Source organism: Trachypithecus francoisi, unplaced genomic scaffold, assembly GCF_009764315.1.
Source record: "Trachypithecus francoisi isolate TF-2019V2 unplaced genomic scaffold, Tfra_2.0 Lachesis_group8, whole genome shotgun sequence".
NCBI classification, from domain to species: domain Eukaryota; kingdom Metazoa; phylum Chordata; class Mammalia; order Primates; family Cercopithecidae; genus Trachypithecus; species Trachypithecus francoisi.
In genome coordinates, this window is record NW_022681473.1 from 100,605,717 (window position 1) to 100,666,664 (window position 60,948).

Here is a 60,948-nt window from a genome sequence, read left to right on the forward strand (position 1 = left end):
TTTTCCTCTGCTCCATTTGTCTATGTCATCTTATATATATAAAATCAGATTCACTGAGCTAGACAGGCATGAATGACTACTTTTCCTTATCCTCCTCATACATGAAAATTATGTACTTCTCAAAATCCCACCTTTTCCCCTTTAAATTTGGAACCTTCAAAATCATCTTCAGGAAAGGCATAGAACTGTCTCCTGGGCGTGCGTCCTTAACTTTGGCAAATCAATCTCCTAAAATGATTGAGAATTGTCTCATAATTTTTCTTGATTGACACCTTTATAAAAGGACTAGAGGAAATCAGGCATGTTTGCCCTTCCTTCTTGCATCATGTGAGGACACCATCACATCAGGACAACAGGACAGGATCTTGGAACAGGACACCATCTTGGAAGCAGAGACTGGGCCTCTCCATCAGATATTAAACCAGCTGGCACCTGAGCGACCCGGTCTCCAGAACCGTGAGAAAATAAATTTCTGTTCTTTACACATTACCCAGTCTGTGTGGTATTTTGTTATAGCATCATAAACAGATTAAGACAAAAGTCTTCAAACAATGAATGGATTTCGAAAGGAGTAAAAGATGGGCTGGGCATGGTGGCTCACGCCTGTAGTCCTGGCACTTTGGAAGGCTGAGGTGGGCAGACTGCTTGAGCTCAGGAGTTCCAGACCAGCCTGGGCAACATGGCAAAACCCAATCTCTAAGGACAAAAAGAAAAGAAATGAAAGAAAAAAAAAAAAAGGGAATGGAGGGGTGGGAGTTTTCTAGACAAGAAAACAATAAGCAAACAGATAAGCAAAAGCATGTCCTCAGTAATTCCATGTTGCTTTATCTGTATTCATGACCATGTGTACAAATCTCTTCTGGAATTCTGCTGACTACTGGTATTTGCAACTTTTGGCATTACCCCTCACCCACCTCTGAAAACCTGGAGAACATTTTCTCTATCTTTAATCTTCATATACAGGCTTAATGAATTCCGATGATTATTAATGGAAATTACATAACATTAATTTATTCACCAATATTTATTGGACCCTTGATATATTCAAGACCCTGTAGCTGGTGCTGTCGGAGTTACTAAGATGAACTATATATGCAACTACTCTATGTATACAAATAACTACTCTACAAAGCAGAAAACTGTCAAGTGCCTTAAAGGAGTTGAAACTGTATTTGCTACAGGAGGGCTGAGAGAAGAGAGAACATCTACAATTTTTTTTTCTCTCCAATTCTCTTCCTACAAATAATTCATCCGACCTTGGAGGTTTGATCTTATTTTAAAAAAAAGTTAACTGCTCTTTTACAACCTCCTCTTCAAGATTACTTGTCAGGGTTTGCTGTGCCCTTCGCAGACTTTTTCTTCACCCAAAGATTTGAGGCAATTAGAAGCCATTGCCTTCTCTCTGCCATTGGGTTCGAGAAAGCACCATACATTGTACGCAGAGACTTTACTTAGGTTTACACTTTCTTGTTTTGAATCTTCAAAAATTAGTGGGGCATGGTGGCACATGCCTGTAGTCCTAGGTACTCGGGAGGCTGAAGTAGGAGAATCACTTTAACCTGGAAGGCGGAGGTTGCAATGAGCCGAGATCGCACCACTGCACTCCAGCCTGGGCAAAAGAGACTCCATATCAAGAAAAAAAAAAAAAAAGTATCTGATTGTGTTTAGCATATCTGCAATATCCCCTCGACTTTGGCCTTTAACCTCATTATGAGTACCCTGATGGAGGAAGGCCCAGGAAGTGGTAGCCTTCCTGGTTTGTGACGCACTATATGTTTTGCGTATTTGTTTAACATCGGAATGGCCCTGAAGGCTGGAACATCTTATCTGTGTTTGAGAGTTATGGAAACTCTGATCCTCTAGGAGAATAATTTTTCCAAGGTCTCAGATCTCTAAAGTAGTAGACCTTGGATCTGAGCATTGCTATTTCTGACCTTAAAGCCCATGCATTTCCCACAACACATTAACCATGATAAAGTGTATTTTAAAGTTCATCTTTTCTGGTTTTTGTGAAAGTCTTTTAGAAATCTCAGCTCATCCTGAGACCCGGCCACTGCACTCCAGCCCGGGCCACAGAGCGAGACTCCGTCTCAAAAAAAAAAAAAAAGAAAGAAATCTCAGCTCATCACAAAGTTTCCTGTTCAGTCTCGTGGGTTTCATGTACTCAGCCAGCATTTATTTGCCAGTCAAGGTCTAGGATGGCTGCCTGTCCTCTGCAGCAGCCCCAAGCCTATTCATTATTGTCATTTACAATTTTACAGTCATAATTATTTCTTTGCATAATAGCATTCTGAGATTTTCCAAAATTTCCCAGTCCTTGTTTTACAGTGCGCAGAACTCACTTTTGCTCTAACTTGACTCCAAGATGACACAATTTCCCAGTTTTTTCTTTTTTTAACGGTTGGGGGATGGGGGGACACGGAACAGAACACAGTGGTCTAGCTAACCGGTTTCCACTAGACGTCCAGCTATCTTTTAAAATACTTTGTTTCCGCACGGCAACTCCAGGCGCTAAAAAACCACTCAGCCTACGAGGGAACCTAGAGTATAGGTAAAGGCCCCCTGCGCTGGCCCCGCCCCGTGGGACTGGGCGGCGTGGGCGGGAGACGCGGGGCGGGGCCGCACTCTGCGCTCGCCAGTGTCTTTATAGATCACCCGGAAGGCACGCGGGGCCGCGGCGCGCTGCTCCCAGTGGGGCCTCTCAGCCACTCCAGCCCCGCGCTCTTCGCCACGGCCCTCGGGCGTCTGCGCCGCAGCTGCGGCCCCCACCTCTTTGGAGTCTCTCGCGGCCGCAGCCCGCGGCCTGCGTCGCTTCCGGCAGATCCGGACCGCGGGCGATGGCTGCCGCTGGGGGCGCCCGGCTGCTGCGCGCCGCTTCTGCGGTACTCGGCGGCCCAGCCGGCCGGTGGCTGCACCACTCTGGGTCCCGCGCTGGAGTCAGCGGCCTGCTGAGGAGCCGGGGCCCGGGCAGGAGCGCCGGGGCTAGCCGACCGCTGAGCGTGTCGGCGCGGGCGCGGAGCAGGTAGGGCGCCGTGTGGACGCGGGCCGGGGTCCCCGGTGGGTGGCGCCTGGCTGGTTCGGCCGAGTGTGGTTCCGCCGCCTTCTACGCGTCGGGCCCACACCCCGGAGGCCTGCCTCTCGCCTCGCTCTTCTGGGGTGCCCTCGCGGCTCCGTCTCGCTGCTCGGTGGCGTCACTGCCTCGTCGCACTGCAAAGTTCCTTTCCGTGTTACCCAATCCCGGCGGGAATCGGGGACTCCGGATGCACGGCTACCTTTCCCAGCGCCTCCCGTGCCCACAGGAAAGCCGGGACTTTGCTGCTGCTTGTGCTCCGTGTGATTTGTCTGGGATCTGACCTTTGCTCTGCCCGAAACTGGCAGTGACCTTCGCTACAGGCTCCCCTGCTGCTGTCCTGGCCTGACACTCCTGCCAGCCGTTTCTTTCCTGGCCTTGCCCTGCTTTGGGAGGACACCTAGGTCCCAGGTCTTTGTCAGGGGGTGTCCAGGTAGAATACACCAAGCCCATAACCTCTGCTGCTCTGTAGGCCCTTTGCTAGTTGCTCAAGTGTTGAAAGCCCCTGCGTTGAAGTAATCCGCCAGGACTTGAAACTTCGCTGTGGCACGGATTGTCTGACGTGCCTAACTTCGTCAGTCCTTAGGAACCCAGTTTCCCCATTTGCAAGTTGAAGATGATAACAGTTTAGACCTCCTACGGTTAATTGAAGAATAAATGAGTTAATACAGCGATACGGGTCGTCTTGTGCCTGGCACATAGTGCGGGCTCAGTAAATCCCACTTGGTGGTAGCAGCAGCAGCTGCCGCAGCAGCAACCTCCTAGGCTCACAATGTTGAGAGGGTTTTGTTTTAAATATTTTAAGAGATGTGAACAATTTCCCCCAAATGTGTTGAAGTTTTAGGTTCTTGGGCGTATTTGTTTTTCAAAGACACTCCCTAGATATACTAGAGATAAAATTTACACATGATTTCTAGCAGCAAGGAGGCTAGCAACATGGTGGCGATTTATATAAAGCAGATCTCTCAACAGCCCTTTGACCCCATGATGTAGGGTAGCAGGAATAGAGAACTAGAGGGAGAGTATGTTGGATTTATATGCTGCTTTTTCTAGTTTCTTCTTGAGAAGGTCTCTCTGAGAGCAGGGTGTAAGACTTTCAGTCATCTTTTCCCCACTAATCCCGTTATCTAGTGGGTGCTCTATACATTTTTGTTGTGTGAACTTTGGGGGAAATGAGGAAGAAGGCAAGCCAGATTTATTTGTTCCTGTTTCCTCTGAACTTCCCTGCCTTTGATCTGTGTGGATGCCTTGCTTTCTGTTATAAAATGGATGAGTTTTAGACAATTGTATAAATTGGGACAGATACTGAACATACTTGTGTAACTGGTACAAGGGAATATGAATGTTTTTGTAATAATTGGGAGTTATCTTTCTCAGGTTTGTTTTTTTGGATTTGGATATGTCAGGTTGTCTTAAAGGGGAGCACATCTGTTTCCTCATAATCCTGCTGCCCTCTTTATTGGCACAATTTCTTTTTTTTTTCTTTTTCTTTTTTTTTGAGACGGAGTCTCGCTCTGTTGCCCAGCCTAGATTGCAGTGGCGCAATCTCGGCTCACTGCAAGCTTCGCCTCCCGGGTTCACGCCATTCTCCTGCCTCAGCCTCCTGAGTAGCTGGGACTACAGGAGCCCGCCACCACGCCCGGCTAATTTTTTGTATTTTTAATAGAGACGGGGTTTCACCGTGTTTGCCAGGATGGTCTCGATCTCCTGACCTCGTGATCCACCCTCCTCGGCCTTCCAAAGTGCTGGGATTACAGGCGTGAGCCACCGCGCCCGGCCTGGCACAATTTCTATTCGTGGTCTTATCATTTCTGTTACAGACCTTGGAGCTACAACTGGATTTTCCAGTTCTTACTGTGTTAATGAAACTTGTGCTGTCCAATACAGTAGCTACTAATCACATATGGCTATTGAAGTTTAAGATACTTAAAAGTAAATAAAATTAAAGATTCAATCTCCCAGTTACACTAGCCACATTTCAGGTACTCAGTAGCCACATGTGGCTAGTGGCTACTGTACTGGACATTGCAGGTATGTGTAGAACATCTTTGTTATGGCACAAAGTTCTTAGGGCCAGGCAGAGCAGTTCTAGAAACTGTAGTTCTGTCTTTGAAGTTTAACAACTCGATAAGCTATCAGTAATTGAGAGTCAGAAAAACTCCTTTTACTCTAAAATACCGTGACACAATACTTTACATTTTGCAGTGATTTAGGTAGCAAAGAGCTTTCACATGTATTATTTCATGTGACTCTGAAGACAATTCTATGAGGTAGGGAGGGTAGGTAAATGGGAATAAAAATTTCATATTAAGTAGCTGGCAAAACTAGGACTAGAACTCAAGAAGATTTTGTGAATTAAAAAAAAATTTTAATTTCTATTTATTTTTAAAATTGCAATCGTTTTTGGGGCTCAGGTGATGTTTGGTTAATGGGTACGTTCTTTAGTGGTGATTTTGGTGTACTCTTCACCTGAGTGCAGTGGTGCCATCATGGCTCACTGCAACCTCTGCCTCCCAGATTCAAGTGATTCTCGTGCCTCAGCCACCCGAATAGCTGGGATTACAGGCACGTGCCACCACACTTGGCTAAGTTTTGTAGTTTTAGTAGAGATGAGGTTTCACCATGTTAGCCAGCCTGGTCTCGAACCCCTAGCCTCAAGTAATCTGCCTGCCTCAGCCTCCCAAAGTATTGAGATTATAGGTATAAGTGACCACTCCCGGCATAGCGTCTACATCTTCTGACTCTTAGGTTCCATACTCTTTCAACTGAAGAATTACTTTTTTCTTTCGTTTCCACTTCCTCTCCTATTCTTTGGTAAACCTGTTAATACTCTTACTTGGCAGTTTTTTGTAGGGCTGTTCACTGTTAATACAGACCAACAGGTTGGACTTCTTAGCAAAAGGGCTTGGTCTTTAAATAAAAGTTATTAATCAGTGTTTGTTGAATTCTACTATGTGTTACATATTTTGCATACATTGTCAGAACTATAGGATTAATGTTGTCCTGATTTTATAGAAGAGGAGGCTGATGTAAAAGAGATTTTGAATTCCTTTGCTGTAAGCTTAATTCTAGAATGCTTCAGAAGAACAACAACGCTAAAACCTCTGGCTTTCAGTGTGTATAAATGATAGAATTCTTTCTAATGTACTTCCTGTAGCTTTAGCTACCAGGCATTCGTTGATGTCAAATCTCTAGACTTCTCTGCTGGGCTCAGACCCATACCCTTATTTCCATCTGGCTTTTGGACATTCTTACCCGGCTTTTTCATTATTAAATTCAGCAGCTCTAATCTTCAACTTATTTCCGTCTTCCCCAAAGCGCCTTTGCTTCCTGTCTTAAATCTAGGTTAAATGGTACCACCTAATTGCATGAGCCGGAAATCCCAGTGTTTTTCTTCCCCACTTTTCAATTTAGCTTAAGTAGATGGTCACTAAAACCTTTCGGTCTACCTCCTGGATGTCTGTTAAGTCACTGTGTTCTCCGTCCTTGATTAGTTTGTACTGTTTTGATAACCTCCAAAGTCGTCTCTCTGCCTCTGGGGTATTTTCATTCTCAGTCATTCTACTTTGAAAAAAATGGCAGTTATTCATATTGAAAATCATGAATAATATGTGGGAATACTAGTTTTAAAGCATTTTTGGCTGTGAAAAGAAGTTGGAGAGCGCAGGCCCTTTTGAGGAACATTCCTGAATTTTGAGGAACATTCCTGAACAAACACACCCTTTTAATGAGTTTTAATGAATAGAATCCTGGTTTTTTTCCAGTGTTATAATATTAGGGAGGGCATTATCCAGTGGGGCTTCAGTTGCCTCATTTGTGAAATGGGATCATTGGACTTGATAACTTTCGAGATAGTGATGGCTCTGAAATTATTTAATTCTGAGTTTTACTTATATTAAAGATTTGTTTGATGGGCTATTGCCATCTATTGGTAGTAGTAAGAATAACAACTCATTATTTTAAGTTGAAGAGAATCTTTTCAAGTGTGAGGAAAAATTAAAATGACCAATGGTGGAGGAATAAGGATCTAGTTGCTAGTATAATGTCTTCTCAAGTTTTGGAGGGATGTTTGTGAGAAGTGAAGGAAATTTAAGTCAGCTAGCTGATAGCTAACATACTATCTTTTAAAACATGTAAGGAGGTATTTCTCTTACAGATTCAAACAAATAAAAAACTTTTTCTAGTCCCTTTGATTTGTAAGTATACAATGTGGACTGAAATGAGATGTCAAATACGCAGAAAACTATTAAACAATGTCAGCAATAGTAGTCTATGTAGCACTTGCACAGCGGTTGTTGTGTTGAGAGCAGAATGATTTCCTTTTTTTTTTTTTGGGAGACAGAGTTTCACTCCGCCACCCAGGCTGGAGCGCAGTGGTGTGGTCTCAGCTCACTGCAACCTCTGCCTTCCGGGTTCAAGTGATTCTCCTGCCTCAGCCTCCCAAGTAGCTGGGATTACAGGCATGTACCACCACGTCTGACTAATTTTTGTATTTTTAGTAGAGACGGGGTTTCACCATGTTTGCCAGGCTGGTCTTGAGCTTCTGACCTCAGGTGATCCGCCCGCCTTGGCCTCCCAAAGTGCTGGGATTACAGGCGTGAGTCACCATGCCCGGCCATGATTTGCTTTTTAAAAACTCACTACAACCCTGGTCTAGTCTTTTATGGACACATTCGTGTTTTTCAGAGAGTTATGTGACTATGTTTTTTCACGGTTTTTTTGAGACGGGCCCTTGAGTTGTTGGCCAGGTTAGAGTGCAATGGTGTAATCATAGCTCACTACAACCCTGAACTTCTGGGCTCAGATGATCCACCTCAGCCCCCTGAGTAGCTGGTACTACAGGTAAATACCACCATGCCCTTTATTTTTCACACACCTACAACCATCTCAGGTTTATTTTTATTTTTTGTAGCGATAGGGTCTCTCTATGTTGCTCAGGCCGGTCTCAAACTCCTGGGCTCAAGCAGTCCCCAGCCTCGGCCTCCCAAAGTGCTCCTGTACAGGTGTGAGCCACCACACTTGGCCTTTTCTTTTTAAATGACAGGGTCTTGCTGTGTTGCCCAGGCTGGAGTGTGGTGGTACAGTCATATCCCACTGCAGCCTCCTCCTCCTCCTGGGCTCAAGGGATCCTCCCATCTCAGCCTCCCAATTAGCTGGGACTACAGATCACATCACCACACCTGGCTAATTATTTTATTTTTTGTGAAGATGGGATCTTGCCATGTTGCCCAGGCTGGTCTCAAACTCCTGGCCTCAAACGATCTTCCCACTTCAGCTTCTCAAAGTACTGGGGTTACAGGTGTAAGCTATTGCACTGGCTTGTATGAGAGTAAAATAGAGTTCATGAGTGATAATAATTGCCAAATGTTTTATAACTGTGACTATTAGGGAGACATATACTGAGGCCATTTGACCAGGTAGTCATTGCTGTTTCCTATGAGGTAGTAGAGCTTATTACCTGGTAGCTGGGTAGATATATATGCCTTTGATTTGTGATGCCTTCTTCCCAAATAAGCTTTGGAAAGAAAAGAAAATACTTTCGGCTAGTCATGGTGGCTCAGGCTTGTCATCTCAGAGTTTTAGGAGGCCAGATTGAGAAGATTGCTTGAGGCCAGGAATTTGAGACCAGCTTGAGTAACATGGTCAGACCCTGTCACTACAAAAAATGAAAATAAATTAGCCAGGCATGGTGCTGGGCACCTGTATTCCCATCTACTCTAAGGCCTTATAGGCTTTTAAACCAATTATTTTGGATTATGTTTTGAAATTACTGAAAATACTAAAGGACTGCTTTCTTTTCCAGCTCAGAAGATAAAATAACAGTCCACTTTATAAACCGTGATGGTGAAACATTAACAACCAAAGGAAAAGTTGGTGATTCTCTGCTAGATGTTGTGGTTGAAAATAATCTAGATATTGATGGCTTTGGTGAGTATGAAACATTTCTTAAAATGCATAAGTGAAACTGTTAGGTTTCAAATTTTTGTTTTGTTTTGTTTTTTTAAGAAGTTTAACCTATAGCATGCTAGGTAAAATATTAACATTCGGGTTGTGTTAGTGTTGTATTCTTGTTTATAAATAATAATAGAGTGACACCGTTGTTCTGTTCTTTGTAGATTTAAATAACTCATGACCAGAAATCTGCTGTGGCCTCATTACCTTACTGTTTATGTGTGCGATGCAAAGCTGACGGTACGGAGTAGAGTTAAAAGATACCAGGTTAGAGAGAATAAATGTCATAGCACAGAGGGGTACTTAAATATCTTGAATGTCAGCTCGCCTTCCTAGGAAAGGTAACTTATCCTAGAAAGTGATTTATTTAGAAAGTTTTCATTTTTAGACTTCTGACCATATGCCTTAACTACACGTGCAGAGCCTGTGTTCCTGCAGCTGCCCTTTTATACTCCCTGAGGCATACCCTGTATATCACCTGTCAGTTTTGTTCAAGCACAGTGTGTCTAGATTAGCAGTTCTCAGAGGGTTTCCTTGACCATTAGCATGAGTGTCACCTGGGAAATAGAGATTCTCAGGCACTCCTCCACCACCCACCACCCCTGCCCCCGCCCCAGACTTACTGAGTCACAAAGTCTGGGATAGGTCCAGCATTGTGTGTTTTAACAGCTGTCTGTGTGATTTGGATGCATGTTTAAGTTTGAGAACCACTGGTCTGGAATAAGGTTCAAGGAGCGTATCTGACTCTGCTTCTTTCAAGGCACTGTTCACATTACCTTTAAAGAACCATTTCTAGATCAGAATTAATTTATCTTTCTTTGGTTTTCCCATGATTTATTAAATCTACCTCTCTTTGTTAATGCTTTTAACAGTTTTCCTTTTTAGAGAGAATGGCTATCTCTCTTATTAGATTATTAGTTTTTGAAAGACTACTCCATGAGGTTACTCAGGTACAGTAGACTTTGTCGAGAGTTGGCACTCAATAATATTTGCTGAATATCTTTAAAAAATTTTTTGAGACAGAATCTTGCTCTGTCACCCAGGCTGGAGTACAGTGGTGTAATCACAGTTCACTGCAGCCTCAACCTCCTGGACTCAAGTGATCCTCCTGACTCTGCCTCCTTAGTAGCTGGGACTACAGGTGTACCATCACCCCTGGCTGAATTTTGTATTTTTTGTAGAGACAGGGTTTTGCCACATTACCCAACCTGGTCCTGAACTCCTGGGCTCAAGAGATCTTCCTGCCTTGGCTTCCCAAAGTGCTGGCATTACAGGCAAGAGCCACCATGCCTGGCCTTAGATATGTAAATCTAATTTTTTTTTTTTTTTGCTAGTTTTAAAATAATTGTAACAACTAGAATTTGAGTGTATACTACATTCCAGCATATGTTAAATGAAGTAGACTTTTTTTTTAGCTCTCCATTTGATAGTTGAAGAAACTGAGTCTCATGGAAATTAAGTTGCCCTGGTTATACACACAGCAAGTGAGAGGGCTAAGACTCAAACCTGTCTTGAAGTCAAGATTGGTATATCTCATTGTGGTTTTGATTTCCATTTCTCTGGTGATTAGTGATGTTGAACATTTTTCCATATGTTTGTTGGCTGCTTTTGTGTCTGTGTCTTCTTTTGAGAGGTGTCTGTTCATGTCCTTTTTTTTTTTTTCCAACTTTTATTTAGATTCAGGGAGTATATGTGCAGGTTTGTTAAATGGATGTATCATGTGATGCTGAAGTCTGGGGTATGAATGATCCTGTCACCTAGGCAGTACGCTTAGTAACCAATAGGTAGTTTTCCTCCTTGCCCCTCTCCCTTCCCCCTCTGGTAGTGCCCAGTATCTACTGTTCCCAACTTTATGTCCATGGGACCCAGTATTTAGCTTGCACTTTTAAGTGAGAACACTTTGCTTTTCTGGTTCTCTATTAATTTACTCAGGACAATGGCCTTGAGCTGTATCCATGTTGCTGGAAAGGACGTAGTTTTGTTTTTTTTAATGGCTTTGTGTTCCGTGGTATATATGTACTACATTTTCTTTATCCAATCCACCATGACGGGCACCCAGATTGATTCCAGCTCTTTGCTGTTATGAATAGTGCTGAGGTAAACATACAAGCGCATGTGTCTTTTGGTAGAATAATTTGTTTTCTCCTGGGTATGTACCCAGTAGTGGGATTGTTTGGTTGAATGGTAGTTCCATTTTTAGTCCTTTGAGAAATCTCCAAGCTGCTTTCCGAGTGGCTTAACTAATTTACATTCCCACCAGCACTGGCTAAGTGTTTCCTTTTCTCCGTAGCCTTGCCAACATCTGTAATTTTTTGACTTTTTAATGATACTCTTGATGACTGGTGCAAGATGGTATCTCATTGTGGTTTTGGTTTGCAGAGTGGAGTATTTTTTCATGTGTCATGTTTGTTGGCCACTTGTTCGTCGACAGTGAGACCAGGCTGGAGTGCAGTGGCACAATCTCGGATCACTGCAACCTTCACCTCCCAAGTTCAAGCGATTCTCATGCCTCAGTCTCCCGAGTAGCTAGAATTATAAAGGTGTGCCACCATGCCCAGCTACTTTTTATATTTTTGGTAGAGACAGGGTTTTGCTGCGTTGGCCAGGCTGGTCTTGAACTCCTGACCTCAAGTGATCTGCCCTCCTTGATTTCCCAGAGTGCTGGATTGCAGATGTGAGCCACCATGCTTGACCTCTGCCCACTTTTTAATGAGGTTATTTGTTTTTTGCTTGTTGATATGTTTAAATTCCCTATAGATTCTGGATATTAGATCTTTGTCGGATGCACAGTTGGTGAATATTTTCTCTCATTCTGTAGGGTGTTTACTTTGCTTTTTTTAGTTTGTTTGTTTTTTGAGACGGAGTCTTGCTCTGTCGCCCAGGCTGGAGTGCAATGATGTCATCTTGGCTTACTGAAACCTCCACCTCCCGGGTTCAAGTGATTCTCCTGTCTCAGCCTCTTGAGTAGCTGGGATTACAGGTGCCCGCCACCATGCCCAGCTAATTTCTGTATTTTTAGTAGAGATAGGGTTTCATCATGTCGGCCAAGCTGGTCTGGAACTCCTGACCTCAAGTGATCTGTTCACTTTGGCCTCCCAAGTGCTGGGATTACAGGTGTGAGCCACCATGCCTGCTCTACCCACTTTTTTTTCCCACCCCCAAGACGGAGTCTTACTCTGTTGCCTAGGCTGGAGTGCAGTGGCATGACCTTGGTTCACTGCACCCTTCACCTCCCGGGTTAAAGCAATTCTCCTACCTCAGTTTCTCGAGTAGCTGGGTTTACAGGCACATGCCACCACGCCTGGCTAATTTTTTTGTATTTTTAGTAGAGATGGGGTTTCACCATGTTGGCCAGGCTGGTCTCGAATTCCTGACCTCATGATCTGCCCGCCTTGGCCTCCCAAAGTGCTGGGATTACAGGTGTGAGCCGCCATGCCCGGCCCTCTGCCCACTTTTTAATGAGGTTATTTGTTTTTTGCTTGTTGATCTGTTTAAGTTCCCTGTAGATTCTGGATATTAGACCTTTGTCTCATGCATAGTTTGTGAATATTTTCTCTCATTTTGTAGGGTGTTTACTTTGTTGACAGTTTCTTTAATGTGTCGAAGCTCTTTAATCAGGTCCCATTTGTCAATTTTTGTTTTTGTTGCAATTGCTTTTGAGGACTTAGTCATAAATTCTTTGCCAAGGCCAATTTCCAGGAGACCATTTCTGAGGTTTTCTTCTAGGACTTCTGTAGCTTTAGGTCTTACATTTAAGTCTTCAATCTGTTTTGAGTTAAATTTTTTTTTTTTGAGACGGAGTCTTGCTCTGTCGCCGGGGCTGGAGTGCAGTGGCCGGATCTCAGCTCACTGCAAGCTCCGCCTCCCGGGTTCACGCCATTCTCCTGCCTCAGCCTCCCGAGTAGCTGGGACTACAGACGCCCGCCACCTCGCCCGGCTAGTTTTTTTTGTTTTTTTTAGTAGAGACGGGGTTTCACAGTGTTTGCCAGGATGGTCTCAATCTCCTGACCTCGTGATCCGCCCGTCTCGGCCTCCCAAAGTGCTGGGATTACAGGCTTGAGCCACCGCGCCCGGCCGAGTTAAATTTTGTATATAGTGATGGGGTCTAGTTTCATTCCTCTGCATATAATAGCCAACTGTCCCAGCACCATTTATTGAATAGGGAGTTCTTTCTTCATTGCTTATTTTTGTTGACTTTGTCAAAGATCAGATTTTCTAGATGAATAGCTTTATTTCTCGGTTCTCTATTCTGTTCCTTTGGTCTGTGTCTGGGTTTTCTAGTTTATGTGCATAGGGGTGTTAATAATAGTCTCTAGGATCTTTGTATCTTTATGGGATTGGTTGCAATGCCGTCTTTGTCATTTCTGATTGAGCTTATTTGGATCATCTCTTTTTTCTTTGTTAATCTAGCTACTGCTCTATCTGTTTAGTTTATTCTTTCAGAAAACCAACCTTTGGTTTTCTTGATCCTTTTGGGTCTCAGTTTCATTCAGTTCTGCTTTGAGTTTAGTTATTTCTTTTCTTCTGCTAGCTTTGGGGTTTTTGTTTTTCAAGTTCTTCTAGGTTAATGTTAGATTGTTATTTGAGATCTTTCTAACTTCTCAATGTAGGCATTCAGTGCTCTGAACTTCATCTTAACACTGCTTTTGATGCATCCCAGAGATTTTGGTACTTGTGTCTCTGCTTTTATTTATTTCAAATAATTTTTTGATTTCTGCCCTATGGTGGAGCCACTTTAGCTGATAGATGTATTTCCTGATCTTTGACAGAAGTGGGTAAACCATGCTGTTGTTTGTGTGCATTGGAAGTTGTGGCTGTTATGCCATTGAAAAATTTAAATCTTAATATCTCATAACAGTGTTAACTAAACTTTCATTTAGTGATGGTGTGGTACTGAAATATATCCCAAATCAATAACATTGGAATGGATGCTAAACATGATCTTACACAGAAAAAGGCAAAACAATCAGCCTGACATTTGGTGCTGTTGATTTGGGAGTAGATACTGGATAGACAAAAGTGCTTAGAAAATAGGATTTTAAAAAGGCATTACAGTAGGAATATTTTTAAGCTCACAAAAAAATCACTTGGTGTAGGGTAATGGAAAACAATACTGGTGATATGTTCTGGCTGTGTCCACACCCAAATCTCATCTTGAATTCCCATGTGTTGTAGGAGGGACCCGGTGGGAGGTAATTGAATCCTGGGGGCAGGTCTTCCTTATGCTGTTCTTGTCATAGTGAATAAGTCTCCCAAGATCTGACAGTTTTATAGGAGGGAGTTTCCCTGCACAAGCTCTCTGCTTGCCTGCTGCCATCTGTGTAAGATATGACTTGCTTCTCCTCGCCTTTCACCAGTATTGTGAGGCTTCCTCAGCCATGTGGAAGTGAAAGTCCATTAAACACTTTTTCCTGTATAAATTACCCAGTTTCGGGTATGTCTTTGTCAGCAGTGTGAAAATGGACTAATTAAGCAAATTGGTACCAGGAGTAGGGTGCTGCTGAAAAGATACCCCAAATGTGGAAGCAACCTTGGAACTGGTTAACAGGCAGATGTTGGAACAGTTTGGAGGGCTCAGGAGAAGAGAGGAAAATATGGGAAAGTTTGGAAATCCCTAGAGACTTGTGGAATGGCTTTGGCCAAAATACTGATAATGATATGGACAATGAAATTCAGGCTGTGGTGGTCTCATGGAGATGAGGAACTTGTTGGTTTTTGGAGTAAAGGTGACTCTTGCTATGTTTTAGCAAAGAGACTAGTGGCATTTTGCCCCTGCCCTAGAGACTTGTACTTTGAACCTAAGAGATGACTTAGGGTATCTGGCAGAAGAAATTTCTAAGCAGCAAAACATTCAAGAGGTGACTTGGGTGCTGTTAAAGGCATTCAGTTTTAAAAGGAAACAGAGCATTAAAAAAGTTTGGAAAATTTGCAGCCTGACAATGCGATAAAGAAAACCCCATTTTCTGGGGAGAAAGTCAAGTCGGCTGCAGAAATTTTGATAAGGAATGAGGAGCTGAATGTTAATCCCTGAGATACTGGGGAAAATGTCTCCAGGGCATGTCAGAGATCTTCATGGCAGCCCCTCCCAGCACAGGCCCAGAAGCCTAGGAGGAAAAAGTAGTTTTGTGGGCTGGGCCCAGGGCCCCCTTGCTGTGTACAGCCTAGGGACTTGGTGCCCTGTGTCCCAGCTGTCCCAGCTGTGGCTGAAAGGGCCAACGTAGAGCTAGGGCTGTGGCTTCAGAGAGTGCAAACCTCAAGCCTTGGCAGCTTCCATGTGGTATTGAGCCTGCTAGTGTACAGAAGTCAAGAATTGGGGCTTGGGAACCTCTGCCTAGATTTCAGAAGTTGTATAGAAATGCCTAGATGTTCCAGGCAGTAGTTTTTTGCAGGGTCAGGGCTCTCACAGAGAACTTCTGCTAGGGCAGTGCAGAAGGGAAATGTGGGGTTGGAGCCCCCACACAGAATCCCTATTGGGGCATCGCCTAGTGGAGCTGTGAGAAGAGGGCCACTGCTCTCCAAACCTCAGAATGGTAGATCCACTGACAGCTTGTATGGTATGCCTGAAAAAGCCACACTCAATGCCAGCCCATGAAAGCAGCCGGGAGGGAGGCTGTATCCTGCAAAGCCACAGGGGTGGGGCTGCCCAAGAGTGTGGGAACCCACCTCTAGCATCAGTGTGACCTGGATGTGAGACATGGAGTCAAAGGAGGTCATTTTGGAGCTTTAGGATTTGACTGCCCCGCTTTATTTTGGACTTGCATGGGGTCTGTAGCTCCTTTGTTTTGGCCAATTTCTCACATTTGGAATGGCTGTGTTTACCCAATGCCTGTACCCCCATTGTAGCTAGGAAGTGACTAACTTGCTTTTGATTTTACAAGCTCATAGGCAGGAGGGACTTGCCTTGTCTTGGATGAGACTTTGGACTGTGGACTTTTGAATTAATGCTGAAATGAGTTAAGACTGTTGGGAAGGCATGATTGGTTTTGAAATGTGTGGACATGAGATTCGGGAGGGACCAGGGGCAGAATGATATGGTCTAGCTCTGTCCCCTCCTACACAAACCTCGTCTTGAATTCCCATGTGTTGTGGGAGGGACCCAGTGGGAGGTAATTGAATCTTGGGGGCAGGTCTTTCCCATGCTGTTCTATGATAAGACTCACAATATCTGACAGTTTTATAAGGGGTGGGGGGGTTCCCTGCGTAAGCTGTCTGTTTGCCTGCTGCCATCCATGTAAGATGTGACTTGCTCCTCCTTGCCTTCCGCCAGGATTGTGAGGCTTCCCCAGCCATTGTGGAACTAAGTTCAGTAAACCCTTTTTCCTGTATAAATTACCCAGTTTCAAGTGTATCTTTATCAGCAGCATGAAAATGGACTAATACAACTGGTTATATAGTTGAAGGCACAAAACTGTGGCAGTGTACCTCAGTCTGCAATGACTGATGTTTATGGGTGCTGAAAATTCATCTTTACCCCTGCCCTGCCCCTCTACCTTTTTTTTTTTTTTCTGTAGGAAAATTATCTCAACTGAAGTTTTAAATTATGTGAAGCTTTCAGCACTAGCATCTCTTGTATAAAAAAAGATGATTGGATTTAGATTATCTTCCCTCCCTGCCACATCATTTAACATGGCATCTGTTGTTTTTTGATTTTTTAATAATATCCTTTTGTTTGTTTGTTTGTTTTTGAGATGTAGTGTAGCTCTTGTTGCCCAGGCTGGAATGCAATGGCACGATCTCGGCTCATTGAAACCTCTGCCTCCTTAATTCAAGTGATTCTCCTGCCTCAGCCTCCTGAGTAGCTGGGATTACAGGTGTCTACCACCATGCCCACCTAATTTTTAAAATATTTTTAGCAGAGATGGGGTTTCACCATGTTGGCCAGGCTGATTTCGAACCCCTGACCTCAAGTGATCCGCCTGCCTTGGCCTCCCAAAGTGCTAGGATTACAGGTGTGAGCCACTATGCCCGGCCAACAGCTAATACCCTTTCTGACTGGTGTGAGATGATATCTCATTGTGGTTTTGATTTGCGTTTCTCTGATGATTAGTGATGTGGAGCAATTTTTTCATGTTTGTTGGCTGCTTGTATGGCTTTTTTTGAGAAGTATCTGTTCATGTCTTTTGCCTATTTTTTAATGAGGTTGTTTTTTGCTTGTTGATTTAAGTTCCCTATAGATTCTGGATATTAGACCTTTGTTAGATGCATAGTTGGTGAATATTTTCTTCCACTCTGTAGGTTGTCTGTTTATTTTGTTGATAGTTTCTTTTGCTGTCTGGAAGCTCTTTGTTTAATTAGGTCCCACTTACCAATTTTTGCTTTTGTTGGAATTGTTTTTGGGGACTTAGCCAAAAATCCTTTGCCAATCCAATGTCTACAAGAGTATTTCCTTGGTTGTCTTTTTTATAGTTGGAGGTCTTACATTTAAATCTTTGATCCATTTTGGGTTAATTTTTGTATATGGTGAAAGGTAGGGAGTTCAAGTTCAGACTTCTGCATATGTCTAACCAGACATCCCAGCACCATTATTGAATAGGGAGTCTCTTAAAAAGAGTAAGTGCTGGCCGGGTGTGGTGGCTCATGCCTGTAATCCTGGCACTTTGGGAGGCCAAGGCGGGCAGATCACTTAAGGTCAGGAGTTTGAGACTAGCCTGGCCAACATGGTGAAACCCCATCTCTACTAAAAATACAAAAATTAGCCAGGTGTGGTGGTACACACCTGTAGTCCCAGCTACCTGGGAGGCTGAGGCACAAGAATCAGTTGAATCTGGGAGGTGGAGGTTGCAGTGAGCTGAGATAGCGCCACTGTACTCCACCCTGGGTGACTGACCAAGATTGTCTCAAAATAAAAAAAAAAATAAAAAAAAAAATAAAAATATGTATGTGTATATATGTGTGTGTATATATGTATATATATGTATATATGTATGTGTGTATATATGTGTGTGTGTGTGTATATATATATATGTAACTGCAGAACAACCTGTGAGCTGCTACTTTGGGCACACTGCCTGTGGGGTAGCCCTGCTCTGCAAGGAGTCCTACCTCTGCTGCTGGTGTACGCTGCTGCTTCAATGAAAGTTGCTATTTAACACCACCAGCTTGCCCTGAATCCTTTCCTGGGCAAAGCCAAGAACCTTCCTGAGCTAAGCCCTAATTTTGGGGCTCATCTACCCTGCATTGATTCCATATGAATTTTGGAATAGTTTTTTTATAGTTCTGTGAAAAACGATGTTGGTAGTTTGATAGGAATAGTGTTGAATCTGTAAATTGCTTTGGGCAGTATTATTTGCCTATTTTTTTGATGAGGTATTGTTTATTTTTGTAGGTTAGCAAAAGCTCTTTAAATGTTCTATTTGATAAAAATTGTGAAGACAGATTTTTAACATTTATTTAAATGGCTTCCAACTGCTGTTTTACATGAAGCTACATATTCTCAAAATAGTGTAAAATGCTTTTTGCATAAATAATTTGTGTGGATTGCTTTATATTAATTTCTTTTAAATTAAAACACAAGTATTATGATCTTAATACTTGAAAGTATTCTTTTACGTTTTTAAAAGTATTTTTTTCTTCATCACTTGTGACTATGTATTACAGTCCATTTTTTTTTAAACTGCAGGTGGCAACTATTACAGGATCATGAAATCAATTTAGTCACTCCCAACTAGCATTTTAAAGAAATCAAAAAGAACAGAACATATAAAAACATACCATCTTTTGCAAGGGTATTATCTTATTAAATGTTTATTTAGCTATTTACAAGTATGTGTGTACTGGGTCATGATGTAAAATGAAATTCATACTCTGAATCACAGTTAAACAAAGTGTTTTCTGAAAGTCATTGGTTGGAATGGACGAATGTCCTGCCTGGGCTTCTTTCCCAGCTCTATCACTTTTTCAGCTTTGTGACATTGGGTTAGGTATCTAACCTACTCATACCTCATCTTTTCATCTGTAAAGCGGGGATAATATTAATATCTACCTCATAAAATTGCTGTAAAGATCAAATTAGTAAATCCAAGCAACTGCTAAATAAATATTAGCTAATATTGTTAACATAGGTATTAATACAGATTCATTGTTCATTATAGCAAATTTTGAAAATAGATTTAAAAAGAATTTAACACTTGATATCATCACACAGAGAGAAGCACTGAAATAATCTTTTTTCCCAATGCCCAAGAAATATAGAAAATTTAATGTAAATGTAATTAAAGAATTCTGCTGGTATCATAGAAATTCACATATTCAGACTCAGAAGAAAAGCTTTAAAGATCAGGTATCTTGACATGTCCACAAATCTTTGTATTTAAAGATAAGCTTGAGATAAGTAAGCTAAACTAGATTCACCAAAGATAGAGTTAAGCCTAAGCCTCTTTCTAGAGTAAAGCTGAAAGAAGTGAAATCAGGAAGGGTGCAGTGTTACCGTTATAAAGAAGAGCTTATTACCACAACATTATAGGGGCAGCTGCTTCATTAATTCCCGAGGCTGAATGCAGGAGCCCATCTGAATACCACACTTGTCATACGTCCTACTCACGGATGAACACCGTACCCCAAACGTGGCTGACCAAAGTACTCAGTTTCTTTACAGTTTCTCCCTGGGTGATCTCATCCGTTCTGTGACCTTAAATCCTTTCTAGATGTGGATAAACTCTTAAATTTACATCCTTAGCTCAGACCTCTCCTCTGAGCCCTGACTTACGGATCTAACTTCTTGCTTTACATCTCTTCTTGGAAATCTAACATATTCAAAACAGCTTTTGGCTTTTTTCCTCCTGACGTAACCTGTCCTTCCTCGAATCTTTCCTAGCTCAGTAATGAGCACCACCCGGCTGCTCGAACCTGAAACCGTACAGCACCATTCCTTCCCCTTTCTGCCCCACCTGACATCCAGTCCATCGGCACTTCCTGCCAGTTGTGCCCCCAAGATTCGTCTCTAGCACCTCCTGTTGGCTCCATCCCTACAGTCAGCACGTGGGGCTGGCCAGCCTTTGTGCGCCTGGACTGTGCTAACTTGCTTCTACTCTGGAGCTTAGCAGCCGGGTAATTTGTCCTAACAGAAATCAGACGTAACAGTCCCCTGATTAAAAACTATGAGTGGGCCTGGCACTCATGGGCTGATGCATGTAATCCCAGCACTTTGGGAGGCCTAGGCGGGCGGATCACAAGGTCACGAGTTTGAGACCAGCCTGGGCAACATGGTGAAAACCCGTCTCTACTAAAAATACAAAATTTAGCCAGGTGTGGTGGCACGCACCTATAATTTCAGCTACTTGGGAGACTGAGGCAGGAGAATTGCTTTAACCCAGGAGTCAGAGGTTTCAGTGAGCCGAGATTGCACCATTGCACTCCAGCCTGGGTTACAGAGTAAGACTCCATCTTGAAAAAAAAGAAAAAAACAAACCGAGACGGGTGGATCACGAGGTCAAGAGATCAAGACCATCCTGACCATCATAATGAAACCCTGTCTCTACTAAAAATACAAAAAAAAAAAAACCCCAAAAAACAAACAAGAAAACCAGCTGGGCGTGGTGGCGGGCGCCTGTAATCCCAGCTACTTGGGAGGCTGAGGCAGGAGAATTGCTTGAACCAGGGAGTCAGAGGTTGCAGTGAGCCGGGATCGCACCACTGCAGTCTAGTCTGGCAACAAAGTGAGACTCTCAAACAAAACAAAACCACGAGTGACTTTCTTTGCACATAGGATAAAATCTGTATTCCCAACCATAAAAGGTTCTGCATTATCTGGCCGTATCTGCCACTCTTCCTCTTTTTTTTTTTTTTTCTCATTGTCCTTTTTCTCACTTTGGTGATACTGGCCTTTTCTCAAGAGCTTGAGCTCACCCAAAATCCTACCTTTGAGACTTTGTAGATACTTCACCCTCTCCTCGAGATACATCCCTCTCTCTCCCATCCCCCAAATTTAGCTTTTCATCTCTCAAATCTCAATTTATATACTTCCTTAGCAAGGCTTTTCCCAGCCACCCAGTCCAAAGTAGTGGTTCTCTTGTTATCTTGAACCTATTATCCTCCTTCTCAGCATCTTGTTCATTTGTTTCATAGTATTTGTCACAGTTTAGTAATTATGTATTTCTTGTGTGTCTTTCCCAATAAACTTCGATGAGGGATAAAGTCATTCCTATTTTATTCTTCATTGTATATGAAATGAAGTAGTGAATGAACAAATGAATAAGAAGGGACAGTCATACATTTTGGAAAATGCAAACTTATAAACATTCTCATTGCCAACTTTTATATTAATATAGGTCTTTTGGATGATGCAGGTACCTGTTTTCAGAGTGTATCATAATATTCTGTCACTAGGGGGCAGTTACGCACCTGCAATTCAACTTACCTAGTTTACTCTCAAGACATTTTTTTCTTCAATATTACCTATTTTCTTCGTGTGTCTGTTTTGAGGGAAATTATACAAATTAGAAGATCCTGATTGTGTTTGTATAAGTTTATATTTTTTCCCTTCATACTTGAGTCCCTATTGATATAATGTATTTCTGACTATGCTAGATCAATCTTTACTCTAGAAAATTAGATTTTATGTTTACCCATAATTTCCATTTCTAATATATAATATTCCCATGCAGCCATCCTCTAGATTTTTGTTTGGGAAAGGGGTTGGGTGTCGGGGCGGGCAATCTGTATTGTCAGCATCGTAGTAGATAATACAAAATGATCTTAATATGAGATGCATACACACGAAATGTCTTTTCCCATTGGCAAACACTGAAGTTACATGAAAGGAAAGGAACAACAGTCTGCAGAGATCTGACTTTCTCTAGGAATTAATTTCGCAGCTAGAACTTCTGAGGATTTGCCCAAGTGCTTACTATCATTATTCCTGTTTAAAAAAAGCAAAACTTGGTTCATGAGTTCACCAACCTTGAAATTAGTAAGCATGCTTTACTATTCTTCATGTCATTTTATATGCATATTTGAAATTGTGCAGATTAACAGTATTGAGATTCTTCCTCTAGCAAAATCAGAAGTATTGTGAAAACCAAAACTTTTGTCAGGAATCCTATAATTTTAAGCTGGCAGGCTGTGTGAGTTGTAAATTTTATGTTTGTTACTGCAGCTAAAGATGTACCATTTTAGCTTATAAACCCCTGCCATCCTTTGTCAGCACCATGTGAACCACACTGTTTATAGACATTTGAATATCTGTATGATTTTCTTGACTATGGTGATGATATTTTAAACTGTGGTTATTAATTTAAAATCATTTTTAAAGCCTGTATCAGTTTCAGCCAAGCATTAAGTCCTAATACTGAAAAATGTATCTGAAAATGAGTTATTTTGGAACAGAGGTTAGATGTAACAAAATGCTAGGAAGAAAGCCAAAAACCTGTCATGATACCTATTACTGTTCGTTTAGGAGAAAGAACGCTGAATTGTTAGTCAAAATGTCAACAAAATCAAAGCAGTACTAAAATGTATATACTTTTAAGTTCATGAAAATTGTTGTATAACCAAGCCAGGATGGTGGGTAAAATGCTGGCCCCAGGGGCTAATATCAGTGTGGCTGTAACGTGTTTCTAAATCAGGTTATTTTCGGTGCTAAGGCATGAAATATGTTATTATTATTGATTTAAATTGACGATCATAATTGTATTTATAGGGTAGGTACAGTGTGATGTTTTGATACATATATACAATGTGCTTTGCCTCAGTTATTGTTTGTGATGAGACATCTGAAATTTACTGATAGTAACTTTTGAAATACACAATACATTATTATTAACTGCAGTCACCACGCTGTGCTATAGATTTTTAAAAATTCTTTTTAAATAATTTTTTGAGACAGAGTCTCACTCTGTCACCCAGGCTGGAGTGCAGTGGCATGATGTTGGCTCACTGCAGCCTCCATCTCCTGGGCTCAGGTGATTCTTGTGCCTCAGCCTCCCTAGTAGCTGGGATTATAGATGAGCACCATGACACCTGGCTAATTTTTGTATTTTTAGGAAAGATGGGGTTTCACCATGTTGGCCCGGCTGGTCTCGAACATCTGACCTCAAAAGTTTGCCTGCCTCAGCCTCCCAAAGTACTGGGATTACAGGCATGAGCCACCGTGCCCGGCCTGTGCTAGACATGTTAAACACAAATTCCTCCTAACTGAAACTTTGTACCCTTCGAACAGCACATGCTCGTTTCATTTCCTCACCCCCACTCCCATCTGCTGGTAACTACCATTCTATTTTCTAAGGCAGTGGCCCCCAACCTTTTTGGCACTAGGGACTGGTTTCGTGGAAGACAGATTTTCCTTGGACGAGGTTGGGGTGGGGATGGTTTTGGGATAATTCAAGTGCATTACATCTATTGTGCACTTTATTTCTATTATTATTACACTGTATCATATAATGAAATAATTATGCAACTCATCATAAGGTAGAATCAGTGGGAGCTCTGAGCTTCTTTTCCTGCAACTAGATGTAGGTCCCATCTGGAGGTGATGGGAGAGAGTAACAGATCATCAGGCATTAGATTCTCATAAGGAGGGTGCACCCTAGACCCCCCACATGCGCAGATCACAATAGGGTTCTCAATCCTGTGAGAATCTGATGCAGCTGCTGATCTGACAGAGGTGGAGCTCAGGCAGTAATGCGAGCAGTGGGGAGTGGTTGTAAATACAGATGAAGCTTCCCTCGCTCGCCCTCTGCTCACCTGCTTGTGTAGCCTGTGGCCCGGGCCTGCTGTAAGACATGATGTATTTTTGGTTATTTGAAAGGTGGGTATAGTAATGTAAAGAATTTGACTTCATACATTTAAAACAAAAATGTTTGAGGAGTTTAGATTTTTAAACTTTAGGAATCCACTTTCTAGTTTGTTTCATTGAGAAAATAATTCTTGAAATATGGGACTTGTACAATTCTCAAAATCTTTGAGAATGCATTTCTCATAAAACGTGATCACTTTGTGTTTACATATATGTGTATATCCATGGATATATACACATGCACATACATATATACATACATATACATACACATTTTCTCTATTCATTTATTTTTATATAGCCAACCACTTACAAAGACACTCAAAGCTGACAGCCACCAATATTACTCTGGGGCAGTGTATATAATAAGTTATATAAATTTTGCACCTTATTCTTTCATATACATCATGTATTAGTATGCCCATATTGTGATCAGCTGCAAGTTTTAGCCTTGTAGTTATTGTTTGTTATTTGTTATTTTATATCCTTTATTCTTTTATAGTTTTATAGGTTATCTTCTACTGTTTGTTTGTTTTGTAGGGTTCTCTGTATATGTGAAAAGCAAAAAAAAAAAAAAATGCTCCCTGTTTTGTGAATTGTGAATAGGTTTTGTTTCCATAATCTATTTTCAGGTCAGCTGCTTGTTATTTGGAATTTGTTTTCCCATAAACATAATGTTGGCTAAATTTTTGAGCCAACATGCAGAACCTATTTCTTCACAACTGACTTAATCACCATTTATAGCTTGTTTTTTGGGATAAAATGCATTGCACCTTCTAACTCTTGTAATTGTAGCTGCTGCTGCTTCTTTTTTCTACTTTTAAAAAGAGACAGGGTCTCATGCCAGTCAGAGTGGTGACTATTAAAAAGTCAAGAAACAACAGATGCTGGTGAGGTTACAGAGAAATATGAACACTTTTACACTGTTGGTGGGAATGTAAATTAGTTCAACCATTGTGGAAGACAGTGTGGTGATTCCTCAAAGATTTAGAACTGGAAATACCATTTGACCCAGCCATCTCATTACTGAGTATATACCCAAAGGAATATAAATCATTCTATTATAAAGATACATGCACATATATGTCCATTGTAGCACTATTCGCAAGAGCAAAGACATAGAATCAACCCAAATGTCAATCAGTGATAGGCTGGATAAAGAAAATGTACATATACACCATGGAATACTATACAGCCATAAAAGGAACGAGATCATGTGCTTTGCAGGGACATGGGTGGAGCTGGAAGCCATTATCCTCAGCAAACTAATGCAGGAACAGAAAACCAAACACCGCGTGTTCTCACTTACAAGTGGGAGCTGAAAAAGAGAACACATGGACACAGGGAAGGGAACAACACTTACTGGGGCCTGCTGGGGGAGGGCACAGAGGGGAGAGCCTTAGGGAAAAGAGCTAATGCATATGGGGCTTAATATCTAGGTGATGGGTTGACAGGTGCAGCAAACCACCATGGCACACATTTACCTATGTAACAAACCTGCACATCCTGCACATGTACCCCAAAACTTAAACAAAAAGAGATGGGGTCTCGCTTTGTCACCCAGGCTGAAGTGTAGTGGTATGATCATAGCTCGCTGCAGCCTTGACCTCCTGGGCTCAGGTGATCCTCCCGCCTTAGCCTCCTAAGTAGCTGGGACTACAGATGTGCACCACCACACCCAGCTAATTTTTAACTTTTTTGTAGAAATGGGATTTTGCTATGTTGCCCAGGCTGTTCTCAAACTCCTGTCCTCAGGAGATCCTCATACTGCGGCCTCCCAAAGTGCTGGGATTATAGGCATGAGCCACTATGCCCAGTCTGTACCTTCTAATCCCAGATCAGGGACCCACCCTACACACATGAACACACACACACACACACACACACACCAGGAACACCTTAACTCCTGGACCCACCCTACACACACACACACAAAACAAAACAAAAAAACAGAGACTCCTTTCTCTGTGTTGCACCCGAGTCTGATAGTGGGAATATATGCATGGGTGATTCTCAGTGCAGAAGATACCATGGTGGATAGGAGCCTGGGAATTCTGTGATGCTGAAGAAAGAAGGCTTAGAAGATGACGCCTAATGACAATGTTATCTACTTTGTTTCTGCGGATAGGCTTTGGCATCTGGGGCTGTGACTCTAGCGTAGTTGAGAGCTATAGGGATGCTCATTATGGCTCTGAACTCTGTGTGTCAAAAGAGATAGAGAATTGGTGGCAGTTCTCATGTTTTAACTGGAAATAAGAAGGCAGTGCCAGATCAACTTTATGCAAAATAAGGTGCTGATAAAAGGAACCTACAAAAAACTCTATAACTAACATCATACATTTTATGGTGAAAAATGGAATGTCTTTCCTGTAAAATCGGAGACAAGGCAAGGATGTCTACTTTCACCACTCCTATTTAACATCACACTGGATGTCTTAACCAGTGTATTAAGGCCAGAGAAAGAAAGAAAAGGCACATAGATTGAAAAAATAAAAGTGGTTTTAGATGACATGATTGTTTATGAGGAAAGTCACAAGGAATCTACAAAAAAATTCTTAGAGCTAATAAGTAAGTTTAGCAAGGCCCTAGAATATAAGATCAACACACACACACACACACACACACACACACACCAGTTGTATTGCTGTGTACTTAACAGTGAATGTTTGGAAATGAAAACTAAAAAAAAATCCATTTATAACAGCTTCCTAAATGAAAATTTTAGTTTTAAATCTAACAAAATATGTTTATGGAAAAGCAAAGAAACTAGAATAGCCAAAACAATTTTAAAAGAAAAATAAAGTTAGAAGAAGCACAGTACAGGTCTTAAGACTTACAATGACACCACAGTGATGAAGATGGCATAATATCAGCAGAGAGACAAGCAAACATGTAGATTAGTGAAACAGAATAAAGGGTTCAGTGACAGACCCATAAAAGATGGGCAGTTTTTTTGGTAACAGCTTTATTGAGGTATCATTCAAATACCAAACAAGTCACCTATTTAAAGTATACAGTGAATTTTTTTTAGTATATTCAGAGTTGTGCAACATCACCTTAAAACATTTTCATCACTTCAAAAGGAAACCCCATCCTCTTTAGCTAGCACCTCTCAATGCCCCATTTCCCTAGCCCTAAGCAGCCACTACTTTCTGTACCTATAGATTTGCCTGTTCTGGACATTTCACATCAATGGAATCATATAATATGTGGTCCTTTGTGAGCGACTTCCACTTAACATAATGTTTTCAATGTTCATCTTGTGTTTTAGTTTGTATACTTCATTCCTTTTTGCGGCCAAATAATATTTCATTTTATGGATGTACCACATTTTCTTTATCTCTTTAGCACTTGAGAGATATTTGGGTTGTTTCCACCTCTTGGCAGTGGCCAATTGGTTTTTGACAGAGGTGCAAAACAATTAGTGAAGAAAGAGTATTCTTTTCAACAGGTGATGCTGAATCAATTGGATGTTCATGTGGGAAAAAAAGGAGCATCAACCTAAACCTCATACATCTTATAAAAACAGTGATGCAAAATTGACTTAGATCTAAATGTAGAACTTAGAACTGTAAATTCCTCAAAGAAAGAACAAAGAAAAATCTTTAGGACCGGTGGGTAGGTAGGCAGAGAATCAGACATGACTAGAAGAGCACAATTTTTTCTTACATATAAGAAAAAATATATAAATTAGACTCCATCAAAATTAAAAACTTTTGTTCTTCTAAAGACACTGTTAAGGGAGTGAAAAGACAAACTACAGACTGGGAGAAAATACTTGTAAATCACATATCCAGTGAAAGGACTTGTATCCCGAATATGTAAAACGCTCTCAAAACTTAACAGTAAGAAACAACCCAGTTAAAAAATGGGTAAAAGATATGAACAGACAGATGCTTCACCAACGAGAATGTAGAGATGGCAGATAAGCTCATAAAAAGATAATTGAGGGGCATCAGGACTGAACTTGCGTGTATGAACGACTCAGTGTTTAGAGTTTTCTTCTAGAGGGACAGGAGACTAATGGTGATGTCATACTCCCAAGTGGCTTTGGGAAAAAAAAAATGAGGCAAAGTTAAAAAAAAAAAAAAGATATTTTACACCTTTAATTTCTTGTAGAGAATGTGAATGAAAATCACAATGTGACACCACCAGATACCTATTAGAAACAAACCGTGGGACATTCAAATAGTGGAATGCTTCTTAGCAATGAAAGGGAGCAAATTATGGATGCATGCAACACATTGGCTGAATCTCAGAGGCATTGTGTTGAGTGAAAGAAGGCAGTTTCAGTCATACACTGTATGATTCTATTTATGTGAACATTCTGGAAAAGACTAAACTACAGTGATAGAGAACAGATCAGTGGTTGCCAGGGGTTAGGGATGGGGTAGACTGTGACAGCAAAGCAACAGTAAAAGGGAATGTTTTAGGCTGATGAAGTTGCTCTGTATCCTGAGTGTGGTGGTGGTTACACACATCTATACATGCATTAAAACTCACAGAACTGGCCGGGTGCAGTGGCTCACGCCTGTAACCCCAACACCTTGGGAGGCTGAGGCAGGCAGATCACCTGAGGTTGGGAGTTCGAGACCAGCCTGGACAATATGGTGAAACCCCATCTCTGCTAAAAATACAAAAATTAGCCAGCCATGGTGGCTCACGCCTGTAATCTCAGCTACTCCAGGAGGCGGAGGCAGGAGAATCGCTTGAACCCAGGAGGCGGAGATTGCCATGAGCTGAGATCATGCCATTGCACTCCAGTCTGGGCAACAAGAGTAGGACTCTGTCTCAAACAAACAAACAAACAAAACAAAACAAAAAGCCTCATAGAACTGAACACCGAGACAAGTAGTAATTGGAGGACATAGCTATCATGAAATGGCAGTATTTTATGAGATAAACAGAAAAGGAGGAACTTTTTTTTTTCTCTTAATAGTCTCTTGTTCTTCTCAGAGTTTTAAGCTCTTTTTATACCCAAATATTTACCTTATTTTTGCAGGGTTTTTTTCCTCCTAAATACCCTTTTTGGATAGGTGTCTCCAATATTCTCAAAAATTCTTTATTTGTTAATAAACCATATAGGTTAAATCTCAAAACAAACTCTAGAAAATGAATCATCTGTCTTCTTTTTTTTTTTTTTTTGAGACAGAGTCTCGCTCTGTAGCCTGGGCTGGAGTGCAGTGGCCGGATCTTATGGAATTTTGCAAGATTGAAAGTTTCTTTTTACTTTTTTATTTTTTTAATTTTTCTTTGAGCCCTGACCATGGCAAGGACAGAATAGTTCTTAAGTGCTATCCATGGGGTCTTGTAAACCCTTGCTACAGATGGTTTCTGTAGTGATAGTTGTTCTAACACAGTCTGACCATGAGCTTTCTCTGGTTTAGTGTTAGCTCTCTCACATAGGCTGGTTTCATTCTGAGTCTTATAGTTTCTATTATATTTGAACTTCTTCCTAGTACAGAGAATAAGAAAGGATAAATTGTTGACAGGTTTTTGTGGCAGAAAAGGTTCGAAAAGGATCATAAAATAATGAGGGATCATGAATGTGATGTGTTCATTTAAAGAATAAATACGGGACTAGAATGTATAATAGGAACTTAGTGTGTAGACATCAAAAGTTAATCTGTAAATATTCAGCATTTTTCAAATTCTTTTTTTTTTTTTTTTGAGACAGAGTCTCGCTTTGTCGCCCAGGCTGGAGTGCAGTAGCGCGATCTTGGCTCACTGCAAGCTCCACCTCCTGGGTTCACGCCATTCTCCTGCCTCAGTCTCCAAGTAGCTGGGACTACAGGTGCGCACCACCACGCCCGGCTAATTTTTTTTTTGTATTTTTAGTAGAGATCAAATTCTTATTAGAATAGTCTCTTCAGCGCTGAGCTTAGCAGCTTAAGCAAGATGTGGAAACAATTGCCAAGGTTCCTGAGCCATGAAAATTTAAATAAGAGAATAGAATACTACCTTTAAGAGAAGGTTAAAAGAATGAAAGCTTCCTAGGGAAGAGAGGGGGGAGAATTTGAAACCTATGAAGAGCTAGAACAGGATGGTAACTCTTCATTTCGACTGGCCACTGGTACAAAAAGCAGTGTCCTTTGTTTTTCAGGAGGGATTTGTTGGCATATGAGCCTTTTCTCTCCATTTAATATATAAGTAAGGTAACTTACATTATTGCATGGCGATACACTAATGATTAGTTGCCCACAGCACTGGGAAACTTAAGTTGAAGTCCTAACTCATCTCTAACTAGTGGTATGACCTTAGTCCATTTCTTTAACTTCTGGGGCTTAATTCTTAATTCCTCTTACGTTTACAAATAAAGTTCAATTACTCTAAGAGTTTCTGTGACTTCCAGATAATAATAATAATGTTTACCAACACTTAAATAGCACATACTATCTGCCAGTCATGGTTGCCAGTATATATATTCATATATATTAAGTATGCAGTCGTGTAATTCTTGGAACTACTATGTGAGGTTAGTATAGTTACTCTTGAGAAAACTGAGACATGGAAGGTAAAGTAGCCCAAGGTGACAGGATTGATAAAAAGGGAAGCTGTAGTTGAAGGGAGGAAGTCTGGCTGAAAGCCCATGTTCCTGACTCTTGTACTTCACTATATGGTCTCCCTCTCCCATAATTCTATTATTGCTTTGAATTGCGTTTAATAAAAATGAAGATTTAGAGAGACCTCTCAATGGTTTTATTTTTTTCTTTTTTGTTTTCTTTTTTTTTTTTTTTGAGACGGAGTCTCACTCTGTCGCCCAGGCTGGAATTCAGTGGTTTGATCTTGGCTCACTGCAATCTCTGCCTGCCTCCCAGGTTCAAGCGATTCTTCTGCCTTGGCCTTCTGAGTAGCTGGGATTACAGGTTTGCACCACCATGCCTAGCTAATTTTTGTATTTTTAGTAGAGACAGGGTTTCACTATGTTGGCCAGGCTGGTCTTGAACCTCACATGATCTGCCTGCCTCGGCCTCCCAAAGTGCTGGGATTATAGGAGTGAGCCACCATGCCTAGCCTGTTTTTTTTTTTTTTAAACAGTAAAATATGAATAACAAATGCTTAAATTATAAGGAAGGAACAACTCTAGTTAAAATGATCCATTCAGAGGAAAATCAAGAAGGTTACTAGTTGTTAATAGTGCTTGTGTATATTTGATATAATGTTTAGTTCCAAAAGAGAATATAAATCAAACTGAAGTTACTCTGAGGACTCTATCGTCTTTGAAATTGTACAGTGGCTTTAAAAAATCGTGTAAAAACAAACCCGAATCACTGTTTTTAAAGTTAGATTTAACCAGACTGTGATTCTGCACGCCTCTGTTGTCGGGTTCTCCCCTGGGATACTAATATGTTCTGGATGCCATATTTTAAGAAAAGCCCAGCTGGCCTGAGGGATGGGATTTAGAACTGTCTTGTGTAAGAAACAGTGGAAGGACCTAGGGGAAGGACCTGGGGATGCTCAGCTGGGAGAAGGAAGAATAATCTCAAATAAATGAAAAGCTATCCTTTAGAAGGATTAAACTCCATGGGATAGCACTGGTCCAGTAGGTGCTAGTTACAGAGTGGCAGACTTTAGCTTGGTGGAAGCCAGCCGAATGCGAAATTGGCTGACTTATGTGGTGTTGGTTTCTTTGTCAGGAGATTTTCAAGCAAAGTCTGAGTAACTCTTAAACATTTAACTTAATTTAGTGGTAGGTTTGATTGCTTTCCAGTTCCTCTTATATACCATAACTTACATTGCTATTATGTCAGTAATTACTGTGTAAGTTTAAAAATGCACACACTTTTATATATATGCATGTCTCAGCTTATTAATTTTTAAGGTCTCTATTAGGACTATGTATTTTCATAGGTATTCCTTCATAGCACCAAGCCAAAACTTTTGTGAAATAATACAACGTGAGGGATTTCAAACTCGTGCAAGTGTGTGTGTGCATGCAGCAGGGGATGGAGGGTTGTTGCCCTTATTCTCTTCATTTTCAACTTTCACTTATGTATTCTTTTTTTTTTTTTTTTTTTGAGACAGAGTCTTACTCTGTCGCCCTGGCTGGAGTGCAACCTCAGCTCACTGTAACCTCTGCCTCCCCCGTTCAAGTAATTCTTCTGCCTCAGCCTCCCTAGTAGCTGGGACTACAAGCATGTGCCACCATGCCTGGCTAATTTTTGTATTTTTAGTAAAGACAGGATTTCACCATATTGGCCAGGCTGGTCTCGAACTCCTGACCTGAAGTGATCTGCCTGCTTTGGCTTCCCCAGTCACTGGGATTACAGGTGTGAACCACTGTGCCTGGCCTCACTTATGTATTCTAACGCTGATTCTAACATTTAGAAACCTTTACTGAACCAAGTTTGAATCATCTGATGTAAAAGGGAGTATGTTCAGTGTTTGTTGCTTTTGTCAGGTGCATGTGAGGGAACCCTGGCTTGTTCAACCTGTCACCTCATCTTTGAAGATCACATATATGAGAAGTTAGATGCAATCACTGATGAGGAGAATGACATGCTCGATCTGGCATATGGACTCACAGACAGGTAAGATTTTTGGACTGCTTCAATTGTACTAATAATCTGGGAACATAGATGTTTTATTATGTTGTCTATGTAAGACCAGACCCGTGAATGTAATAGTATTCTACCAGGTTAAATAACAATCACAGATTTTGAGTATCATATATGTGGCATTTCTCTTTGTTTTCACTGCTATAGTTTAGACCTTATGAAACTTTACAAAAGTAAAAAAAATTAATTGGAAGTATTGGAAGTATAAGTTATAGATCCTAACACCTCTTCTTTAGTCTCTTTTTACTCCAGGAACTAATATTTATTACAGCTGAATGGAGGGGTTAAATTTAATGCTTTTATAGTATTCTTGAAGGACAGGTTTGATAATTGAACACAATTATTGTGGAAAGTTTTACCTATTGAAGAGAACAGAATTTTTAAAGAAACTTAATATATAATAGTAATTATGTTAAAATGAATAGTTCTTTTTCTAAGTGTACCTTAATCAGAGCTTATTCTTGTTTTTAATTAATAGGTAGAGTTACTCTTGAAAGTGGTGAGATTTACAGTAGCAAGTGACATCAAGTGATATTTTTTTCTTAAAATATCTAGTCTTTCAGTTGGAGTCAGTGAAGGTAGCTAGCTGGTATACTGTTTCAAGGGGTAAGATAATGAGAGCTTATTACTTAATTAAGGTTGGCTTTGTTTAACTCTAGTTTGGTGACCTTAATGACAAATACTTTTTTAAAAATTAAAAATAGTAATAATAGTTTTATTTCATGTGTATCATATAGCTACAATTTTGTTATATACTTAACATAAACTACCCCATTTAATCCTCACAAAAATTTTCAGGTCATTTGTATTTATTTAGAGAAGAAGAATCATTTTGTTCCTTTTATAGTTCATTTCCCTCTTGGCAGATGTGAGACTGATAACCCTGGGAAGAGAAACTGGTGAAATAGTATCTCTTTGGACACCAAAGCAGAGTGGATTGTGGCTACTGTCTGCCTGTCCCCTCACATCTTCAGTGCCGTGTTCTCTATGAGCACCTCCTTTTTTCCCGCTTACCCCGGAAACTAAATCCAATGACTGTATTGGTTTGGTTCTGAGAATTGTGTCTCTTAAAAAGAGAGTTAAATCATAACTAACTGCTTGCCCTTTTATGCAGTTACAATTGTAGATGCATGTAATAGATAATTTTCTAATTGAAAAGAAAGGGAAAAGGGAGAGCTACGGTTAGATACAAAAGGTCTGTAATAAACGTCAGCTAGCAAGAATATTGATGATAAAATTGCCAAGTTTTAGAGCTAAATAATGGAGAGCAAGGAATAGCATTTATAGTGTTTTATGGCTGGTATTCTTAAGTACACAGCATTTTAGTAGAAATACTTTGTGAGAAACAGTATAATGAGTTTCACAGCTAGCATTTACAAAACACATTGACATATTTGGAATGGAAAGAATTTTGTTCAAAGCTGGTAACCACAGGTAAACTTATTTTTAGGGTATCAGAAAGTTTCAGAAAAAGAAATAAGGAAATTCAGCCTTTTAGTTCATATACTTACTTTACTTTAAATACTATGTAAATGTTTTTAATTTTTAAGCAAAAACATCATCATTTCACTTTTTTTTTTTTTGAGACAGAGTCTTGCTTTGTTACACTTGCTGGAGTGCAGTGGCATGATCTTGGCTCACTGCAACCTCTGCCTCCTGGGTTCAAGCAATTCTCCTGCCTCAGCCTCCCAAGTAGCTAGGATTACAGGTTCCCGCCACCATGCCCGGCGGATTTTTGTATTTTTAGTAGAGACGGAGTTTCACCATGTTGGCCAGACTGGTCTCGAACTCCTGACCTTGTGATCTGCCCGCCTTGGCCTCCCAAAGTGCTGGGATTACAGGCGTGAGCCACCGTGCCTGGCTTCAATGTTTTATTGGTTGTCCTTACCTTGATTGTTGATGGATGGATGATACATGGACAGCCTCATTGTTTTTTCATACTGGTTACCTCTCTCCCTTTTCCCATTAGAGGAGCCGCCATGTCTTATTTTACCATTGTATCTCTAATGCCAGATTCGCAGTAGAGGTCACCAGCTGCTTGTGGAATTAATAGTTGATGGAAAGGGAGATTCAGGAATTACCTGTGAGTTTACATTGGATGATTGTCATCGCTCCCTGCCACCAGTTTGCATGGATAATCTACACAGAGGCCTCAGATTCCTTATATGTAAGATGAGGATAATAATAGTATCTACCTCACAGTATTGCTGTGTGGAGTTAATGAGGAAGTATATGTGAAGCTCTCAGAACAGTGCTTGGTGGAGAAAGCGTTCATTAAATGATAGTTAGCATTGTAACTACCATCATATCGACCTATCTATCGGGAATTTACTGTAATGCCTAGGCACTTAAATATTATTTCTAACCTTCAGGGTTAGGCAGTACTATCGCCATATTGTAGGTGGGAAAACAAGGTTTAGTTGTCGTGGATTTGCTTAAGGCTGCACAGCTAGTGGGTAACACCCCTGATTTAAATCCAGCTATGTTGGGCCACAAAGGCTTTAGTCTTTTACTGTTTCAAGCTGCTTCTCTGAATTGAAAACCAAACCCTAGATCTAAACTAAACCCAGTACGCAGTATATTTTCACCATCAGGGATATGTGGCAAGAGTGACTGGAGAAAATAACTTCGAGGTTTGCACAGGTGTCAGAATGTTTTGGGACTCAAAAGTGTGAAATCAGGGGAGCCTTGTTGTCTGTTTCCTTCTCTAAAGTATGAGACACTGTCTATATTGGTGGATCTTGGAGCCAGAGACCTTTAAGTAAGCAGAAGAAGTAGGAGAGTGAGGAGATAGTCACGGAGCGCCACTGCCTTATTTTCTAGAGTGAGCAGGAGCTTTTTGTTCCGTCTCTTTCTGAGTTCCCATAACAGGCTTGTTGTTCTTCTGTCACCACACTGCTGGTATCCTGCTGTGTTTCATGGATAACTGTTTCCGTCTCTGTTTCCCTTACTAAAGTAACAGTTCCTTGAAGACCAGCATCATCTTGCTATCTGTATATGAATACCAAGAGTAATTAACAGACTCCAGAGCTCCCTGCTGTCTTAGTGAATTTGTCCAAATTGGCTTGCCACTTTTTCTGTCTTGCAGACAGAGCTTAATGCATAATTGAGTATTGTGAAGGCTGTTTCCAATTCTACAAATAAAGACTCTTGGTAGAAGGGATTTTTTTCTATTAGTAATCAGTATTTCTCATGGTTAAGCATACCCCTTTACTCCAAAACTTCCTGGTGGTGCCTCCTTGCTCACCAGTGAAACACAGACCCCTTAACTGATATTCACAGCTGCCTGTGCCTCTGGCCGCCTTTCTGGCCCATCATTCCCCTTGTCCTTGTTTACGCTGTGCAGCAGCCAAGCTAAAACACCCATCTTGCCTTAAATGTGGCTTGAGCTTCTCTGCGTTGTGTTGCCTTTGCCTCACATACTTTTCTCCTTTATCTTTTACTAAATAGTAAATAGTAAATCCTACCTATCCTGCAAAGCCAAACACCACCTCCCATGGCCAGAAGTAAGTGCTTTCTTCTTAGACCTCTCAGAGCCGTTTGGCTTTCTCCCTCGGTGGCATTTGCCACAGTCTCACATGTTAAGTATCTGAATGTGTCTCATCTCATCCCTTTGATTGAAAGTTTACTCATTAATGCTGGCATTAGCAACCAATCCTCACATCAGTCCTGTGAGGAATTCTCCTACTCATCTTGAAGATTAGGTTGGGAAACCAGTATTTGGTGAGGTTAAGCAAGTTGCCTGTGAACATGGTGTATTAAGTGCTAGGTTCTGCACTGCTGGTCTTTTTGGCTGTAACTCTGATGCCGTCTCTTTAGTGCATCCCAGTGCCCAGAAAACAAGAGGTGTTCAACAAGAAAGTGCGGAGTTGAGTTGGTCTTCGTCACTGACATTTAGTATTATGCCTTTAGGTGCTCCATAAATGCTTGATGAATACATTAATAAAACCAAGACCTGAATATCACATTTCATCAAATCGAAGACATGTCGATTGTAAGATTAACATTTCTTTTTATATGCCACTAAGGAAGAAAAAAGCACTGCTAATTCAAATATGGCACAGTGTTATCACTTAACATATTTTCTGCGTATTGAAAGAGTGATTTAGACTTCTCTAGACACAGATTTGAATTATATATCACTGCTAAGAAAAGAAAATGGCTGAGTGCCGTGCCTCTTGCCTATAATCCCAACACTTTGGGAGGCTGAGGCGGATAGATCACTTGACCCCAGGAGGTTGAAACCAGCCTAACAACATGGTGAAACCTTGTCTCTACAAAACGTACAAAAATTATTCAAGCGTGGTGGTGTTTGCCTGTATTCCCAACTACTCAGGAGGCTGAGGTGGGAGGATTACCAGAGCCTGGGAGGTAGAGGTTGTAGTGAGCTGAAATCATGCCAGTGCACTCCAGCCTGGGTGACAGAGCCAGACCCTGTCTAAAAACAAAAAAGGAAAATAAACACAAAAGAAAATTAGTAGGAATTCTGCAAAAAAAAAAAAAAAAAGAAAAGAAAAGGAAATTATAGTCATTCTTAAAATGACAAATATTTATTAATTCCAAATTTATACCCTGCTGTCTTTCTGTATTCTTCATTTTCATTTTGCAATCTTTTTATACTTATTTTGAAAAGTAAGTAAATTCAACATGTGGAACTTATATGCTTTCCATAACTCAGTTGAAGAGACCCCTATATGAATATTGTCACCAAATTTATAGCTGTGAGATGACCATTACCTGACAGTGTAGCAGTGATTGGAAGATTCCACTGATTTTAAGATGCTTCTTGATTTTCAGAGATGGTAAAAATTTGAGAAAAAATATGCTGTTACAATTGATGACTTAAGTCTATGTATTTATTCCAGATTTCTTCTTTTAAAGGCTTTAAAAAGGGTAGCTTGCTTTTATAGCCTGTAGTTTTAATTATCTAGGAATTGATTAATCATTTTCTTGGCCTTGCTAATAACCTCAGTTCCCCACCATTATGCCTTCTGATTGTTTCCTTGCTTGTCAGCTCTTTGACGAAAAAATAGTGGTCTGGTGAAACAGTTAATAGTTAATAGGAAACACAGGCTAAAATGAAGCTTTAGTACACCAGGTTTATTGTATTCATATATACCTTTTGTTACTCTCTAGTTGATAGGGTTGGTTATATCTGTTTTGACATGAAGGCAATTTAAAAGGTTAATAAGTTCCCTGACTGCTTTGGGTAAGAAAACATAAAGACTATCTTAAACAACTGCATTACCTTGTGAATATATATATGTAATAATAAATCATATCTTCCCCCTTTTCTATACAGGTCACGATTGGGCTGCCAAATCTGTTTGACAAAATCTATGGACAGTATGACTGTTCGAGTGCCTGAAACAGTGGCTGATGCCAGACAGTCCGTTGATGTGGGCAAGACCTCCTGAACTAGAACAAATGGGAATGTTTTCATGGAATTTTACCTATTTTTATAATTATTATTTCTTAAAGTGATTAAATGAGAACATGGATGAGTGGACTTCATATTATGTCTAGCTTTTACTATTTTAATTCATGTTGTATAACTACAGAATTTTGTCATTCTTAAAAGTATGCAATTTTTATTTTGGTCGTATTACAAAAATGTCAAATATTAAAAAATAGTTAATGTGGTAGAAAAACCTTACATATTTTTTTCTTATTTTTGTTTAGCAACTTTAGCAAAATGTTTTCATATAATCTCATCTGTTTACCTAGAAGATAGGTTAAGGAAATATATTTTTATTCCTGTTTGATGTGGGTGAAGGCGGAGATCTAACCTGGCTTGTTTAGGGCCATACCACTAATTAGAAAATCTGTACTAGAACCTGTGTCTTACCACTATAAGCTCTGTGTTCAGACTGAAACTGAAGAAATTATGACTATTTATAGCGGTAGTTAAATCTGAATGTGTATGGACAAAAATATTTAATTGCTCAGTAAACTGCTTAACTTCAAAGATAGTTATTAACCTTATAAATAAATATTTCAGAATTTTGATTCTGAAGTCTAAGTCTGAGCATAGAAATTATAACGCTATCAAAGAAGTTTGATCTCTGTTTTGACTAAACTAGAGGAATAACGATTGGATGTGTTTATTCTTTTTTAAGCAGAACGGTTTAACTTTGTACTCTTTGAAAAATAATGCTGATTTATAAATCTCTGCCTATAACAGAATGGAAACCTTATGAATGAATTGTTTTTCTCTGTCCTGAGCTGGAGAAGGGAATGAGCAGGCTGACACATCACACACCCCCAGGTGGCGCCATTCTCTCACGCAAGGATGGGGCTGCAGGGTGAGCAGCGTGGACTGCAGTGTGTCAGTCCCAGGAGGAGGGGAGTGGCGAGCACCACAGATTACCATGTATGTGTGGAAGACATTTGTATCCTTATCTTTACTATAAATAAATTCATAAAAGTTAACAAAGGGGTACACAGTATGGTCTTTGGAAATACAATAAAACGTCAACTAACTTGGACTAATTGTGAGGAAGAGCAGAACAAAGTAGTAGAAAGAAGGTGAATTGTAAGACAATTGAGTTAGCTTCATGTGTATTATTGCAGCTTGATCATTTTTATAAATATTTGTCTAGTACAGTGCTTGACATACAGCATTGTGTTATGCCCATTGGGGACACAGAGGTGAACAAGACAAGGAATGTCATCAGGGAATTCGCCTTTTATTAGGAAAAGATAAAATATGTATGTATGTGCAAATAATTTGCTTGAACTAAACTGACTAGTTCTGCAAAATAAGATTTTAATTCATATGTGAAAAGTGATTAGGAAGAACTTGAAGAATCTGATTTTCATTTGATGCTTAATAACTATTGAGTAGTGTTTGTTTGTTTGTTTGTTTTGAGACAGGGTCTGACTCTGTCACCCAGGCTGGAGTGCAGTAGTATGATCTCAACTCACTGCAACTTCTGCCTCCCAGGTTCAAGCAATTCTTGTGCCTCAGCCTCCCGAGTAGCTGGGACTGCAGGCACAGGTCACCACGCCTGGCTGATTTTTGTATTTTTTGTAGGGATGAGGTTTTGCCACGTTGCCCAGGCTGGTCTTGAACTTTTGAGCTCAAGTGACCCACCCACCTCAGCCTTCCAAAATGCTGGGATTACAGGTGTGAGCCACTGCACTTGGCTATTAACTATTGAATGCTTTCTATATGGAGAGTGCTTGTCTTAATTTTCTGTAGCTATAATAGAATACCACAGACTGGGTAATTTATAAAGAAAAGAGATTTATTTGGATCATGGTTCTGGAGGCTGGAAGGTCCAAGAGCATGTCACCAGCATCTGCTTGGCATCTGGTGACAGCCTTCTTGCTGCATCATTACATGGTGGAAGGGCAAGAAAATGCGAGTGAAAGCAAGAGGGCAAAATGATAACCCGCACCTGAGATATCGGCATTAATCCATTCATGGGGGCTCTGCTCTTAAGAGAGATCACCTCTTAAAGGACCCACCTTTCAATGCCATTACACTGGCAATTAAATTTCAACATGAGTTTTGGAGGGGACATTCAAACCATAGCAGTGGTATAATTTTAAAGTACTTCAAAGCCAATTTATTCTCTTGATTAGCTTCAGTATTCTCGTCTTTGTGTGTGGATTACTTAAACTCTCCTTCCAGAGCTACTTTAATGATTATATTCAACCAACGTGCTCTAAAATTTAGAGTATAAATTGTCTTATATTTCAAATTAGACAGTTCAAGTAAATGAAGCTTGTGTTATTAGATAAAACCTATAATTATTAAATGGAGGATATAATCTATAATTGGTTTATACAAAGGTGATTTTTCAGTTTGAAAAATCATTCTATATTTGATGTATGTGTATTGTAGGTAAATATGTTGGTTTATCTGTTGCTGCAAAACAAATTACCCCAAAACTTAGTGGCTTAAAACAAGAAACTTGTATTATTTCAGACAGCTCCTATGAGTCAGGAATTCAGAGTACAGAGCAGGGATGGCTTGTCTCTGCTCCACAATATATGGGTCTTAAGCTGGATGACTCAAAGGCCAGGTTCTGGAATCATCTTCAGGCGTATTCTTCATGTGACTGGTGTCTGCTGTTGGCATCAGCTGGGGCGTCTAGGAGAAGATACTGGCTGGAACACCCACACGTGGCTTCTCTGTGTGGCCTGGACTTCCTCACAACCTGGTGCCTGGGTTCTAAGGGCAGGCATCCTCAGAGGAGCGTGCATGCCAGGCAAAACTGGATCCTCTTTATGAGCTAGTTGTGGAAGTGACAGAGTATCACTCCCAACTGTTCTTTTCACTAGAAGTGAAGCACTAAGTCTGGCCCATCATCGGAAGGGATGAGTTTCCAAGTATTTGGAGATACCAGAGTAACTGTTAACTTATTGATAAGGCCCTTATCTCCTGTGAATATTGACCTTTTAACTAACAATGTTCTACACTTAAGAGGAGCTAGCTTTTTCTCTTATATTTGAAAGATTCTTGTGTCTGCTTTATTATGATGGCTCACTTGTTTTATTCTATAACTCCCAACATTTTGCTTCTTGACTATTGATTTAAATGAAAGGAAAAAATAGTGGGCTCCCTTTCAATGCTGTATAATTTTTTTTTTAAACTTTTCATAGTCATTTTTCTACCAAGAAAGGCATCTTCCTTTGGTATAGAGTTCTATGTAATTATTGGTTGTGTGCTGATACTTAATATTGTATTTGGCTTTCACAGATAAAGCCAACCTATAATTAAGTAATTCAGAACCACTGAATTTCTTAAGTGAACCATTCTAAGGAATTCTAAAACCTTTTGCCTTTAACTGTGAAAATATTTCTAATATGTCTATTTTTTCTGTCTCAAAGGACAGCTTTCCTATTTTCTAACTAGCTATTTAAGTATCATATGATGATCTATGTGGTAACTGTAGTGGTCATTCAGCAGTTACTAGAATGATTATATTTACTTGAAAAGTTGTTTACCAAGAGAGACTTCAACTATTCATATATTTTCCCATCTTTTCTTTTTCACAAGTCAATTGTTTTTCCTTCTTTAAACTACGTGAAATTTTGTGGTAAGCCACATTTTAGATCAGAATTTGTCAGATGGCTTTCTTATTTATAGCACAACTTAATTGTTCTATTACCCCCTAAAATAGGAATAATGTTGTATTTTACATTACTAAAACTTTTATAAAGTGTAAATAAACAACAGTAAGACATTCATACATTACATATAAACTTTGTTTTCTATTAGAGAAATATTGAGAGTAGAAATACGACTTTGGTTAGGCAATGACAGGATTCTTTTTTTTTTTTTTTTAGACGGAGTCTCGCTCTGTCGCCCGGGCTGGAGTGCAGTGGCCGGATCTCAGCTACTGCAAGCTCTGCCTCCCGCGTTCACGCCATTCTCCTGCCTCAGCCTCCTGAGCTGCTGGGACTACAGGCGCCCACCACCTTGCCCGGCTAGTTTTTTGTATTTTTTAGTAGAGACGGGGTTTCACCGTGTTAGCCAGGATGGTCTCGATCTCCTGACCTCGTGATCCGCCCGTCTCGGCCTCCCAAAGTGCTGGGATTACAGGCTTGAGCCACCACACCCGGCTGACAGGATTCTTTTAATGTGTCAATATGCCACGTGATATCAGGTTATTTTTAACGGATTTTTTTCTGTTTATAATTTCTAGAATCTGAAAAATTAGAAAACCAGCTGGCAGGAGGAAGGCATGATCAGTAGCAGACACAGATACATGTGGCTACAATAGAACAGAAATGGGGAGTTAAAGGATAATTTACATCTACCAGAAGCAGCTTCGGAGGGGAGTTGATACAAAGGATCTCGGCCAAGCGTGGAGGCTCACGCCTGTGATCCCAGCACTTTGGGAGACCAAGGTGGGCGGATCATGAGGTCAAGAGATCGAGACCCTCCTGGCCAACATGGTGAAACCTCGTCTCTACTGAAAATACAAAAAAATTAGCTGGGTGTGGTGGTGCGCACCTGTAGTCCCAGCTACTTGGGAGGCTAAGGCAGGAGAATTGCTTGAATCCAGGACATGGAGGTTGCAGTGAACTGAGACTGCCCTCTGCACTCCAGCCCGGCGACAGAGTGAGACTCAGTCTCAAAAAAAAAGAAAGGATCTCACGATGAGGGGCATCACTGCTGCAGTGACTGTTAGTAGTAAACTGTCAATAAAGGTCTCTTTCCTTTTTCCCTTGACTCCCATTTGCTTATTATCTAAGATATTATTTGTCATTTAATTTTTAGACTGGATTTGATAGTAATATAAAATAAAGCAGAGCCTTTTGCCTTTGTGGCTCCCTTGCTTACTAGCCATTTCTGAAATCATCAGCACTCAGCTTGGTTTACCTCACTCTCTTGTCTGTCCCATTACTCTGCTTCAGGCCGCCCTTTAGAGCATTTCCTATGTCTGGCATATGTAGCACTTACTCCATCTAGCCGTTAGCACACCAGCGGTTTTCATCATCAGGTTTTCCCTGAGAGAACAGCACCTCCTTTTTTTTTTCTTCTTCTTCTTTTTTTTTTTTTTTGAGACAGAGTCTTGCTCTCTTGCCCAGGCTAGAATGCAGTGGCATGATCTCTGCTTACTGCAACCTCTGCCCCACTTGTTTCAAGCGATTCTCGGGCTTCAGCCTCCCAAGTAGCTGGGACTGCAGGTGCATACCACCAAACCTGGGTAATTTTTTGTATTTTTAGTAGAGACAGGGTTTCACCATGTTGGCCAGGCTGGTCTCGAACTCTTGACCTCAAGTGATCCACCCGCCTTGGCCTCCCAAAGTACTGGGATTACAGGCCTGAGCCAGCACTTAATATTTTTAAGAATAAGGACTCTCTTGTGTTCAATTTTATAACTGCAATGTCTATGATAGTATTTAGCCCACAGTAGGTGTATAGTAAGTGTATGAATTAATCGAATCCTGGTCTTACAAGGAATCTGCTTTTAGCATTTGGCTCTGTGGCAGTCACTTGTTATGGATGGGACTACAAAAGCTCAATACAGACCAATATACTGAGCCTGCATCCTAACTAACTTAACAGGAGTCAGGTTACATAGGAATTTTTTTTGAAAAATGAGGTAATTTCCACTGCATTGAAAAGGACAGTGTTCAACTCATCAACTTTTTTTTTTTTTTTAAACATATCTTGAAGGAAACTGCCTTCAGATGAGCTGAATACAGAGGTCCCTCTGCTAGTTTTGATCTTGTAGGTCAGTGGTTCGGAGGCATGCGTGCTGAAGGTCCTATAGGTGGCACATGGACTCCACCTCCCTGTATCGTGGTTCTGTCATGATCATGCCTCCAGATGAGTGCTCGTCCATCACTCGGAAGCACCTGGCCTCATGCATTTCTGATAGCCCTTGGTGACGTCTTACCAAACTTAGGCTTCCCATGGATTCTAATGAGGATTCCTCAAGGTATGGGAGAGGAATAGCTGGTCCACAGAATATTCTCCCAAAGCCAGCAAGCCAAAGACTGAGAATTACAGAAAAACACTTTTCTTAGTATTTTTGAATTTTAACCTTTTTCTTTCATACAGCTTTATTTGTTTCTTATCTGAACTCTAAGGACTGAATGAGCCTCAAAGAGATAGCAAAGTCAGCTCTTTTACGTATTAGGGGAAAAGCATCAAATTTATCATTTGAAGACCTGGATACTGTTTACAAATTATCTGAAAATTGGAAATGAAGAACTGCATGTCTCTTCAAAGTTGTATATAGAGGACTGTCTAACTGGGTCACTGAAGGATCACTTGATGTTTTATTAGGATGGGGGTTAGCAAACTGTCGTAATACAGTTTTATGGGAACACAACCATGCTCATTCATTCCTTATTGTCAATAGGTGCTTTCATACTACAGCGGCAACGTTGAAGAGTTGTGACAATGACCATATGGCCTACCAGGCCTAGAATATTTGCTGTCTGGCTCTACGCAGATTAAGTTTGCTGACCCCTGTGCTGGGGACGGTAACTTTGACTTACTGCGTACTATTGATTAGTACCCAAACTCTGTAAAGTTAGATGTTAACTTAGAAAAAGTTGGTAAGTTTCAAAAAAATTTCTCTTTGGTAGGGAAGGTAACTCCAAGAGTTAACGGTTTTCTTGCCTTGAAGGGCATTATCCAGTTTTGTATCTTATCTATGCAGTCTTATTTCCCATCGACATTCTTTTTTTCCATTGAGTGCCTGTGTCAGTTTCTCATGTCCTTCTTTGAGCCACCCTTTGTCATTCGGCAGGTCCCTTCATTAATGAATTAAAGAAATCTTAGACACACGCTCACTGTATATTCCTATGAGAGTCTTTATTGCATGGAGAATTATACGGTGTCTCCTTGAGGCTTGGCAGTGCCTCTTGAATGTAGTCATTTATCCCTCTTGGGCCTCAGGTAACTCCTCTGTTAAGTGGAAATCATTATACCCAGTATCTTAGCCAAATTACTGTCTCACCCAAATAATAACTGGACATAGTTTTGTAATTAAGTTAAAAGATGTTATGTTTATGAAACAGTTTTGTTAACTGCAAAGCACTGTTTGATGGTTGGATATTGCTTCTTGAAAAAATACAGATCTTAGATATTAAAGAAGATGTAGAAGCCTGTTAGGTGTGAATTATAAACAGTTATTTGGTTATTTGACTTCTCCATTCAGAATAGTTATTTTTAAAAAGCAAACATGTAAAGGTCTTTCTACTCTTAAGCCTAACCACTCATCTGATGAGTGTACCGAAAATAGAAGTGGTTTATTGAAATATGTCAGAGAAATATTCTACTGATAACCACCCATACATGAAATCTTTAAGAAGTAGTTATGAGTTGGAAATTTCTAGGTTGTAATCAGAAAAGGGAGCAAATGACAGAATACAGCTGTGCATTGTTTGGAAGTGGGCTGGAAAGAATTCATTGCCTCTTTAATTGAAAAAAAGTAAGGAGTGATACTAATCAGAGTAAAAGAAGGGAAGTACTCACAGCTAAAAATGGAACTATAAATTGTTTTCTTTTTAGAACAACATCAGTTCTTTGAAACCCATACAGTTCCTTATAATATTCCAAAACAAACTGCCATATGGAAACCTGTTTAGAAAGGAATAATAGCACTCTACCCTACTCCCCAGCCACTAAATTAAAACATACATGAAAATTTAATGTGTTTTTAAAATCAAACTCAGAAAAGTTTTTTTTTTTTTTACATATTTTTTGACAGTCTGATCTAATTTTTTGAAGTATGAACATTGGGTAGATCTTGTGCAGTAGATAAACCATTCTTTTTTATTTTATTTTGTTTTTTTATTATTTTTGAGATGGAGTCTTGCTGTGTCACCCAGGCTAGAGTGCAGTGGCACAATCTCGGCTCACTGCAACCTCCGACGCCCAGGTTCAAGCAATTCTCCTGCCTCAGCCTCCCAAGTAGCTGGGATTACAGGTGCGCACCAGCACACCCAGCTACTTTTTTTTTTTTTTTTTAAGTAGAGATGAGGTTTCACCATGTTGGCTAGGCTGGCCTCAAACTCCTGACCTCAGGTGATCCACCTGCCTTGGCCTCCCAGCTCATGCTGATATTCCAGGCATGAACCACCACGCCCAGCCAAGAAACCATTCTTTGAGCACAAGCAAATATACTTTGGAGAAAATTTTAATAATCCTGGCAGGGCTACATTCAACATAATTCTGTTGTGGGGTGAGGCAGCATGCTCTGGCTGCTCAGTGAGCTATGTTTTTTTGTTTTTTGTTTTTTGTTTTTTGTTTTGAGACAGTCTCACTCTGTCGCCCAGGCTGGAGTGCAGTGGCGCGATCTCAGGCGATCTCGGCTTACTGCAAGCTCCGCCTCCTGGGTTCACCCCATTCTCCTGCCTCAGCCTCCCGAGTAGCTGGGACTACAGGCACCCGCCACCACGCCCAGCTAATTTTTTTGTATTTTTAGTAGAGACGGTGTCTCACCGTGTTAGCCAGGATGGTCTTGATCTCCTGACCTTGTGATCCACCTGCCTGGGCCTCCCAGAGTGCTGGGATTACAGGCTTGAGCCACAGCTCCCGGCCTCAGTGAGCTATGTTCTGTACAACCAAGTGAAATTGCTCAAAAAAAAGATTCTCATGTATACAGTAACTTAAAGTGATGCAGTCTACTTAAGATCAGATCTGAGTTACAAAATCAAACGTGATAGCTCCTATGTTCTTTTAAAGTCCAATCTCTTTTATTCATTGTGCTCCAAATGCCTTGAGTACCTGATGTAGAGTAGGTGGCCAATAAATATCGGTTGAATTTCTTGAACGAATCTTTTATGAAAAGATCTACTTTGCTCATCTCTGTGCCCCAATAGCAGGAGCTTGAGGAGAAGGATAAAAGCTTGGGTCAGAGCTTTTGATTAATATGTGTGATTATATTAAATGGGTTCACTAAACCAAAAAAAAGCAAAGGAAAACAGTTAAACCAAGAGTTCTTGAGGTTAAAGTCTTGTGATGATTAAAATCGTCATCCTAAGATCATGATGACAAAGTTTCAAGTATTTTTCTGTCTTGACTGCTTTTGTAAGTTGGTCAAACTCTTTAGTTCTTTTAAGAAGACTTCCAGAATTTACAAAACTGTTGATGTACACAGTGGAGTGGACATACTTTGACCCAGCACCCACCTCCACCAGCCTCTACTTGTTGTGTCCTGAGGGGCACTGCAAAGTGGCTACACTTGTAGGATATAGAGGTTTCTTTTATTGTAGAGGACAAAAGAGAGGTAACCCCAGGAAGCTGACTTTGCTGGCTTTTCTTTCCTCCAGCAGGGACTAAAACCTATGTCCAACCATTGTGCCAGCTCTCAGTCAGCCAGCCTGTTACTTTTGGGCAGTACTCAATGCACAGTCTTGGAGCTCTTCTGCAACCCCAGTGAAACCCCATCGTTTGGAGGCCATGGCCTCATCTTGATGTAGTTGAAGTACACACCTCAAAATGCCCGTCATCAGGCTCAGAATCCATGCTGAGTGGCAAGATAACAACTGATCACAAGGTATTAGATTATGAAACGACCTGTTCGCACTCTTCTGTCTCCATTATTAGCCAACTTTTTAATGCTACAAGTCCAATTTTGTGGATCAACTACAGCCTTCCAAGAGAAAAGTTGTTTGGAGAGAGAGCAAAGGAAAAACTGAACAGGAAATAAGTAAACCAACAGTCATCACCTATTGCAACTGCATAGAAAAGCTGAAAAATATTTTAAGTGATTTCAAAATGTTTGTAGATATCAAAGAGCCAAACCATCTGGGTGAAACATTCCATAACTCTTCATTCTTTTGTAGGGGCATTGATTTTGAGCTGGGAAAATCTCACCCCTGCCCAAGTTAACATATTTTATACTTAACACCTCATTCAAAACTCTCAAGTTAAGTTCTAATTAGTAATGAAACTTAGAAGTGCATAGCCATTAATGTTTTTCTTTCAAGCATTTGTCCATGAGCCTTGAAAAGGGAGGAATCCCTCCCTGTCCCACTCATGTTTCCTGCCAAAATATTAATTCCATTCTAGCTCCTCCCCTATGCCAGGAAAGTCATGCCCTCCCCGTTCATGTCTTTTTTTTATATATTCTATCCAGCTGTTCTACCTTCTGCACTAATTCTCCTGGGTGCTCTGCCTAGCCTCTCTCCTTACCTGAGTCTATGCTGTTCTCTGTCCTCTCCTTCAGGTAGTGCCTACCCTGCCCTCCTTTTCCAAGGTGTCTTCCATGCCTAATCAAATACTGGCCCTGGACAGTTAGCAGGGGAGAGCTTATTGGTAGGACTCCTTAATCTTGAAAGAAATGATGAGTTTGGTCACCTGAAAAACCCAGACTGGAGATTGGGGACTATGATTTGAATGAGGAGGAGACATCCAAGAATGTTTAGGGTCAGTCTCTGAAGATCAGGTCACCTGTAAAGGCCATGAGGGACTGGCAAATGAGATTATGTCCACTTGGGAGGAAGGAGGACCACAGGGGTCAGGAGCTGCTGTTTCACTCTAGCTTGCTATTTCCAAACAGCAGGGCAGGACACTGTTTCAGAATTTTAGAAAGAGAAGCTGGAACCTAATTATTTGTTTGTTTGTTTGTTTGTTTGTTTGTTTGTTTATTTTGAGACGGAGTCTCGCTTTGTTGCCCAGGCTGGAGTACAGTGGCACAATCTCAGCTCACTGCAAGCTCCACCTTCAGGGTTCACACCATTCTCCTGCCTCAGCCTCCTGAGTAGCTGGGACTAAAGGTGCCCGCCACTATGCTCAGATAATTTTTTGTATTTTTAGTAGAGACAGGGCTTCACAGTGTTAGCCAGGATGGTCTTGATCTCCTGACCTCGTGATCCACCCACCTCGGCCTCCCTAAGTGCTGGGATTACAGGTGTGAGCTATGGTTCCTGGCCACCGGAACCTAAATTTTGATGTGAAATCTGATTTTTATTATGTTCGCAAGGATTTTTAAGTAGTTTTAGTTTGTTTTTAATGTTACATGGGACAAATAAAACATCCATGACAGATATAATGGGCTACAACCTCTGGTCTAGAGGATCCCTTGGGAGGGGGTTAGTTAAGGCCTAAATTTTGAAATTTTTATTTACTTTATTTTTTTAATTAGAGACAAAGTCTTGCTGAGCTGCCCAGGCTGGAGTGCAGTGATGCAATCATGACTCACTGCAGCCTTGACCTCCTGGGCTCAAACAATCCTCCCGCCTCAGCCTCCTGAGTAGGTGGGACTACAGACATGTGCCACCATGCCCAGCTAATTTTTGTATTTCTTGTAGAGATGGGGGTCTCACTATGTTGCTCAGGCTGGTCTCAAACTCCTGGGCTGAATTGACTTTCCGGTCTCATCTTTGCATAGCATTGGGATTACAGGTGTGATCCACTGTGCCCAGTCTTAATTCCTAATTATTAGGACTTTGGTTGTACTCAGTGGGCTCTGAAATGTCAACAGGGGTCTTGGGTGAGTTTGAATTTCAAGGAACCTCACACTTGATTATTTACCTCCTAAGGGATTCTCTGGTCTTATGAGGCTGGCCAGACCTGGAGTGAACCCTGTAGGTTGGCCATGGACTGGAACAGACCACCTAATCTCTCTCTAGGTTATGTGCCTGATTCTAAGGGGGCCTCTAGGCTACACAGGTTTCTGAAAGATCCATGTCCCCTCCTGTCATCATGTGGAAAGGGCAAGGTGTGTCATCTAAGCTTAAGTCGTCAGGGAATTCTCTCTCCCTCAAAAGCATTTTAAATAATCTCCTGAGTCTTGCTTTAATTGGCCTTCTAAATCTTTAATAAGCCTGCATTAAAACCATCCTCCATTAGGATGATCAATCTGAAAACAAATTAGATCAATTCCATTAGTCCAAGCCCCTTCGTATAGCATATAAGAGATGCCGAGCCCTGTAGCTTACGTTCTGATAACTCAAGCCTCCTTGTGTTCCCTGAATACATCATGCTGTTTCATAACTCTGCATTTGCTTAGGCTGAGCTCTGACTGGAGCTCCCTCCTGCTCTGTCTTGGCCCAGCTAACTCTCAGTTATCTTTCAAGATGTCTCTGGGAAGTGTTCTCTGAACTTTCAGCTGGTATTAAACGCCCCCCAGCCGCCCGGCTTTTTGGGACCGCCCCCCCCCCCCCCCCCCAGGATATAGTTCCATCTTAGCCTTTGCCGTGTTATAGTGTATTGAGCCTGGTGGTGGGTGATTGTCTCTGCCAGTAAGTTGTAAGCGCATCCTGTGTACCATCCAGCACAGAGCATGGAAGCTGACACCGAGTAGTCAGTCAATACCAAAATATTGGAAAGCAGAGAAAGGGTGCCTTCATGCTACAGGGACAAGCCACGTGAACACTTTAAAAAAAAGGAAACAGAGTCTAGACACCTCAAACTCAGGAAGGACTTATAGTGTGGGTAAAGAGGCCCAGGCAACATTATTTGTCTCTGGTTTGGACATGTCTTTTGTCTTGGAGCCCGTTAACTGTGTTTTGTACTTACTGACAGTTCAAGTTTTTCTCACTTTTTTTTTTTTTTCGTACTTTGGAAGGGCAGAGATATCTGATCTAATACCATCTGTGACCAAGGGAGGAAAGGTGGGAGGAAGGAAGAGAATATCCGTTTATTCACTTAACAAACATTTCTCGAGCATCTGCTAGGTGCTGAGGATTCAGCAAGGACAAAACAAATGAATTCCTGCCTTGGCAGCTTCCTCTCCAGTGTGTGGGGGAATAGAAAATGAATAACAATAGAGAGTGCCTTAGGCGGTGATAAGTGCTACGGAGAATGTAAAGCAGAGAAGAAGGATACAGGTGTTGAGGGTGGGGAGCAAGGAGCTGCAGATTTTGAATAGGGTAGTCTCTGAGGTGGATGCCACAGGAAGGCATGCGCCGGGAGATGGCCTGGGAGGGCAGGGGAGCAGCAGGAACGGTGGTCAGGAAGGTGAATGAGCTGGGAAGGGGAGTTTGCAGATGATGCAGACCCTGTAGGCCAGGGCAAGGGCCCAGCTTTTACTTCCATGGGATGGAAGATACTGGAAGGTTTTGATAAAAGCAGTTCAGTGCTCTGACTTACCATATGTCCAGCACTGTGCTAGGTAGTCACATAAATGACCTCATTTAATTTTGTAAAGTACCCTGCAAGATATGCGGTTTTATCGTCATTTTGCAAGTAAGGACTTAACACAGACCTCCAAGATCAAATATGCATGGGGAGTCAGGAAGACTTAACTTCTCTAAGGCCCAGCTTTGACCTCTGTAAACTAGGAATGATGCCTATAAACCCTATGCAATTCTGAAAATCAAACGATAATGTAAATAAAGAGAGTAGCAAAGCACTTGAGGAACTCAATAAATGTCAATTTCCTTCTTTGTTCCAAGGTCACACACACAATAACAAAGTGAACACTAGTTAGAAGATCTGCTCCATCCTCGGTGAACCCAGAGTAGGCACATCCATTGCACTTAACAGATTTTCGTTTCTTCCCTCCTTTCCCCTCCTCCTGTCTCCGGGTTCAGTTTCCTTATCTGTGTATTGAGTCTATTGGTCTGCTCTCCAAGGCAATTTCCAGTTACAAAGTTCGTTATTGCTTCGACATTGTCTTTGCTGTTGGGTACACACCTTCCCTGATAGCTAGCAGAGGGTGATGCACACCGTGGGAACTTCATCAATCCCCAGTGAATGATTTGCGGGGTGTGATGATAGAACAGGTTCAATGCCAGTGTCCTCTTCAGGTTTGATTGGGTCAGTGATCTTGTCAAAGGGGCGTGATGAAGTGCCCCAAGGAGGATCCTGGAGTTTCTGAAAATGGATGCAAAATACGAAATGTCAATGCTTCGCCAGCGATGCTGGAGCACTTCTACCTCTCGGATGTCATTCTTATTACTTTATAATTACCTTCTGACCTTTACTGACTCTGACAGTTGTGAGTCTTTAAAAAAATGATTCAAGAATATTATCATTATGCAGTTGCCTAGAAACAGGGCCTAAAATACATCTGGCTTTAATAGAAGAGCTAAAATGAGTTTTCATTTTTTGGCATTGTCTCTCTTTCTCCTTTCTCTTTTCTCTCCTCCCTTCCCCAACTTTTTCTTTGTATTAACCAAGAATTGCGATAGAATTTTTCACTAATCTTTTCTGAACTGTCCAGAGCCAAGGTACCCAAAATAGAGAGCATTTTTCCATCGTGGGAAGCTTTAGCAACACTAACTGGGCGTTATGAAATCTAATCCCTAGCCCACTTACACAGCAGGTATAGAATCTGGATTGTCAAATCTCTCATCGTGCTGTCTATAAGGAAGCTTTGCCAATACTCATAAAGATGCGAGAAGAAGATTCTGTTGAGATTCTATTTCTGTCTTCATCAAGGCATGTTCTAGAACACTATGCCAAATGGCTCCAAATGTGATTTTCTGACCCGTAAATATTTCTGTTCACCACTTTAATGTCTCCTCCCAGATGTAGCCTCTTGCTTTCCTCTATCCTTTTTATCATTGCAATGTTCAGTCAGTCTGTAGCTAGTGCACCTTGCAAACACAAGCCCTTATCATCTGATAAAAAGAAAAGAGAAAACAGTAAAAAAGAGCAATAGAATATATTCTTTTTTTTCTATGTCTGTTACTAGATTTCTGCCTGTGGAAATACACTGATGTGCCAAAATGCTTCTGGTGGCAAAGGTTACATCAGCCTTACTAGGTCAAGAGGTCTAGAACTCTGCTGGCCAGGTCAGCACAGCACCCTCTACTCAGCATGCAGGTGCTTATGGAGGTTTAGGGATGTGGAGTTCTGTAAGGGGAGGGGTACTTCCAGGGATCCAGACCCTCACCGTTCAGAACTGCTCCAGAATTAATTTCCATAGCTGACATCACTCCCAGGCTGTTTCCAAACTTGCCTGATCATAAGAACCATCTCAGGGCTTGTTAAAAGTACTGATTCAAAGCCTCTTTTCTGAAGATACTGATTCCGTAGATCTGATATAGAACTTGGGGAACAGCTTTTAACAAATACCCTCGTGATTCGTGTCAGGCAAGTTTAGGAAACAGACCAGCAGTAGAGTCCAGGCGTCTTTCAACTGCAGACAAGGCTTTCTGTGATCTTGCTGCAGATTCCACTGTTAGCTCCAGACACACACTGGTTTGTGCTGCCCCATCACACAACTCCAGGCCTTGACTCCTTGCTATGCACACTGCCCAGTGGCTGTCTGCCGTCTTCAACAGGCTTCCCCATGCCTTAGGACTCAGTGCAGGCATTGTTTCCTTGTGTTTCTGGAACACCTGCTCTTGCTTCTAACAAAAGAACAGCACTTAAGTTTATGACAGGTATTGGTTTACCTTCTGCAATCCCATTTTCTGCTTTATATTTTTCATAGGATGTCTACCCCCTACTCCTCAATTTGAATGAAAGCGCTGCGAAGGAGGACTCTGCCTGGACTAAGTTGTATCCCAGGCTTCTACAAGAGGCCCTGGCCCACAGTAGGTGCTCAGTAGATATTTGTGAATTAACTTCTGTCTGCAGCACTAGACTGTGAGCCAGTCTTTAATCTCTGCAATCATAGCACCTTGCTGAGTGTCTGTCACTCTAATGACAGTTGGATGAATCACTGAGATATTTGACTTTATAACCAGGTTTCGGTCCACTCAGCTCTTAGTGAGGAAGAATTAGGCAAATACAACCTTGAAAGGGAAAAAAGGAGCCAAATGGGGGAACAGCATGGAAACCTGGAAGAGCAGAGGAAACAGATACGTAAAGACTGGACAATGGTAGGGACCAGGGGAGGTTGTCTTAGTCCTGATGGTAAGAAAAGTATCAAGAAGGGGATAATTGTTGATTGTTTCTAAACAACTCAATTCTTATTGGTAGCTTCCAAAGACAGCCCAGAGATCACCCAAGGCCACCTCCACAACCTGCCCTCCCCTTGAAGTGGCTCTGCACACAGTCTAACCCAGAGAGAGCATTAACCCAGTACCATGGTTAGAAGGGCAGATTCTAGAGTCAGAGGACCAGGTCTCCAATCCTAGTCCCACCTCGGACTGACTTTTTCCTAGGGCAAAACGTTCAAATCCCCTACTGGCCCAGCCTCCTCATCTGTAAAAGGCTGTACTAATGGTACCTGATCCTGGGGCTGTGCTGATAAATACGGTAATCCATACAAGGTGCTAACACCGTGGCTGGCACCTAGTAAGTGATGAGTTGTGGCCTGTGTGGCAGGCACTCTGCGAGGGACTGGGTATGTACAAAATAGCTAAGGGCCAAGTGCGTAGACCTTGGAATGAGATATGTATGGTCTGGATTGGGAGCTCAGGGAGGTGTACTTAGCCTCTCTGAATCTCACATCATCAAATGTAAAGTGGGGATAATAGCTACTATTTACTGAGGCACATCCATTTGCCTGTGATCCACACAACTATCCTATAAGGATATTACCTCATGTACTCATCACGCAGATTCAATAAGTGTCAACTAGTGATCACTTTATAACCTCTACCTACCCTTCACCCTTGCCTATCCCCAGTACCCTGGTTATTTTCACACAAACCCCAGATAGAACATCACTTCATCTGTCAATATACCTTATAATGTTTGTTGGCTTCACTGTGTCTGGAATTCGAAGTAAACAAACTTGGTTCTGGACGAGGCACACAGTTGAACACCGTACCTGTGGTCCAATTTCAGAACCATCCTTCTCAGCCCACGGATGAGCTCATCCCCTTCGGGCTATAGGGGTCGCTGGAGCTAGAGGAGGAATGACAGCCAAGCATCCTACTGAGAAGGCAGACTGAGAGTGTCCCAGGGAATGATCTCTGTGGCCTTGGCTTCCTGCGGAGAAACCTGGAAAAAGGATGCCTCGTACGACGGTTTAAGGCCACCACCCAGCCTGGCTCTTCCAGTGGAAAGCTGTATCCAGACCTAAAACTGTACACACAGTGCACACTACAAGGGCTTGGGAGAAACTAGGGTACTCGTCAGGGGACTGTCTGGAGGCATCGAGGACTCTTTGGAACTGGTCTCTTTTAAGTAACACTAATGAGCTTTAGCTGCTACATAGGTAAAATGGCAAAAAGAAAAGCCCATTTTGACAAAATTGTTCCTTGGTCCTGTCACATCAGGCTGTCATTTTGGCTAACTTGTCAAAAGTCCTTTGCATCTCAAATCTGAAAAAATTCTAAAATGCCTGAGCTCTATGGTGAGCAGAAAACTGTGCTGAGTATTTCTCCTCCTTTTTGACGTGGATGTCTCTGCCATTCTGAGTCTATTGTGCAGTTTAAAAGTCCCTTTCTTCCTTCTCCCAGAGCTCACTTTGCTATGTAAGCAGTGATCTCCAAATAGATTGGTTCAGCACCACTCCAAAAAGAGAGCAATCCTTGTCTAAGAGGAAATATGGGTAAGTTGCAGCTTCCTCATTCTTCCTGTAGATAATATCTATTCCTCTTGAGGAAGACTCTAGCCCTGATGCAATCATTTGATGCATTCTTTGTGATTGCTCCAAGGCAAAACTAAGGTAAGCTTGGAGCCAGAGAAAAGCGCTTTATCTATTTATTTATTGGTGGTGGTGCTGGTGGGGAAGGTAGAACTGCCAGTATTCCTATTACAGTATGATTTCCAAGGGAGACAGTATTATGTAACCAGTGAATCATGAAAACCAACTCCAGTCTTCCAGCTGAGGAGGGCTTCTCCCTCCTCCATAACAAGCTGGAGATTGGCAGTAACAAGAGGCAAGTACTTCACTGCTTTGTCCTGTTGCAGAACTTTTGATATCACCCCTTGGCATGAATGGAAACCTAGTATACCTCTGGAAGTGACACCTGCTTAGCTGGGTTCTGCCCAAGGGAAGGCAGAAGTTGCTATTCCTCCAGTCTGCAATCCAAAGTATAGTAAACAAGTAGGGGATAGAGTTCTTCTTTACAGGGATTGCTGAAGTGTCTGTTTCAGGACACCATTTTTATCATGGCGCAAAGGCTGCTCTCACTACCCTTGGTCATCGTTCTCTGCGTGGTGACTGAGCTGAATTTCACTGCTAGTTTGGAAGAATCGAAGGCAAAAAGGCTTTTGCATCAGCTCCCTCCATTTTAGCCAACAGCACTTGATGGCTGCTCAGCCTGCCTTGGCGTTATGCCAGGAGACAGCCTCTTAGCTGTGTGAGGTTAGGCTCTACTCATTATCATAATTAACGTTAGCTGTCCTAACTGACAAACCCCTAAGCCTTGATGGCTTAATACACAAAGGTTTATTTCTCATTTATGTGAGGTCCAGTGGGGGTCCTGCTGCCCTCCTCTCTCTGATAGGGTCATCTGGAACACAGGGCCCCCAAGGTCTCTGCTGCAGGGAAGAGTAAGTTGGAGGGAGTGCCTGGCTCATAGTCCCTTGGCCAGAATCAGTCACATGACCCCAACCTAACTTCAGGGGAGGCTGGTAAGTACAGGTTGGAAAACATGAAATACCTGGTAAGTACTGATCCTCTCTGGCTATCATAATTCCATGATTTTCTGTGTTTTCCAGCAACTCACTGATGAAAATGTTGAATAGGTTAAAGCCAGGCAAGAGGACTGTCAGAGAACAACAGCACCTTAGTCCTCAAGGAAGTTATTCTTCACAGGGCTCTGGGCAAGAAGAATGCTTTTGAAAACAACCAGAGTCATTCCTAGAAGCAAGGACTATGACAGTAAGCTAAGATAGTTCTCGTTTGCTGGTTGTAGTTGATACGCTCATTTTATTCCTTTGTCGAGGTAGAGTCCAAGTCCCAGCTGGAGGACGCGTTTTGTTATCCTGTTGCTCAGTTCCTAATGGACACAAGAAAGGTAGTAGCTACTGAAAGTTTCTCAGCAAGGAAGCTACTGAAAAATAAAATAGAATCCTTGTCCTGTGAACAATTCCAACCCTTACCCTGACTGATCCAGAAACTGTGAGATTGAGTCTTGCCATGTTAAAAAAAACAAAACAACAACAACAACAACAACAAAAATGGACAAACAGGGAAACATTTAGCAACCCTCAGAAGTCAACAGTTTTCTCTACAGCTTGGGAAACAAGTAGAGCTAGGTGAACTTTCCACCTGGTACGTCAGCTTAGTGTGAATGACAAGGGAGAAGTGAGGTGAGAGACACACACCTCTCTCCCTCTCTCTCTCTCTCTCTCTTTTCTTTTGAAATGAAATTTTGCTCTTGTTGCCCAGGCTGGAGTGCAATGGCGCGATCTCAGCTCACTGCAACCTCCACCTCCTGGGTTCAAACGGTTTTCCTGCCTCAGCCACCCGAGTAACGATTCTCCTGCTTCAGTCTCCCGTCTGCAATTACAGATGCATGCCACCGTGCCTGGCTAATTTTTGTATTTTTACTAGAGATTGGGTTTCTCCATGTTGGCCAGGCTGGTCTCAAACTCCTGACTTTGGGTGATCCACTCGCCTCGGCCTCCCAAAGTGTTGGAATTACAGGTGTGAGCCACCACGCCCGGCCGAGACACACACCTTCCAAGGGCATACCAGATTCTCAAAGGGAGGATGGTTAGGGAGATGTAAGATTTTTATATTTATCAAAAGAGGACTTAAATTTAAAAAGAAGGAAAGAGAGTGAGGGAGGAAAGAAAGACGAAGAGAGAAAAGCAGAAGAGAGAGATAAAAAGGAAAGAGAAAAAGCAGAAAGAGAAAAAGGAAAAGAGAGAGAAACTCCCTAAACACATCTGCAATCTTCCAAACCTGCATATGATTGTAAGGTGGTTGAGTGCATGTGTATCATTAGTTGCTAGGACAACAAATTGCAATCCAGTGCTCTGGAGCTTTATATCGTGGAGTAGGGGTGGGCAGATTTTCTGAAGTGCTATGGTTGTGCTTTTATCGCGCTAGGGACAGATCCAAGGTGGCATGGCTAATGGGGATTTCTCTTTCCGAGAAGGGGCTCTCAGTCTATGACTCAGCTGTCATCTTCTGGCCCCTGAGATCTAGATAGTGTCTCTCCTGAACCATCAGTTTTACTGCCCATAGAGGTCCACTGCCAAATTTCTACTGATTCTTAGGGACTTGCCTTCCCATGAGCCCTCTGCTCTTAGCTCTACACAGGTGGCTTTAGTCCTTACCATGATGCTCAAAACATGAAACTTGGCACTTTCCAATATTATCTTCTAGAATTTTTGTAGTTTCAGGTCTAAGATTTAAGTCCCTGATCCATCTTGAGTTGATTTTTGTATAAGGTGAGAGATGAGGATCCAGTTTTATTCTCCTACATGTCGTTTGCCAATTATCCCAGCACCATTTGTTATATAGGGTGTCCTTTCCCCACTTTATGTTTTCTGTTTGCTTTGTCAAAGATCAGTTGGCTGTAAGTATTTGGGTTTATTTCTGGGTTCTCTATTCTGTTTCATTGGTCTATGTGCTTATTTTTATGTGAGTACCATGTTGTTTTGGTGACTATGACCTTATAGTATAGTTTGAAATCAGGTAATGTGATGCCTCCAGATTTGTTTTCTGCTTAGTCTTGCTTTGGCTATGTGGGGTCTTTTTTGGATTCATATGAATTTTAGGATTTTTTTTGTTTGTTTTAGTTCTGTGAAGAGTGATGGTGGTATTTTCATGGGAATTGAATTGTATTTGTAGACTGCTTTTGGCAGTATGGTCATCTTCACAATGTTGATTCTACCCATTCATGAGCATGGGATGTGTTTCCATTTGTTTGTGTCGTCTATGATTTCTTTCAGCAGTATTTTGTAGTTTTCACCTCCTTGGTTAGGTATATTTCTAAGTTTTTTTTTTTTTTTTGCAGCCGCTGCAAAAGAGGTTGAGTTCTTGATTTGATTCTCAGCTTGGTTGCTGTTAGTGTATAGGACAGCTACTGATGTGTGTACATTAATTTTGTATCTGGAAACTTTGCTGAATTATTTTGTTAGTTCTAGGAGCTTTTTGGAGGAGTCTTTAGGACTTTTTAGAATACAATCATATCGTCAGCAAACAGCAACCCTTTCAATAGTGTTTAAACAAACACACAACTAAAGCACGTTTACAAGCACACATTTATTACTTTATAACTTTGCAGATGACTGCTACTGAAATCAGCACATGCCAGATAACATTTTAAAAAATCCCTTTTATGGAGAGATATACCAATTTTGTGGATTGGAGGATGCAATATTGTTAAGATGCCAATTTTCCTTAAATTAATTTATGGATTTAACATACTCCGAATGAAAATTCTAACACACTTTTTTTTTGGTAGAAATTGGCACGGGTAGGGAAATGCAAAGGAATTAGAACAACCAAAACAAATTTGAGGGGAAGAACGAAGTTTGAGGACTTACACTACCTTCATTGAAGACTTTACAAATCTATAATCAAGACAGTGTGATACTGGTGTAAAGACAGATGTATGGATAAATAGAACAGAACAGAAAGTTCTATTGACCACGCATATATGGTCAATTGATTTTGGCAACATTACAAAGGCAATTCAGTGTAAGGAGGATAGTTTTTCAACAAATGGTGCTGGAATGATTGTTATCCATATGCTGAAACATCATCTTTGATCCATACTTGCTCATGAACTAAAAATTGATCATGGATCTAAGTGTAAAGCCTATAAGTATAAAACTTCTGGAACAAAAGATAGAATATCTTTGTGACCTTGCATTAGGCAAAGATTTTTTAGCTATGACACCAAATGCATAATCCATAAAAGAAAAAAATTGATAAATTGGACTTAATCAAAATTAAGAACTTCAGCTTTTTTGAAAGACACTATTAATGGAATGAAAAGTCAAGCCACAGACTGGAAAAACATTTGCATATCACATATCTGATAAAGTATTTATATCCAAATATATAAATAACTCCCAAACTCAATAAAACAACTCAATAAGAAACATGGGGAAAATATTTTAATGGAAAGATATATGGATGGTAAATAAGCACATGAAAAAATGCCCAACATCATTTGTCATCAGGAAAATGCAAATTAAAATCACAATGAGATGCTACTACACATCTTTAGAATATTTAAGATTAAAAAGACTGACAGTATCAAGTATTGGTGAGGATACTGAGGAATTGGAATTCTTATATGCTGCTGGAATGACCACTTTGGGAAACAGTTTCAGAGTTCAACAAAAAATATAACTCAGTAATTCTGTTCCTAGTGGAATGAAAACAGATGTTCATACAAAGACTTGAACAGGAATGTTCAGAGCAGTTTTATTGTAATAGCCCCAAACTAGAAACAAACCAAATATCCATCAACAGGTGAACAGATACACAGATTTTTGACATATTCATATAATGAAACACTTCTCAGCATTAAAAGGAATAAACTATTTATACATATTAAAACATAAATGAATCTCAAAATAACTACAGAGTGAAATATACCAGACAGAAAGGGAGTATATAGTATATGATTCCATATGTAGATACACAGTTCTAGAAAATGCAAATCAATTTATAATGACAGAAAGAAGATGTGGTTGCTTGGCTAGGCAGAGATTGCATTGGGAACTTACAAGGAACACAAACTTTAGGGTGATGGACGTTTGTACTATCTTGATTGTGGCGATAGTTTCAACTTATTGTATACTTCAAATGTAGTTTACTTTATGTCAATTATACCTCAATCAAGCTATTATTAAAAATCTGCTTTAGACAGATTTTCTCTAAAGTCCTATTTTTGGCTTCCCACCACTGTCAAGTTCTTCTCTTGGTCCTTTCCCCATCATCATTTGATTCTTCTCTCTTTTCCTTCATTTTCTACCTCCCCTCCTGTTGTTGAACTCTTTTAACAACAGAGTTCCTCTCCTTGTCTCATGCTAAGCAGTTCTGCTCTTGTTCTTGGACTTTGAACTTGTGACTCCAGCTCACACTTGGGCCCTTGCCTCTTATCATTCATCTTGTACTTCAGAACACAAGTGCTAGAGCCAAAATGCATGGATTCAAAAGCTGTGCTCTCCTACTTCCTAGCTGGGAGCTTCAGCAAGTTCCTTGCCATCTCTACACTGTGAACAAATGTGAACCTAAAAACGTCCTTCGAGATGGATCCTGGGCGGCTAAGCCAGTCCTTCAAGATGGAGCCCAGGAGGCTAAGTAGGCCTAAATTTAAAAATAAAGCCACATGGCCATACTCTGAATTTCCAGAAAAATCCCACCTCTGCTTAACTTTGGGACTTTCAGAGCTCACCAGAGCCAACCATTCAGGGCTCAGCTATATCAGCCAATCAAGGATCAGTT

The 60,948-nt window shown here is 41.1% G+C and overlaps 1 protein-coding gene across 1 annotated transcript; it reads left to right on the forward strand.

Annotated features, from left to right (window-relative positions):
* Positions 1–2,115: 2,115 nt before the first annotated feature.
* FDX1 (ferredoxin 1) lies at positions 2,116–38,750 on the forward strand. The gene is made up of 4 exons (XM_033204708.1): positions 2,116–3,022; positions 8,874–8,998; positions 32,155–32,284; positions 37,614–38,750. Exons 1-4 carry the CDS (start codon positions 2,838–2,840, stop codon positions 37,726–37,728), a joined length of 555 nt encoding a protein of 184 aa, XP_033060599.1. The 5' UTR covers positions 2,116–2,837; the 3' UTR covers positions 37,729–38,750.
* The last annotated feature ends 22,198 nt before the right edge of the window (positions 38,751–60,948 follow it).

Bases quoted from the DNA above. Each gene is read 5' to 3' on its own strand.
- FDX1 (XM_033204708.1), top strand. From the start codon at position 2,838: ATGGCTGCCGCTGGGGGCGCCCGGCTGCTGCGCGCCGCTTCTGCGGTA. The intron at 3,023-8,873 runs GTAGGGCGCCGT...TTTCTTTTCCAG, and splicing joins TCGGCGCGGGCGCGGAGCAG to CTCAGAAGATAAAATAACAG. The intron at 32,285-37,613 runs GTAAGATTTTTG...TTTTCTATACAG, and splicing joins GCATATGGACTCACAGACAG to GTCACGATTGGGCTGCCAAA.